The following is a 71,783-nucleotide window of genomic DNA, read 5'->3' on the forward strand; positions in this document are numbered from 1 at the left end:
TCTTGAGTCTTGATCTTCTCTGATTTGCTAATAAATCACAATCGCCTTAGTAATATTAAGAATATATTTATTTAAATATGAATTTTAATAGCGTAACATGCGTTTAGTTATTCAGTAAACTTACATTTATTAATTGTAATTCTCGATCAATATTATTACCTATTACCTACAGCGATATTTTTACAAGATGATGTAACTGCGATGCGTTTAAATATACCTAAGTACAAGTACAACGTATTTATTTTGGCATTTTCTTAACAACTGCAATAAACACCTGCTTTATTTTCAAAATGTGTTAAATATAATTTGAACTTGGCTTGTGTGACTGAGTATATGCCAATTTATGTGCAATTAAACTATATTGGTCGCAATATGAAATAGTTTGTGTATAAATAAACAAATGTTTTATGTAATAGACTTGTTTTATTTATTACTTCCTTCGCAAATCTGTATCGTTGTCTGTCTACAAGAGTATCTGTCAGTATTAATCAGCATAACTTCCAGGTTTAAGCTTTTCCTCTAACTAGAAGCTTGTACTATTAATTATTTATTCTATAAGTACTAGGAGTCAGAATTGTTTTAATTAACAGAACATCATACTTTTTGAGTCTTACTTTACACTTTCAATCACCATATTATATTATCGAGCACGTTACTGAACTCTGAACTGTTACTGAAAAACCCTGCCTATCGTCCCTGCAAACAGGGTAAGTGTAAGATGCAGAGGCTTTTAATAAATCAGCACACTATGGAAACTTACTCTGTGAATCAAGAATTAGTTATCAGTTATGAGTCATTATATCCTTCCCTATATTCTTTGTTTTATAAGCAACTAGCTGACCCGCGCAACTTCGCTTGCGTCCAATAAGAGAGAATGGGTGAAATTTATCCCCGTTTTTGTAACATTGATTACTGGTACTCTGCTCCTTTTGGTCGTAGCGTGATGATATGTAGCCTATGTCCTTTCTCGGGTATCAAAATATCTCCATACCAAACTTCATGCAAATTGGTTCAGTAGTTTAGGCGTGATTGAGTAGCAGACAGACAGAGTTACTTTCGCATTTATAATATTAGTATGGATGAAAACGAGGTGTCAGGAGTGGAATCAAAGATGTAGTAAGTATATAAGGTATTTTGTAAGAAGTGAATGAATGACTTTGTATGTTTGACCAGATGGTCTTATTGATAGGTGGGAGAGAGAATGCAGGTAAATAGTGCAAATTATTATTTTGTGGTCAACCAATGGACGTCAAAGAAATTAGGGATGGTTTCCGACAGTCAGGTAGGTATATGTAGTAAACGTTCGGTGTGCTGGAGAAGGACCTAAACAGCGGTAATGCAGTAAAATGCGATTTTTGTGTGGTATGTGCGATGTTACTTTTGAATGATAGATTAAAGAATAGCGTGATTAGTAAGCATTGTGGTTTGAAAGAAGATGTAGTGCGAAAAGTATGTTTATTTGATTTGGTCTTGCAGAGAAAATGATTGTGGATAAATAAAAAGATTTTCTGTGCGAAAGTTTTCGTTCGTAGAGGATGCCCTAGAAAGGTATAAGATTATATCGGTGATGTTCTTTAATCAAAAAGGTCAGGTGAGAAGCAGAAGAAGTTATGTACGACAGGATGCATAATATCTACAAGCTGTACGAATCAAACGATCGCAGCAAATGACGTTCTTTCTTAAGAAAAGAGAAGATGTCAAACATAATTATTAACAAACAATTTGAAAGATACCCTACTGTGAGAACAATTGAGAATATTAATATTTGGAAGTTAAGAACTCGAAACAAAACGATTTGCACTATGACTTTACCGTGGGTATATGCAATGAACTCCATCTCTACAATATAAAATACTAGCTTTTACCCGTGACATCGTCCGCCACCTGAATTTTCCCATGGGAATGCGTCATTTTCCCGGGGTAAAAAGTAACCTATGTCATTTCTCGGGTATCAAAATATCTCCATACCAAATTCCATGCAAATTGGTTCAGTAGTTTAGGGGTGATTGAGTATCAGACAGACAGACAGACAGAGTTACTTTCGCATTTATAATATTAAGTATGGATGATGTACTCAGATTTTTAGTGTTCGTGATCATTCGCTTGCTGAGTTACGTTAGCGCGTAAACGTTGGAGAACGACTCGTGCCACGTTCTACAATTGACGTCAGGGCTGAAATGATGATATGCGATCTCTACTAATGACGGTTGTAACAGAACTGGGTATTATTTCACGTCGAACAACCAATGAAAACGCTCTGGTGAATTAGACGATTAGTATTAAAATATAATTATAATCTTTTATAAAAGTTGCTGTACTCTCGTTCCTTTGTTTTATAGCGAGTACTAGCTGACCCGCGCAACTTCGCTTGCGTCACATAAGAGAGAATGGGTAAAAATTTTCCCCGTTTTTGTAACATTTTTTACTGCTGCTCTGCTCCCATTGGCCGTAGCGTGATGATATATAGCTTTTCTTGATAAATGGGCTATCTAAAACTGAAATAATTTTTCAAATCGGACCAGTAGTTTCTGCGATTAACGCGTTTCAAACAATCAAACAAACAAACAAACTCTTCAGCTTTATAATAGTATAGAATAAAGAGTGCACTTTTAGTACCTAAAGCATAGCGGCGTCCGTTCGCTGCATCCAACGGGTCTTGTACCGGAATAGGGGACGCCTTGGTTACATAGTATTGAACACATAGTATTGAATAGCCAAACAGACATCTCAGTTCCCTGAGTAGGTATCTACCTATTTTATTTAGTTTTCAATGCAAATACGTAGGTAGGTATGTGCACAGTGACGCAGAAAGATTCCCGCAATAAGCGAAGCAGTCATGATGCCGTATCATTCAAAATTCCGGGGAAAGCGCCGTATACAAGCTATTGGTACCTGAAAGTAATAACATGGTAATGTACGGACATTAAAGCTGAAACGATGAATAAACAGTCAAATGACAATGCAACATCGTCGTATTTCTTGCTTGGACTCGCAAAAATAATGAAAGTTGGCAATAAAAGCAACCGTTATAACTTAATATTGGCCAACGTTCATAAATCATTATGAATAAGTAACGTTCACTACGTGCTAACTGAATTACATTACGTAAAAACTTCCAACAGACACGAGAGCAAAAGAATTACTTTAAAAATTAAACTTACCTAACATCCTATTATGATTAGTATTAAAATAATGGTTTATGTAACCAAATCAAGCGGACAGACTCAGGTAAGTGGGCTAGTACTGAAATCAGTACCAAAAAAGCGTAATTTCCAACTTTCGATAACATCACATCGACTCAAGTGTTAAACATGTTAACCTTTCGAATGTAGTGCATAATTAGGTACCTACTTAGGTATGAGAAAGAAAGTAATATTTTGGTAAAAGGTGTTCGATAACACGCACTAACGATGCCTTCTCTGATAACAAGAGGTCTTCACGGCAATTCCGCGATAGCTACTAGGTAAAACCTTGGTGAAACAACGTTCATGCCCCGGTTATAGTTTCTCACAGAATTGCCGACCTCTTCATATAACTAATAAATTAGTAAGCAGCTACTTAAATAACAAACCGGTGCTAATATTAAAAACAAACAACACCCAGGAATACTAAACTATTGGCATACTTCGACATAATAGTGGATGCATTCGACGCAATCTGAATAAATATGAAGGTAGCGACACCAGTTCCCGATCGTGTTGCAACTTATCATTAATAAACAAACACTTGAATGTATTACAAATAGATAATATGGCTGCCGACGTGTTACACATTATAATCAACGCTAATTACATACAAAAGTAAAAGGTATAAGAAAGTGATGGTTTTTGACGCAGCTCTTTTATGGTGTTCCCATGTTTTACCACTTTCTTCTAAGTACCATATTCTCACATACACTTTCGAATAATTTGTTTGTACGTATGATAGAGACAAGTATTGAAATGCTTACGCTGATTGGATAATAATCCACAAATCACTTTCTAATCTCAATTATCGAGTTCTGTACAACTCATGCTTCCAAATAAGGGTGGTATCAATTTTATAAATTAATTTACTTACCTAATATGGGTATTGGAAGTAATATCCCTACTACTTTATGCAAAAAATATATGTATAAAAATCACAAAATCATAACAAGGTTATTCGACTTTATTTTTTTTGATAATAGCTGCTTAATGCTTATTCGAAATCAGAGATAAAAATTAATCCTTATTCTTAAGAAATAGGAAGGCACTTTCGTCTTTTGTAAGCTACATCAGTAATACTGTAGTTCAATACATCTCAACAATACTGTCTCGGCAGACGTGAAGCGTCTATCACGGCTCGCTGGCTCTTCCTTTGTTAAAGGCGCCAACTTTTATCTCGACATCAAATAAATGTTCAAGTCACAAAGTCGTAGACGGCTAAAGAAATAAAAGTACGAGAAATCTTTCCTTTTACAGCTAGTTTTACTTTTCATTACTTTTACCCGAACTACTAGAGTAGAAAATTGAATCAGATGCCCATTTTACAGGTATGGTAAGTACTTGATTTTACAGGTGATGTGAAATAGGCGCAAAAACAATGTAAATCTTGTTTGATATTTGTTTGAGTTCTTCAGAGAAATAGATAGTTCTTTGACACGAGAGAAAAAAAGTACTAAGTATAATTAACTAATGACCAATGCAATTCTTCTTGATGCATCTCGTCAAACATGTAATTGTAAACAAATTAAGTGTCTACAACAAAATAAAAAATGTCGCACCATGTTATTGTCCAGCTGACAGCTACATAGTGGCGAAAGTGTAGTGCTAATTTCAATTTCACACTGTCTAGTCAGTGCAGAATAGTTTTGATGATGCAAATCAGATGATTTCGCGCCACAGAGATATAAATGTGTACCTGCTGCGAAGATAATTCGAACTGGTTCTGTTTTATAGATACTAAAACTGAGAGTAAAAATTAAATAACACTAAGTGGAATAAAGTAACGATTCCTAATTCTATTTACTTTCTATAAGAATGAATTTAGAAATAATGCCTGATTCTATACAATCATTTTTTTAAAGCGCTCTTCCCACCTTTATTATTATTTTTTTTTAACTATTTCTATGTACAGTGTAAGGTACCCGCGGGTATTAAGGCCTAGCTAAGGGAGATTTGTAATAAAATGAAGAATATCTAATATAATCAACCAGTTTTTATAATAATCAGTCATGTACTACTACCGAATTTAAACAAAAAATAGCTTCTAAAGCTGAAAACTAAAACATTATATCACTTTTAAAAAAACGCTGTCTTTAGGCCTTATTATAATAGGGTAGGGTAAAAAGGCCTATACTTAAACTACGTAAATTAGTATTCTTGACATCAATAATCATTAACCTATGGCAATAGAAAGCATAGTAGTCTTAATAAATTAAATAAATTGTCCTTATTCGCATCCATCAGGACATTGAAAATCATCATTATATTCTGCAGTCAAACCGACACATTCTTCGTGGTACCACTTGAAGCATCGCGAACATTGCCTCATTGCATCATCCATTCTATCTTCTTTGCAGGCATGACCGTACCGATCATTTTTTTTGTGATTTTTTTTTGTCAGATCGCCTTCTGACCACAATGCTCGTTTGGGAGGCATCGTGACTGTAAGCACTAAAAACAATAATAAATAAATTGAAAATATTAACTACGTATATACTACCCACTAACAAACATTTTAAAAACACGCTCCTACTTATATAGCAGTTAAAAAAATAGGAGTATAATAAGGCCTATTGTAAAATTTTATAGGCCTTAATATCCGCCAACCACCTATTTACAGAAAAGAATAATAATATAATTTTTATAACTACAAGTCTCTTAAAACGGAAATCTAAGGACAAGCATACGTTAATTAATAAGCGGACAGTCAATACAGGTTTGTAAATATGATATTTTCTAAACAACTTACGTTTTACTGGAGTCAATTTTTATAATTCGTGCTGCTGAACCGCACTTCTGAATGATTTCGACGATATTTGCGGGGGGAGAAGTGCAAGAGTGCGTCCGCCACTTTGCAGCGACTCGTATACGCTCTGAGCTTGTGTGACTGTAATCTTGATCGTCTACTATCTATACTGTATTTCGTACGTTTTTTGTTATTTAGGCCTTATTACCCGACAGGCCTTAATACCCGCAGGTACCTTAGATTTCGCTTATTTTAAATGTTGTAGATGGTATAAATTGTAAATATTCTTTAAGTAAAATCAAAATATTTTAGTATATAATTAGATTAGTTAAGTAGTCACTAATATATCTAAGTATAATTTTAAGGAACCAAACAGAACTTCACACTCTTTAAAACCGCTTCTGCCTCACCCTTCAGAAATACATAATCGTCAAGTTACATACAAAAATAAATGTATAGTATGTGTACGATACTTACATTGTGACAAAGCTGAATGTACCACACAAAGAAACAAATCGATTAAATGAATCAAAAGCCCACAATACATTGACCGCACGCACCTAAGAGCATTCAATAAAATGTTCAAGTAGTAATTAAATTCGCAAAGTTGAATGACATTAATGATGTCTATTATTATATAATATTGGTATATAAATAGGAATTTTATTATGTTTATCTCACTTTTATTAGTAAACTACAGAACAGATTTAGATTAAAATTGGCAGATCAAATTCTTAAAACAAAAAAGGCAAGCATGTAAGAAAGACTAAGGTTCTTTAAAACAAACTACTTATGTTTTAATTATTTTTTTGATGCCACGTTAAGTTGAATGTTAAGTCACTGCGAGTTTCAGAATAAAATTGAACGTCACCTTAAATCGTCATAAATATTGCGCTCTATAACCATGAACGACCAATAATATCAACTGTGAAATTCGTCATAATAAACAATATTGTTGATCATATTCCTCAATAGCATAGCACATATTAGTCTGTAAAACATGAAAATATTTCCATGTGACAAAGTCATTGACAAAAATTTGTGTATATTATAATATTTCCATTGTGTTTATTACCAAGCGTGCGCATAAGTTATACATGGCTCATAAACGTACAGGTATGTGGAGCTGAAGAAGTTAGCTAATAACATTTTATTATGTAACATTCTAACACAATCGTGTTTCAGGTTTATTAAACTTATGTACAGTTTTATGTAGGTACAGTAAAGTTAATTAGATATTTAATATTTTCACGCAAAATATGTATTAACTCTATTTTATTTATTAAATACTTAATTTATGTAAAAACTTATTATCACTTTGAAACATGGTCGTACATAACTTATGCGTAAGCGTGGATAGGCCAAACAATTCCTAGGAAGATGAAAGCCAGTATAATAGATGTAAGGGTAAAAAATATAAACAATTACGAGTCAAAATTTCTTCATGTTTATTTCATTTTTTTAACATCATCATGTTACACACATTGGACAATAAACTGTGAACAATTTCAGGCATTCAAAGAGGTAGCGGTTATCTAACTTAATTGTTGCATTATAAACTGAATTATTCGGACACACCACATTACAGATCTACACCATACATTATTATTAATAAATGCTCAGGGGAGTATCCCTTACATATTACGATGTGTCCGAATAATCCTGTTTTGTACGCTAACACTACAATTACCACATCTCGCGAACTTCTAAACACCGATACGATAAATTTTAGCCATCTCTACACTAATACAGTCAGAACCATTCCTATCCAACAGTCACTCCTAGTCGCAATATCTGTCGAGCGATAGGCTACCAGCTTGTTACCAGGTATGTTTAACTTGACCACGTGCTTATCCATATTACATACTCGTATACTGACCATTTAGTATTTGTGACATGAAAACACTGAGAATTTAATCCTTATCCATACAATTTTGAATCGGGTTAGAAAAATTTAGTTTACAATACATTAGTGACTGTTTACAATACATTAGAATCTTAAAACATCGCTCGCGTACAAAATCCAAGAAACTTCAATATATGACCGCTCACCGAAGCAAGCAACAGTGCAACACCGACTAACTTGGCTATAACGATTCCTTCACTTATCTGTTGCGTACAGGATCCAATGTGATCTGCCAATGACGAACTGACGATGTAAAACTTATAAACGATACTAATGAAACCTACTTACATATCACATGGGTGGCCATGCTTCTCATGTTTCGCTAAAACCTCCGTCGTATGTTCCATATCTACATAATAACCCTTAAACTAAAGGTGCAAAATATTTACTTACATTACGTTAATCTCCCTAAGAGCAGTCAATTCGAATTGATCTACGAAAAGTACAAACAATAAATAAAACTAGCACGTAAAAATACATAGATACATTTAGTACAAGTTCCTATATCTATTGTAATTTGTATATTGTTATAAAACAAAAGTGCAGGTACTGCATATGGAGAATTAAGCGTATCCGATACATTATACTACTATACGCGTAACGCCGCGGCCCGCGGTCGCTTTATACTCACAATCTCTATTTTATGTTTATTGTCTTGTAACCAACAGAATATCCACGCCGACCCGCCACGCACCTCGGCCACCTACCGCGGCGGAAGACTTGCGCAAGATCTTACATAGATAATTATAATACTTCGATGTTATTCTTCAGTCTATGCTTACTACGCAAAATCACTAACACGCGATTACAAATTGACATATCGAATAATTACTAAAGCGTTAAGCGTCGTCGCCCTAAGATATGATCAGTGATCACTTGTCGTTAGTCATAACCGCTCAATAACAATGTTATAGCAGTAGTATGCAGTAAGTGAAACAGTCACAACAGTTAGTAGGACATTGTTATTCAGCGTTATAACTAAAGTGGTTAGAGATTATGTGCCGTTTAACCGCAGTGCGTGGCTGGGCCTTACCTTACTGTGGGCACTAATATAAATGATTGGGAACATACTTATGTACTCGTCGGTACCCAACAAGTGACTAATACAACAGCCGACAACATCGTTGTCTTTGTCTCTGAACTCCAACTGTGACATTCACAAACACAAACTCCATGCCCGCGGCCGCGGCTCACACAACACTTCTATACTAGCGAACGGTAAATTTATTTTGGATCTATAGTTTAAAAATATACAATCGTACGAACATTGTCGATTTAAACGCATGGAATAAGTAATTTATATCTGCAAATAAAATGCTACATTATTATTTATAAACACCTAAAGAAGCGGAAATTATTTAATTGATATTTGGAAATGCTACCGATAGTACAGAATCGTCGACTGGTTCAAACAAATGTACATCCCGAGGTTCCTTATCGAGATTAAATTAAATTAAACTTAAAATATACCAATTGATTCAATACTAGCAAAATATAATGTTTAACTCAATCGCTTCTCAGCCATTATACAATCACATAAGATTTATATAGGAACATAACAAATTTACAAAAATATTTCTTTATTTGGTTCTGTCTCTAGCGCTATTATTACTTTTGACAACGTACAGCGTATCGTTTAATAAGAGTTCCAACATTGATATGACGGCAGTAGCGATTGCTCGGTCACTTACACTGTCCAACAAACACTGACACCAAACACTACCACTTGAAGAAGTTTAAAAGAAGAAGAAGGTTAAAATACAAAGTAAAAAAAAACCGTTATTTTTTTATGATTTCACGAAGGATATTACTTGTAAGTATAATCTAACAGCCAAATTATTTATGGTGCTATGCTTCAATTTGTGTTCAGGAATTATAAATCAACCTAGTGAAATATAACCCAGCGATCATAATGAAGTAGGTAGACGCATACATACCAACCAAAGTACCTGGATACAGTACAAATATGTAATCAAACTGGTAATGCAGTTTTATTTAACTTTAGCACTAGAGTTTGGATGTATACACACACACACCTCTTAGTTAAAAAATGTGTTGTCCTTTTCAATAATATGCAGTTTCAAAATTGATTGAAAGTGACAAAACACTGTATAGCTAATCAGAACTTACACGACGTTTTTAAAAACAGTTTAATAATGCAAAAGTTAATTACTCTCATAAAACTGAAAACTTAAAATTTTAATCCCAGAAAAGTTTTCATAATTTCAGTATTCGTTGGACAATGTATATTCGCAACATTCAGCTTTCATTCTCGACAACGTTAATTCCAGTCTATATTGCTTTTATTTACATTAATATTTAATAACAAGGCTTATGTAGGACTCGCTTACTACGACACTGATCGGCACTTATACAGAACATTATTACATACGACAGATAATAATGTAACACTAATCATTATTAGATACGGCGGATAATAGAACTGTGGGCACTTGTCGGTATTCGAATCTGTCTAGCGTTATAACACTATGTAATTCTATGACATCAATTTATTTTGGTGTATATGTTTCGTATATATCACTTTATGTTTTATTATTGCAGGCGTTTGCGACACACACAGGAATACATTGACGCGCACTCACACACACCACTCTCGTTATAATTCAACTAACACGTAAACATCGTAGCGTCGCCTTCTAACTTTTTATACTAGACTTGCGATTTGTATTATACGAGAAAACACTGTTTATTCATAAGTAGATTTAATAATTCAATAATAAATGTATCTTGCAGTATAAAATGAATCTAGATACGGTTTTAAATATCTTATTAAAATCCACAAAAGGTTAATGCTTGGTTCACCAAACACAGTGGTTTTGAATTAGTAAAATCTGTAGTGCAACTTAGTGATTCTTGACTACAAAGTTTGACTCGCAGATGTGTTCAAAATTTACAATTTTGAACATTCGTATGCATCTGACATAAGCCTGGGCATTTACTATATTTTGAATATATAAAGAATTTTAGTCTGCTCTAATAAGTTGTTGAATTACATTTTATTGTTGCTTTCTCGTATTTCACAAGTCACCGCAGCACACAAGAGCGTCCTTCCATTCGCGTCGACACGTCTACGTCATAACAATTATCTAAGCTAAACTATGACAACTACTGAAGGCAGAACTATGCCAAATGCTCGGCGGTGACGTCACGCCACCACATTTTGTTTCAAACAAATGTCACGTAGACCTTGTTGTACATATGTCCTACAGTGGCGCGGCAAGGATTTTAAACTGCAATACGACGTAATACGGTATCAATTCGCAAAGCTACAATACGTGAAGCGAAGCCTCTTCGCGATTTATAATACGATTATATCATAGATTTTCAGCAAGTCCCGTAAGCACCAATTCAATGTTGTTACAAAAGGCTTTAAAATTTTCTAAGAAAATGTAGCTAATTAGCAGTATACAAAGGTTAGGGTTAAAGATATCTCACGTACTAAGCATTTGCACGTTGATAGCCACAAACCGAAATAATAATTTACTAATAACATCTCAAATATTTAGTCTAAAACAGTTTACTAACTGTGTTGTGACCGCCTAACAGCCGATATTAAAATGTTAGCCATGGTTATATTTGCTTATCTTCAGTTAAATTCCGACCCACTTTGTATGAAAGATCTGTCAAAATTCAACTAACGATAAGCAAATCTATCCATAGATAGCATATTAACATCGGCCGAAAATGTATTTAAACCTATACCACGCCACTGATGTAACAGCACTTTACAGTTTAGCCATAATTAGCATATAAATCAGCACATATGGGAAAAAATGAAATAAATACCATGACAGTCTATGAAATGACAATATACATGCTAATTTATACACCAAAAAGGTAACGAACTTTTAATAAAATATTAAAGCAATACTAAAGGTAGATATTGTAAGCGGTTTAGTTTATAACCTCAGGTAACTTTAGCCCAGAAAAAGAAATATTTCTAAATTGCAAGCCTATTTATTGATGGTTATATAACTTTTTTTGAAATGGACCAAAGTTACACACCGGTCTATACCAATCCGATTCAATGATACAAACGCTTGCCTACTGTTTTATAGAGTTTCAACTATTTCAAAATTACGCATCAAAAATGTTCATATAAAAATAAATCTATCAAGCTTTCGCTATTGGAAGTTACGCTAGATTGAGTATTTTCCTTTGTGATCGGAACAACTAAATACTTTAAGAGTACCATAGTACTTCAGGCAAGACAATTTTTTTGGAAGAATGCATCTATGCAATATTTAGCCCATAACTAGCCATTTGTTTGAACACAAAACTGATCTTCGTATGTCACTTACACGTCCAATGTTGGAGCCAATGTTTGATCAGTGTTTGCACAATTAGTATTGGCGGAACTGCATAAACAAAGGAACCATTGGCCCCAATATTGGTACTGTAATTTGTCGAAGTATCACAAACATCAATCCGAATCACGACTCACAAACATCTTCACTTACACATGCACACATACAAAAATTAAAGCATGAAGAAAAATATTTCCAACTCTTGAGACTATGAATATCGAATTTGTTCCTAATTGTTATAGTACATAGAGTTTATTATAGCTTAACATAAAAAGTGTAAAGTTACTGTGTTATGAGGGCACTCGCGATGACATCTCCATGGGCATCGAAGTAGACACTTGCATCTGAAAACGGTAACAATAAACTAAAAATGCAGTTACTCAACAACATAATTGGTTAACTCAGATCTATTAGATGGTAAAACGTCATTGCTATATTTTACGTTACAGGAGGCAAGTCAAGTCTTATCGAGCATTTCATAGTTAATAATGCTTGTATATTATAGAGAACTTACCTTGTTTTTGGAAATATGATCGGAGTGCGTGAACACGCAGTCGATGGAGTCGAGCCTGTCGTCGAGCACTCGCTCGTCGAGCCCGCGCTCGTCCAGCACCGCCTCCAGCGCCGCCGCCAGCTCCGAGCTCTCCGCGAACGATGCGCCGCCTTCCGCTGAAATATATCAAACACTTACTAATCAGAGACAGACTAAGGGAAAAAAGAATATGTACCATTTTAAGCCATAATGCCGTAATAATAAAGCACAGACTATTATCAATAACCCGTCTATTACGACTTCTTCTCACATATTGATGTAAATATAAGTGTAATTCCTTTCTTATGATCTTATAATGTATGCGTTTTAATGTTAGTCTAAATACGTAAACTTACCGTATTGCATGTAATTACGTGCACGCACGCGTACGTGTACGTTCTGTAAAATAATTGCATAGCATATATACTCACATTGATTGAAGAACTCCGTAAAAGCTTCGTCTGGTATTTGGCTGAGTACCGCTGGATCCAATATGTCGTCCGGTGGTACTTGACCAACTTCCACTTCTGAAAATGACGTTATACAATTTCTTTAGAAAAAAAATACATTTTATTATGTTGGACAACCTCATAATTATACATAAATAAATATATTTAAAAAAGTACAGTACAGTTATTAAAAGTCAATAATCGAGGCTTCTTTATACGTACCAAGTTCATGCGAATCGTTCGCCACAGTGACGTATTCACTCTCGCTAAGCGCGCCCATCGCCGTGTCCTCTGAACTGTCGTACGTCGAGGAGTTCGAACACACGTTCAGTTCTAAATATAACATGTAAAGATATAGTTATAAACACAACAAAACTTCATGAAATAATAATGCATCTATTTATATTGTAACTGCAATTGATATTTTACTTCGTGTCGCAGAGTGCATATAAGTTAATCATCATTGGTTTCCGCTGCACACACATGCAGCAACCCCTGTTGGGCCTTCACGAAATCAAAATTAATATCGACTATCCCATAATACTCGCGCAAAACAACAGCTATAAAAGATTATTTCAAAATATCGGGATAGTATGTATGTAATACCTGAGAGTGATTGTTCAGCTCCGTGCCCTTCGGTGGGAGCGCGCAGGCGCGCGGGTGGTCGGCGGCGGCGCTTGGCGCGGCGCGGACCGCGCGGTGTCGACGGGCACACGCGCTTGCGCACTGCCGCCTTCTTCGGCCGACAGTCACGAGAAAGCTTGTCGTAATTATCCTATAAGAACATAACTCTAGCTTAGAAATCTTAACTTTTATATTTGTTTTTTAAAAGAACAAATACAATGGTAGAAGAATTCCAGATACTTCGACATACGCTAAAGTTAACCTTGCAATTATATTTGATGGTTTACTTAAAATGTAAACCAATAAACAATTTACAAATTCGGTTCCCAGTGGCGCCATCTTTATTCTGACAAATACCACCAAACGTTACCATCGAATTGCAAAAAAATATTTACAGAAGACGAAGAAATAACCACTACACCTAACAATCGACCATATAATGTAACAATCATACCCGTTTCCAAGCATGTTCAGCACACAGCGGCGTCTGATCATGCAGAGGCAGTAATGGATGTCGACAGCGTGCCCCGCCCGCGAACACGGCCGCGCACGCCGCGTACAGGCGTTGTTCGGGCGCCAGCGTCACGTGCGACAGACAGTACCGCGCGCACGGGAGCGCTGAACGATCGCACTTCTCTTCTGCACATTCTATCTCTACGCCACTCGTGCTTGGTGTTACGTCACCTCCACGACCCGATTCGCCTCCTGACCAACCTGTTTCCCTGTTGAACGATTTATTATTATTACTGGCAGGCCCCCTTCAAAGAGGCAACTGACGCGTAGTAACTATCCCATAATATTACTACTTCCAGAATTAATACCTAAATCGACTTTTTAGTAGTAAATACAACAAAGATGACTCGGTGGTAGAAAGAAATGACGTTCTAATAACATTTACCTTAGTTTCCTTCGTTCCTGTGAAGTGAGCACGGCAGGCATCCCGCGCATAGCGAGCAAATGATTCACAGTCTGAGTTGGAAGACGGCACGACGTTCCAGCGGTGCTTAGTTGTTTCTGTTGAAATCGAAATTTACTTTTAGATCACCCTACGAGACGTTTAACCTTTACTAATTTATTTAAAACGGCAAGTAAATAAGTACATTTACATTTTATTGTTTTGTTTTGTTTATGAAACGTACGAGTGAGCGTGTGAACGTGCGTAGTTGCGTACACGCTTATACCTGGGCAAATTTATTAAATCACGCATTGCTAAATACTTTTATTTACAAGGGTCATAGATAGCAACGACGCTCATTTTCTACTCATACACATAAAATATCAACACATATCTCTTGCTTAGTAATCAAAAGTAAAGTATACCTTGAGTAGCGTCGCGAGCGAGCGATGTTCACGATGGTGGTGCGTGGACAGTCTGAGCGCGTGGTGTGCTCGCGCGACTGACCGCCGCAGCGCCGCGCGACGCAGCGCTAGCCGAGCGCCGCGAGACTCCGCCGCGGACTCTTCCACGCACACGGCGCCCACACCAGCGTCTAACAGAGAATTATATTGTTACCTATTACTGTGTATTTGTATACCCTTGTAAACGGGGAAATGAGTCCTGTGCCTATATGAATATAATTTTCACGAAGTTATGTTACAACATTTTACAAAAACCAATAATTTTGTTCTACAAAAAATGTTATGTCCTTTAGAGTCTTTTTTAGCATAATTGAATAGTTACGTTCTTTTCCGGAGCACGCAGAGACTAAAGGTAAAGGAGACCAAATTCTAAGATAGCTATTAATTTCTTTATCTTCATTTTAGTACATTCACACCTTTTACGAATTCTAAAATATTATTATGTAACCATTGTTGTTTATTTTGTTTGCGTCAAAGTAAATAGCTTGCGCGGTTTTTCCTCAAATTAATCACATAGAAAATGAAAACTAAATAAAGCTTCGGTTGTGACGTCCTTTTTAATTTCGGTACAATACAGTCTGTTGTATTGTTGTGCTAATTTCATTGAGTCACGATTCACATCAATAAACCATTCATATACCTAACTCTCAATATTATCTCGATTTTCAGGCACATCGTTTAATCAAATGGAGCGGAAAAATATAAAAGATTTTGTTTGTTGCTTTATGACTGCTGTCTAACCAAAGGAAAAAGCACTTGTATATGTGTTACCTGTTTTGGGTTTTCCCCTGATTACACCAGGCCAATCTTAATAAACAATTAACTAATACCTTCCTCGATAATCGCACTATTTTTACGTGAAAACTGCATAAAAATCTGTTCAGCAGAATCTGAGTTTATCAAAAACAGACAGGCAGACAAAGAGAAAACTTTGTTTTATAACATGTAGGTATCTTATTTCACATATCTCTAGTTTAAGTCGTAAAGTTCGTACTTTCAACAAGTTAGGTAACCATAGTTACCTAAATCAGGCATATTATCATCATCGCTGCTGCTGCTCTCCAGTTGTCTGAAGACAGATGTCCTATCATCGAGCGGTCCGCACTGGAACAGGCTGTCTCCGGGCGCGTGCCACGAGGTGTTGGGTATAGGGATCGCTCGCTTCGCCGCCGGTATCCGCTGCAGCGCCTCGTGCACCGCCGGCCCGCGACCGCGACGAGATTTCGGTTGCGATGGAGTTTTACCTGAATTATACGAAGATTGTAATATAACAATCTCAGTGTCCTATCCCGTGAAAAGATAAGTTTTGTGGTTGAAAGAGAACTTAACTACAAGTACAAGATAACCGGCAATATACAGCGTGGATGATCATAATTTACAATACAGGCTTTATACGGTAGTAGCATTTAGTGGACTAGATACTTCACAAACCTACATAAAATACAATGTATCATAGAAACAAAATAGATCCGATACGATCCGTGGACCGTACATTTCTGCAATTACATATTATATTTGAACTCATTAAAGTTGCTGTACATTCAGTAAGTGAGGCGATAAAGTTAACTAAGTATTGCGCTACAATCGCAGTCTCTTCGAAGACGGGATGAAACGCTGATTATGTGTGATAATCTATACCTAATCTGGAAAGTAGCCAATGTAACATATAACGGGATCAAAGAGTATCAAATGCGATTAAAACGGTTTTATGTCTGATAAAAAATATCTTGACTTGTATGCACATATTTTAATGGCATTTTCCGAGCACGGAAACGATCTCTCCGTTATCCGTCTCGGATGATTCACATTACATCAAATCGTATCACAGTAGTGAAACGACATCGAAATTGTGTTTTTCCTAGCTAGATCTTAGAGTTACAAATGTTGGAATAATATAATAATTTATAATGTTCCGTTTTCTTAGATTACCTTGAACAACAATCTGTGGGCTTTAGCATATGCATAGCATTAGATCATACACTTTAACTGCAACAGGAACACTCTCAATGATCTGCATGTAAATATAAATACGTTTGCCTACAGATTTATATACAAGCATCTCCTAGTCCTAGAGTAAATACGCCTAGAAAGGTCGTGCAACTCCCACCCGATACTATAATGAGAATCATCTTTCAACATACCGGCTATATGCAATATCAGTAGCAATTTATTTATAGTATTAGATTACATTGCGAGGTAAATACCTAATAGCCATAGAGGCTTGGAGATCGATAGATTAAGCGTTCTTAAATAAGCAATACGTATCGTGAGTCATTGTAGTAATTTTATGGCAAAATATGGCCAACACGAAATTGGCCTTATTTTATGGAAAGATTATGAAAAGTAGCACATTTTAAGGTGCTATATAACTTAGTGTTACTTTACTACATTAGCAACTAAATTTTAGAGAAGTATTGTATACCTAAGTAGGAAAATTTCTTTACAATCAAACATTACAATAACGTAATAAATAATATGCTGTAATAAACTGTACCAACACAACATAACAAAAGGAAAAATGCACAATTTCTACCCGCGTCCAACAGCTGTTTAAATATTATTCTTTAATTTTGAAGTTCAATGTTTTGTACCAAAATCTGAATTATAGTTTGTAAAATATTACCTGACGAACCTTTCTTCGGCGGAGACACGGGAACTTTGCCCGTCGATGGTCCTGGGGGCTCAGTTTTGACAAGCACGGAATTCTCAACTAATCCTTGTTCTCTCTTAAATACATCTAAGAATGTCTCCATGCCAGTTTGCTTTGAGGAAGATTTAGCATTATTCGACGTAACACTATTAATACTGTTTTTAGTACTCGGGGAAGATGCGGTGGCAGTGTTTTGCGCCTTAGGACTATTCACACTCGGTCGTCGGGCTTCACTAAACGATTCTGATCTTGAATGTTCTTTCATCTGACTTTGATTTTTAACTTTCAGAACTTTGGTATGAGAAGTCTTAGTGTCTTTATAGTTTACCAATGGTTTGGAAACTGGTGGATAATGTCCATTGGATACCACTTCCTTCTTAACTTCCTCCTTAATGTCGCCATTTGTGAATGCACTTATGAGATCTAGCTCTTTATTAGGGCTGTCTAAAAATTTACTCTTAACATCAACACTATCAGAAAACATAAAATTGTCCTCTGTGTGACTTACTGTTATCTCACTCGCTATGACATCAGAGTCATGAAAAGTATATAATTCGTTGGGATCAATTTTAAATTTGGAGTAGAAATTATCATTGAGATGTATATACGCCTGCTCATCCCCTGAGTTGTCATGTAGGAACATGTTTACTTCACCACAGCTCCCCGATGACACACCTTCAACTGCCATTTTATACTGTGTGGCACAGCTGGCATCTGATATATTTTGTGGAATACCACCAAAACTGAAATATCACATATACTATTAAGTTCAGGAGTTATCATGTGCAGAAGATTAAAAATATTTATCTAGGAAAATACATTGACAGGAAACTTTGCATAAGGATCAAACAGTTCTTAAAAGCCAGAAGACTTCATGTGTAGCTCTCGCTCATACTGGTAAATGACTTATTCCGAGTCATGAAATAGTATTGAGTAAAACTTGTTGGTTCTCTATCACAATACTCATAACCATCAAGTTTTAAATTTAAGCATGTTATTAATAGTTTAACTTTTACTAGACTGATCAGACAGTCTCATAGTTTTTCAGGTCTTTGAACTTGAAAATATGTATTTAAAAAAGGAACAAAGCAATGTCCCGACAAAAAATGCAGCTGTTTATATTATGTTAATTAGTTACAATTATATTTGAAACTAGAAATAAAAAAGAATATATTTTACTATTCACAATAGGAAGAATTGAACATTGTAAGTTGTTACAGAGAGACTACAACTGGTTAATTATGTTTGAGAATGAGTAATCTCTTTATTTCTATAGTCTAAAATCTTAGTAAATACCCTCATATGTAACATTTGCAACTTACGGGGGCATATAAAATTAAAAATTTAGAATAACACCCTCGGAATCATGCAGTTGATGGTGGATACAGTAACTTTATTTTGGATATACAAATATACATATAATTATTCATTAATCTAGATTAATCATGCTTGTAAGACTTGCTACTAAGTTGTCAGACTATGTATAATTTGAAGTATGAGTAATGGGATGAAAATAAAGAAATACAAATAAACAAGTGAGATCTCACCATTACACATACATAAGGAAACGTGTCAATTTAGAGTGTCATATAACAATGACTTGTAAACAAACAAGAAATAATTAATATAGTAATACATTTTATATGTTCTTTATATCAGGCCATAACTATAAAAACCAGTTTAGCAAACTATTTACAAAATCTTAAGCATCAAAAACATTATGGAGTGATTTCGGCACAATTACCTAGTGATTAAAATCTAATAGGTACTTATTACCTGTTACTGCAATTGCTGTAACATTGATTTAACTATCAAGATGTTTTAGTACTGCAGTACTTCTATCAAAGTTTGCTCAATGCTAAACCTTCTGCAGGTTTGATGTGAATACAATGGTAAGTATAAACCAATACAGGACCTTCCTTATAAGAAATAATGTGCGCTAAGCATACTGAATGATCAGAACTGAAATACATAACGGTATTAAAACTTACCCCACATTTTCTGATGCACTCAAAGACATAGTGAGTTCATGTTACAACTTAGTGATATAAACAATGTTATTGCTATGAAGTATGTAAAAGTAAGTTTGGTCCCTCTGCTTCATACTGCAATAGGTAAAATATGTTTCTTTAGTTAATACGCACATACTTACATGACCTATGCATTTACAATCATATCAAAAACACAAATAAATAGCATCTTTATTATTGTAAAGATTCTTTGAACTGACATCACAATGACATCTGTCACATTAGCAATTAACCAAATTTTCTTAGCGTTTTTCCCATATTCAGACCCTCTAATCGTATTTCTACACTTATGTGAAAGTATATTAGTGTCTTTTACAAAAACGAAATAGGTAATAAATATTGATAAACGAAGATTATGAAAAACACATCTCACATGATAACTTGTAATATTCCCGGCTCATCTTAATCTTGAAATGAAAACGAACAGAATCAAGAAAAAAACATACACTGCGGCAACGTATTTAATGGTTAAATAATGTTTTAAAGCTCAAAATAAATAAAACTCAAATCTTTATTCAATAACATCAAGTATGACTGACAGAACACAGCAAATGGCAGCCAAAAAGCCACAGATAATAAAATGAAAATAGAGGTGTGTCTTATTGTAGTATTGAATTCGGACACATTTTTGTAGATCCAAACTAAATACCTACAAAGGTACCTCGGCACCTAACAAGTCGCTAACAGTCTTATTCATAAAAAAGAACATTATTTAACATTCGGAAGCTCATACATATTTTTTTTTATCTTGTAATTTTTAAATGTAGGTATCGTAATTTTAAAAGCTGAGCTTACTAGTAACGTAGGTACCTATCATGTTTATGTACCAGCAGCTCTTTCCTTAAACGTATAATAAACCGTGCAAGATGCCTATAAAACTATAAAATAGTTGGTGGTTTTATAATTTTTCAGACTTTTACAGATTTTTTTATTAGCCACGCTCGAAATTATTAATTTATTTCATAGAAAAATAAATTATCAGGACACTGTTCATAACTAAGAGTAAACAGCATGGTGGGCGAACCCAAAAACCCAGCTGACTCAAACTTAATTCAATTTACTGTTCTTTTTCTACTTCCTATTGTAAAACACTATCTTGTTAAAATAATAATTCTTGTTGTAAATAATTTTATTCTTTAGATCTGATTTAAATGACGACTCTTTAAATTAAAGTTAGCTTGTTAAATGAAAGTATAGTGAATTTCTTTAAATAAATATATATCAAGTCATACAAAAATGTAGATATATTAGGTATAGTGAGATGATTGAGCTGCGCATTACATGACATTGATTTACGAATACGTTGCGTTTTGGCTGTTAATATCATTGCCATTGCCGATATCCTACCAGATAAAAAAAAAGTTGTTTACTAAAATTAAAGTTATTCATTTATAATTTTTGCTAACAATTACGCAGTACTGTTTAGAATATTTTGTAAAATGAATAGGTTGCTTCAAAACCTATCCACTTAGACTAAAAACTGTGATATTTAATTGTTAATTTAGGTGTAATATAAGTTATTAGATGCAGGCTTTTTAAATGTCGCGCCTTTTGCCCTTCGATTTGAGAACCCCGTTTTTGAAGCGTTGTTGTGAATCCAATATGGCGATATTTGATGTTGTACTATTTTGAAGGTACGTCAAATTGACGATTCTATAATGATAATTCCGGTAAATATCGTATTGTCTAAGAGTTTTCAATATCCAACGAAGAGTTTTAGTATTAATTAATTGTTCACATAAGTTTTAACAGTGTAAGGAAAAGCTTACAATTTGTATTGTTTTGTTTGTGATTTCCGATATTTCAATGATTATTCCATTGTTTTACGAAATTATAAAATGTGTTTTCATGTGTATACCTTGATCATGTTTTGGAGTAGAGTTTTGATACACGATTGACGTAAAGTCTAGTCGTAATTAGGTGTGTTTCACATAAATTGAAGAACAAGATGGAATGTAATTACGGTAATTACAATCGCAAAAATTACGTACTGATTTCTTTACAAAATGTGATATTTTTGTTACAGAAGTGCACATGTTTTTATACAAATGGGAGTTAAGTAATTTACTGTTGAGGTGCATTAGATTAGCGCCATAATAATTGATTCATTATTTGAGTACCTAGTGTTTAGAGCGCTGACTATTATCATGACAGACACAAGACGAAGAGTTAAGCTTTACGCTCTGAACGCAGACCGACAATGGGATGATAGAGGAACAGGACATGTGTCGTCATGTTATGTTGAGAGGTTGAAAGGCACCTCGCTACTGGTGCGCGCTGAGTCAGACGGCTCTCTTCTTCTGGAGAGTAAGATACAGCCGGACACAGCATATCAGAAACAACAGGATACATTGATAGTATGGTCTGAAGGTGATAACTTTGATTTAGCATTAAGTTTTCAAGAAAAAGCTGGCTGCGATGAAATATGGGAAAAGATTTGTCAGGTGAATATACTTTTGATGTTATATAAGTTTATTTACATCAGTTTTTATACATATTTACTAAATATAATTCCAATAGGAAACATAACCTACACTGAAGTTAATGTTCTTGTATGGTGTATATTCAGTATTCAGACATACATCATCATAATCAACAGTACATAAATCACTGTCAAGAATTGTAACTGGGATTACTGTATATTAAATATACCATACATATCACATCTTCAACATCATAATTTAATGTCCAAAATGATCATTGAACTGAGTGATATCAAAGTATAGTTTTCAAATAGTTGAATGTTTCAAGTTTCTAATATGGTTTTTCTTTTATTTACAGGTACAAGGAAAAGATCCATCAGTTGAAATAACACAAGATATTGTGGAGGAGTCTGAAGATGAGAGATTTGATGAAATGTCAGATAGTGTGCAACCTGTGGAATTGCCAGCATGTGAAATGGGACGTCTTGAAGACATCAGTGAACTTGTGAATAGTTGTTTGGTTACACCGGCTCGCAAAGACAAACTTGCTGCAGCACTTGAGAGTCAGCACTACATTAAGAAGTTGCTTAACCTGTTCCACATGTGTGAAGACATTGAGAATATTGAGGGACTTCATCATCTCTATGAAATATTCAAAAGTATATTTCTTTTAAACAAAAACACACTTTTTGACACAATGTTTGCCGATGACACTATATTTGATGTTGTGGGCTGTCTTGAGTATGATCCTGGGTTGCCTCAGCCTAAAAAGCACAGAGAGTATTTGAGAGAGCTAGCAAAGTTCCGTGAGGCCATTCCTATAAAGAACAAGGACTTGCTTGCTAAAATACATCAAACATACAGAGTACAGTATATCCAAGACATTGTGTTGCCTACACCTACAGTTTTTGAAGACAATCTGCTTAGCACATTGTCAAGTTTTATATTTTTCAACAAAGTAGAAATAGTGAAACTCATAGAAGAAGATGAGAAATTTTTGACAGATTTGTTTAAACTTCTTATGGATGATAAGACTCCAGATGTTAAGAGACGGGACCTAGTTCTGTTTTTAAAGGAATTTTGTAATTTTTCACAAAACTTACAACCTCAAGATAAGGATGCTTTTTATAAAACTTTAGTATCTCTGGGTATCCTGCCAGCATTAGAAATCACTCTAAGTATAGATGATCAGAAGACTAAGACTGCATCTATAGACATTTTAACTTACATTGTAGAGTTTTCACCCTCAGTTGTGAGAGATCACACATTACAACATGCTAACAACACTGAAGAGGTATGTATCATGTCTGTGCTCCTAAAACAAGTAAAAGTTGTTACCACTCCTAGAAGCTAGTTGCATTCACTTCAATATATACAAGTAAAAGAAAAAAATTGACCTATATCAATGAAATAAATAACTAATTAAGATTGCATTTTTCTAGGAGCAGATGTTACTAAATATAGTGATAGAACAGATGTTGAGAGACCGTGACCCTGAACTTGGTGGTGCAGTGCAGCTCATGGGTGTCCTACGCATTCTCCTGGACCCCGAGAGCATGCTTGCATCTGTTAATAAGAGTGAAAAAGCAGACTTCCTAAATTTCTTCTACAAACACAGTATACAAACACTAATAGGTAAGTTTCCTTTCTTTAATTTGTTAATAGTGTAATTAGAATGTACACAGATTCATAGAACAGCAGAGAAAACAAGTATTGAGTATAAGTCATAGTGTAGTTATCTATATTAATTCTGTTTACAATATATTCCAACTGGACCAGTATTTTAGTATTTGCAATTCTAATAAGTAATAATGAAATAAGCACTAGATTTTTATTCTGACTCTGATTACATTGTGGTCAATGACAACAGGTTATGAATATAATTACTGGTTTCAATAGAAAAGCTTACAAGCTGTGTTATTAAGTATTAACTTTTGCCTGATTCTTGATCTATGGTCACTTGTAGGATTAAAAGTTATCAAGGATTCTGTATCTAACATTTTGTAAGAGGGAATTTTTATGAATATTACAGATAATATTTCCATACACAGACAATATTGAACCACTAATATAGCCATGCGAATCACGTAGTGTTATGTATACATTAAAGTTGTGCTATAGTAACTACAAGTTTTTAGGCTTACCCTTATAACAAATACTTTTAAGGTAGAGTAAGTAAGGAGTATCATCCACCATCGATCGCGCGCGGCTATGTTGCGCGGTCGATGTATGTATGAGGTCGGCACCTCTCCTTTAGTGATAGGCAGCTTTACAATATTGTTCAGGTTTATTTACCCCCGGTTTACAATATTGTTAAGGTAGATTTACCTCAGAAACCGAGGGTTAGTGGCGCATTTGACATGTGCATCTTATGTTTGACCTTACAAGAACGTTTGGCAGTTTCGACATTTGCATCCACTTTCAGACCTAGCATCTTTGAAACGTTGTTAGTGTTACAAAGATGTTACGCGATGTTACATCCAAGTGATTAAATTAGTATTTTCTTTCATTGGATACCTATTTCTGTGCTCATTTCATGTTATTTACCTGCAGCTCCTCTGTTAGAAAACACGACGGGAGAGAAGCCGCTAAGGGAAGACTACCACACAGTGCAGCTATTGGGCCTTGTCCTCGAACTCCTCTCGTTCTGTGTTGAACATCACACCTACCATATCAAGACCTGCATATTGAATAAGGTGAGAATAACAATGCATAATACCTACTATCTTGATTTTTGTGTCCTTAACTGATAACAATGTGTTAGTTTGCAGTGTAAATATTTATAAACGTTGTTGTCAAAGATTGGATATAATCCCGTGACCTGAAATGCACAAGAAACTTTTTATTATTATATTAATTTTAATGTATTTCAATTGGCTTAAGTTCGCCTATCTAGCAATACCAAAGTGATAGTGAAGTAAATAATATCTTGTATAATTATTTAGTTGTGCGTAGTCATGACTACGTCGTCGGCAAGTCTGCGTCATTGCAAAGTCACAGTGATATCAATCGGTATACGCATGGACTGCATTACAACTGCAAAAGTGTAGATTGCAGATACTTAGAAGTGCAGTCATAATCTCTTTTCATCGGAGTAAAATCGGTAGATAATTCTCGACTGGAAATAAGACTTTCACACAGAGTTAAAAATCGGGATGATAAATAAAAAAAAAAAAAAATTACCCTTCAGTTAAAATGCATAAATTTGTTCTGTAAAAAATTAGGGATTTTATTTTTTTCGTTTCACCCAGATCAAATATCTATAAAAAGTCATATCATATTGTTTATTTAATGTTGTACTAATTAGGATGTTAATCACCTACTTATGTATAGATAGCTGCCAATGTCGTACGATGTTTTATGCGTTATTTAACAGCTGTTTTGCGGTACCGTAACAAATAGTTATGTAATGACTAATCTTTTGTGTTTACCTTTTGTCAGGGAAAGCCCAGAGAGATTGCAAATCTTATCAACTGTTTTTATTATTGTCATTTTTATTTATCAATGGCATTTCATTCAATTACATAATTTTTGCAATGACTCATTCACTTAGGCGCCGCTTCATAACATATATCTACAAGCACCTAAGAGGCGCATGATCTGTTATATCCGAAGTAAAGACGAAATAAAAAATAATATATCCTTGGCCTGTGTTGCTTGACAAACACTGTCCTTCAACGGAAGAAAGTTGCAAGCCTACGAAAAGTTTGAACTTCTTTTAACACACTAGGTTGCACATTAATGTACTAAGAAAAAATATAAATTACAAATTATATAAAAAAAAATCTGTGCGTTTAATACTTATTAATAACATAACACAAGTAATAAAATGCTTAGGTTCGACATAAAATGACATGAAAGAACTATAGTAAAAGCCTGTTTATTGCAATGAATTTTTCATGAATGAACAATGACTAATTGAATAGATAAAGTCGCTCGACTAATCGCCTATATTTCTTTTCAGTCAGATTTAGGTACAAGGTCAGTCGTTGTTAATGGTAATGACACCTTCCTTTTAGTAATAGTTAATTGATTTCAGTGCAGCGTTTTGTTGATTATTTTTCTTTGAAAGTAATCTCAGTAACAGGTCTTCAGAAGTATTAAAATATTGTAAATAGGTGAAAAGGCCACATAAATTCATTACCTATGCAAGAACCGCGTAAAGACTTACGTCTTAGTTACTTATTGAAACTTAAGTTTTAATAAAATAATAATGCTCTATATTAATTAGGTCTTAATATGATTTCACATGTTATACGTTTATTCAGTGCGTGTGCGTTCATTTTCGTGTGCTGACCACAAAATAAAATACTTTAATATTACTACTAACAATTTTATCCGTGCACTAAAACTAAATTGACATGTTTCAGGACCTTCTTCGTCGCATACTGGTGCTGATGAGGTCGACACACACCTTCCTGGTGCTCGGCGCGCTCAGGTTCATGAGGAAAATCATCGCGCTCAAAGACGAGTACTACAACAGATACATCATCAAGGGAAACCTCTTTGCACCAGTCATAGATGCTTTCCTTAGAAATAATGGCAGGTATGTCACTGAAAAAGTAAATATTGTCGTTTATATGTTTTTGGCAGTTCTTATTAGAAATAGGATATATAGGAATGAAGCATACTTGATAACAAACATAATCTTTGAGTGAAATCTAATATAATCATTTTTCCTAGTTCTTACGCATCCCTGATATGCCCAACTATTGTTCACATCTAAAGCTCCTCTAATATTTTTTCACATTACTTTTCAGGTATAACTTATTAGATTCTGCAATATTAGAATTATTTGAATTCATCAAGTTGGAAGACATAAAGTCACTATGTTCGCATGTCGTCGAAAACTATGGAAAGATCTTGGAAGATGTTGAATATGTACAGACATTCAAAGCTTTAAAAACGCGTTATGATCAACACCAGGACAAACTTAAGGAGAGAGATAGAGGTGAGTGAATATTTTGTTATCCTAAATATATTTTACTACCTATCTGCGTATCGTGAACCATTTATCTTACAAAATAATTTGACGCAAGAAAATTGGCTTTTCTGTGATTTTTTTTGTAACAGCATGTCTAAAAATATTTGCTATTTCTTGGCAGACACAACTTAACTACAACATTTTAGTTGTGAGAAAGTAATATTTAAAATTTATGGCAGAGACAGAAATCTTCAGAAATACTTACTTCCATACTTAGTTCAACTGCAGTTAATATTCTTAATCTTACAATTTTATGGGGTGTATGCAGCTTGTATTGTATATTAGACTAGCTGACCCGCGCAACTTCGCTTGCGTCACATAAGAGAGAATGAGTCAAGATTTTCCCCGTTTTTGTAACATTTTTTATTGCTACTCTGCTCCTATTGGTCGTAGCGTAATGATATGTAGCCTATAACCTTCCTCGATGAATGGGCTATCAAACACCGAAAGAATTTTTCAAATCGGACCAGTAGTTCCTGAGATTAGCGCGTTCAAACAAACAAACAAACAAACAAACTCTTCAGCTTTATAATATTAGTATAGATGATTGTGAGAACAATGCATTATTGAATAGTCGTATGAGTTTAACGGTGGCGTGTTATCCGCAGTGAGCGGCAGCGTGGGCGTGGGCGAGGCGGTGGTGCCGTCGCTGCTGCGCACGCGCTACCGGCGCGAGGCGCGCGCGCCCGACGACGAGGAGGAGATGTGGTTCAACGACGACGACGAGCTGGACGACGAGCCCGCGCTCGAGCCCGCCGCGCCGCACGCGCCGCACGCGCACCCGCACACGCCGCCCGCCAACCACGCGCACGCGCACCACGCGCTAGACGCCATCGGTATGTCACACTCACCACTCGTTCCACACATTCGTCTGCGTACTGCAAGTAGTCTTTTCAATAATGAACTGACTACCGAAATATCTTTACATTATTGTGCATAAAGTACTTCCAGATGTAACGCAATTACTCAATGTAGGCCTACAAAACTGCCTTTGGATGTGGTGTGTAGCGTGTAACACATCAAACAAGAAGTTCGATGATTTGTTCTCGATTATAATCGTAAAAAATTAAATATGTCGATTATAACTTCCTCTATTGTATTGCCTAAATATTTATGTAAGGCTACCCTTATTGTTCTTGTTATCAAAATATATTTCGCTAATTGGCGCAAGCCCTTACTCGCCTTTGCCCGCCTCGCAGGAAACGATGGGGTGATCTATTTTTAGACGAACCGAAATGACGTCGATATAAGATTGTAATTTTAGATTTCCCGCCTTAGCTGCGATTTCTCCGATAAATTTATCATATTTTGTAGAGTTGCGCGCGGCACTATTATTTTTGACAATGTAGTTTAGTATATGCAATTATAATTGCACATTCTCATTTACATCGTAGTTAATTTACAATACTATCTACATTTTCTGTTTCACTTTTCCCAATCACACCGAGTACAGCTACAAGTTTGACCTTATAATCTGTGTTTTTCTTTGTAATTATATCTACAATCACTGTCATTAATTGAACTTTGCACCATTGGCGATAATATGCGATGTCTACGTAATACTTTCGGTCGTGATTTATCATATTTATTTTCTTCCAGGGAAAATTGTTGAAAAGAAGGTATGTTCGAATACTGAAAGCGTGAATGGGCCAAGCAGAGTACTATTGAGCACGACGACTGCCAGCAAGCCGACGCACACTGACGTTCAGGTATCCTCGCCCAGATTACTCAATAAGGTAAACTTTTAGTTCCCTCACTCCTCTACTCTACTCGCTTCGCTGGGGAATCATGATGACGCGGTATTATTTCAAATGATAGATTCAAAGAAATGAGTACACTCCCTGCATGGTATATCCCTGTTTTTGGGATCGGTATAAGTTTTTAAAATAGGTCAATTTTAAAAACTTTTGTTAATCGGTTGTTGTTTGCAGGCTTGCGCTTTTATAAGTCTAACATTGTACAAATGCATTGTTGGGTACAGATTTAGAAAACTTACATTATGCGAGGTAACAATGCACTTTGGGTATTTTAATGCTCGTGCATTTTTTACCAACAAAAATTAACTGAAAAGAGTAAAACATGTCTTCCAAAAATAATGTTTATAACAGGTTTAAACTAGTACCTGTTTGAAATGTTGTCTATCATCTGTGCTTGTTTGTTATTTGCCTTCATATTGTTTTTGTGTGTTTGCTATTAATCATATAAATACTTTGAGTGGCAAATGAGTTTTTATTATGTTCAACTACATGCGTGACATCGCTTTGCCTGATTACCATGGTCCGTTGTTGACATTGCCCGACACGAACGTTAATGAGGAGTTTGACTGGCAGGGTTTGGTGGACTACGACGGCGACTCGGACGAAGAGGAGGAGGGGGGCGGCGGAGGCGGCGGCGGCGGCACGGAGGAGCGCGACGCCAAGCGGCCGCGCCTCGCGTAGTGGCGCCCGCGTCTGTTTCAAGGAATATAACGAGCTCTCCGCCCCGTCTCGCTACCTGTGCACGTGACACGACGTCCCAGTGAAACTATCTAATGTAAGACAAGTTTATGTATGCTGTGGTCATCGATCTGTCCGCGGTACCGCTCTGTTACACTATTGCGATGTCTGCGTTCTCGGCCTTTCGTTTGTGTAAACCGGTCGCGCGGTTCGTCTCTTTAGTGTGACGGAGTCGTTTGATAATGATACGATTTTATTGTAGACGTATAGAGTGGCCGTCGACTGTGTTCGGGGGGCAAACGCGAAAACCTCTGTGAGGGTGTCAGTAACGAGGCGGCACCTGAATGTTTGAGTTCAGAGTGCGTTTTTGTGATTCCTAGGTTCTAAGTTCTCACTGTCACTGCCATCCTTAGCTGTTCGGTCTCTCGTCCCCCAGAATACACCGCGTGTCACGTTCTCCAGCCGATTGCATTTAAATATCGACGCGATCGGTGGTTACTTTGCATTCGTTAGTCAACGCCGCTAGACAGTGAAGTACCTTTAGCTGCTGGGTTATGTCCATTATTTGTAAATATAAAGTGGTGACACTCGAGTGTTCGACTTTAGTTAGTTAGTGTATGAAGTTCTTCATACTTTGTAGTGTAATAATATACTTCAGATGGCATCAGAAAGTAGAACAAATATTGGTTACAAGGTGTATTTAATGTGAACTAATTTTAACGGTTAGGTTACTTTTGTCAAGAATTGTAAACACAAAAAGTACAAAGAAAATATGAGTGGGAATTAAACGTCTAATAATAAATAATAATAGAAAAAAAACACCATGAACGCGATATGAAAATGTAAAAATGTACGTATTTATAAAAATCTTAGTTTATGAAGGATCACAAGACCAATCTTTTTTTTAGAGACATTTAAAATCATTATCTGTGCTGTGGAATTGTTACTCACTAGTGCGTTATCGTATCACAAACAGATTTGTATCGAATATAATCTGTTAAGAGACAAACAATCGGGTTTTCGTTTTGAAACAAATGTTTAATGGTTTTCATTAAAGACAAGTCAACCGTAAGTTATTTACGTGAACTCTCGGATGTATGAATATTTATTTTCTCAATAATTTGCATTCCTTCTTAAGTGTTGAGCTTTGTGGAGATTACAATTTGTACTTTTCCAATAATTATTTTTGCAGTAATCATTACAAAGGTCCTGTTTTAAGCATGTAACATATTTGAGATAAGTAATGATTTTTTGTTGTAGGGCTTGTTTCTCCACCATCAAACACAGTTATACAGAAAACAATTACATTTTCCAGGTTGCATGAAAAAGAGATAAGTAGGAATGGCATTGATGCTTCCAATGTTACAAAACAATGTCAATATTAATAAATCCTTTTCTAACAACTTCTGCAAGAAAAATAATAAGAATTTTCTTGTTGGTTTTGTTTAAAATGGGTTTATTAAAATGTACGATAATATGTACCACATGATCTTCCCTAATAATTATTATCTGTATAACAGTGTTAGATGGTAGCGAAATAAGTGTTTGTCGTGACAAATCTCCTAAGAGCTCTGCCTTTGTTGAGAGTAGAGAATAGTTTTATGGTAATAAAAATATTTTTGTTACATTTGCATGAATCCTATTAGTGAATTAATGTAATATTTTAACTATTCATGTAACACTACATTGCCACCAGAGTATCTTATTCACTTTTATATGTATGTGCAAAAGCATATTATTATTAAGATTGGTGTGTATATAAGAGTGATGATTAGTTAAAATGTTATTTGTATGGCAAGAAATCAGGGCTGCATTTTTAAAGACATAATGTAAATTATATAGAAATATTGCTGTCTTTAAAAATATAGCCAAGTTTAGTTTGAATTTATATATAACTAATAAAGAGTTTTATTATTATAATGTTCACTGTCCCCATCTCACACAGCAATGCTGATCTTTAATACATTTGAAAATGTAAATAAATAAATACAATAATTACAGATAGAGTTTCAATATCGATTGAGGCATTTTTGTTACATAAAATAATAGTAAATAGTAATATATGAGAAATATTTTGTACCTTTGTAACTGCAATAAACATTTTTTAACTGAAACATAGAACGTAACTTAGTAATGTAAATGTTTAGATGAGGACAGTCAACACATAATTCGACATGTTTATCTGGATCCTGACATCATCAATTTAGTTTATTACACCTTGTTTTCTTGTAGTGTGCCAGTTTGTATCTCAACTTGATTTAGTTTACATTGGCAGCTAACAATATAGTAGTTAGACAAATAACCATTTTTAGTTACTCATTTATTTACTTTAAATAAAGATTTGAAATACAGTTTGTATGAATGTCAGTAATTGTTTTGGGATCCAGATTTACCATGCATTATTCAAAATTAACGTATTTTATATTAGGTTAATTGAACCATCAGTGAGTTATAATAATATGTTGCTGTAATGTAGTTTTATACATTGTTATTATAGCACTGGTGGCGAGGGCGAAGCCAGTGTGATCCATTTCATCAGAATTTTATTGGTACATGTAAAAATATTTTGTAAAATGTTTTATTTGAAATTGAGTTTGTACTTTATCTATTCGTGCTTTCCTGGGTCTGCTTCATTTCATAACTTATTTATGTCGGATTAATAACTGTTATTTATTAAATTATATTGAAATGGATCACCTGCGCCATCCCCGTCATTATATTTCTTACATTAAAAATGAAATGTAAAATCAGTATTAAATTTTTCTTTACTTTCAACAAAATGTTTCCTATCATTGCTTATATACGATCGTTTGTAGCTTTTTTACACTGCAGAAGTAATGTGTATGTGATAAAATTATCTGATTAAGATCCATTTTATTTTATTACTATAAACCTCTAGTTTTATCATTCGTATTTTGTAAATAATATTAGATTTTGTAATATACATTTAATCTGGTGATTATAAACATCTGTCTATAGTAAATAACTTGATGAGTATACACATGTCGCCAGAAATGAGTTACAGTTTGAGTGGTCCAAACGTTATTTTACGCAATGACAACAACATCCAGCGCTGATCTCAGTTGAAGTCCCATACTGGCTCCCATTAACTTCAAAGTTCATAACAAACCAATAGTGTAGCAGTGCTCAAATGTTATAACACCCGGATGAGTCTTTTAAATATGCCTTAGTGTATCTTTTTGCATTTACGTAATGCTCTTCCATATGTATCAAAAATATTCTAACTTTAGATACTTTCTTAATACCTAGTTTTTTGTAGTTCCAAGTTTAACTTAAGATATAATTCAGAAATTCTTAATATTTCTGATATAATGGACACAAGATGCGATGGAGCCATATTGTCGAGACATAATATATATTATTTTAAAAGCATAGCTTGATATATTACATCTAATATTTTTTTAGTTAAATTGAATAATGCTCGTGGAGTGTATTTAATTAAATGAGTGTGCAAGAGTTGTCATAGACATGTTCATAATATAATTTATGTAGTTAGCTATAATATCGTGGTTAAACTCCTGGCGGCATGATTTTGGTAAATTAAAGAAAATAAAATAAAAGTTAAGCATGCCACGGATCATAGTCCATTGACGACCGTTGATACTTTGTACGCACTAAGCCGTATTGCGATCAGTGAATTGCTAGCAAATTGCTCTAGTTAGTGAAAATATACATACCGTTAGCATTGTTTTGTGTCGTGTCTACGGTATGCCTGAGATTAAATACGAATTGAGCACAAATAAAAATGTCTGGTTCTACGCTGTCGTAATGTTTTCCTCACTATGATTTTATTTTGGCCCCCCATTCTTCTTTATTTTAATGACGTTTTAACTACCTTGTGTATCGTCTCTAAAATACATATCAATTTTTAATATGTATCTGAAAAGGAAATTATTGATCTCTGTCATAAGATATTAAATCTTAACCAAGAAATCCGCTACCGCCATTAGGAATGTAACTATAGTATGATGGTCACACTTTACATCATTGCATAAACCTTCAGCTTACATCAAGCACTGCACAGTGAACGCGAGGCGAATTCAATTATTACATACGTGGAATGAACTTGTCAGAATATATTGTAAATATATAAACGTTTTATGTAATAATTTTATTTTGAAATCTGCCAACATCCACGTGTCTAATAGGCTAATAGCATCGAGCTGTCAATTAGATTTATACGATTCTTATATTCCTTGAAATAACTTCCCATTAATTAAAATACGAAGTTCTAGGTGAAAGTAGACTGTAATAATGACTATTTTTTATCTGTCTAGGTGGATGACCATCATAAACTAATTTATACACAGATTAAAATTAAAATAGATTTACCTATCGGCAAGTTGTGTAAAATAAATAAGCTTACGATAATGCTATTATTATGATGTCACTAGTTAAGTAAGCAATATAAATATAAGGTAATAATTACGAATACGTTTTTTCTTTCATGTTCCATGACCTATAAAGTTAAGTTAATATCATAGTTTTCGACACAAGTTTTATTTTCAATAATAGAATAACTTAATTGGTGTTTAAAGTTAGTCTTAAAGGTGTTGACATAAATATTAGTTAGCAATATCAACGACTTCAGTCTTGAGCTTAGAGGCGAGAGCACGACGTAGTTGCATGGCGTCCGGTGGCGGTAGCGGCGGAGCACCTGCCAGCGCTGCGTGAGCCACGCGCGCTGACCGCGGCCGAGCAGCCGTGCTTTGCGACCCTTCGCCACCTCGAATTCATAGCAAATAGTTACGAAATTACAATAATCAGAGGACAATTACATTGGACCTTTTTCGTTTTTAAAATCCAATACATTTTAAAAGAGTTACCTCCAGTTTCGGCACTCATCTCAGCAGCGCCCAACCTTCTTTCGCGGACTTGTTTCTTCAGCGCCAACAGCTTGTCCCGTTGCTGCTTCAAATATTCCTGGCGAGCGCGCATCTCCTCTTCACTGACCTGAAATAAATGATAAGTAAGTATGTACAAAATATTATATTCGATGAGATACTAAAAGTATGAAGGTACTATTAATTTTAGACAGGCTTATAAATCAACCTACGTAGGTTTTTTTACGAAACCATCCAAATACTTCCATCGTGAATGTAAAGGATGTAGCATACTAATTAGTAAGAGTGATTTAGAAAGATCAAAATAACTCACCTCAGCTTTTGGTGGTATGGGCTTCAGCGGTTCTATGACTTGAATCTTCTTTTCATCAAAAGTTACCGTCTTCTCGACCTTTTCTTTTGGTTCAATGTCTTCCTTCTTTTCAAAGCTATGCAGTTTGGACAATAAGGTCTGTTTCTCAGCAACTACTTCCTCTGGCGGTACACTTACTTCATCTTTATCCTCCATATCTTGCAGCTGCAGTCTAAAACAACACCGTCATCATAATGCAATACAAAAAATTAAGTCGGCTAGCCTCTTTAAATGTGGAATTCCAACGTACTTTTTAATTTCAGTCATGACATCATCATTATCAGGCCAGTCCTCACTTGTGTCAGTGCTCCTTGAAGAATCCAGTTCTTCTGGCTCGTTTGAAAATAACGGCATGGTCCCATAACGTCGTTCAATGAGTTCTAAGGCCTGGAGGAAAGAGCATGCTGCATGTTAAAAAGAAGGAATTTCATTTGAAGAAGATATAAGACAGATAAGGATGTACCTGTAATTGCAGCTCAACATTCTTATGCGTCATCATTTTAACGAACATCTCATAATCGTTAGCTGCCCATATTTGTTCGAAGAGGCGACGATGGAAGTGAGCCGGCAGCCCGGCCAGGTCACGTGCAGACAGTTTGCATGCCGCCTCGAACTGATCCGCCGATATACCGATATCATCCATGAACGAACCTAACATCACGTCCACCTGCATTATTAACGAGTTTTAATTATTACTCGAGAATTTAATTAAGAATATTTTTACAATTTACTGCTTTCACATTTCGATATTTATGTTTAAGGACAGTTACCTATTTGACGCAGGACATACGTCTAGGCAGCTATAGACTAGCTATTTATAATATTTATTCTTTACCGCATTTACCTGGTGTCGTTTCTTAATAAACAAATCATATAGTACCTAGCTATAATAATAACAAAGGTCAGAAAGTACCTCTACATACTTTCAAGGTCCTTTACACCTTGCACTCACTTACCAAATTGCGATACTCATTATGAATCTGCTTATATTCCGGCCTATCCAGGACTTCTCCATTATCTGTCGGCTCAAAAGCTGAAAATAAAACATTACTTGTTGTTATAAACTTTTACGATAGAATAATAACAGTAACAGCGAATGTAGCATGAAAATAAGAAAGTTCCTGCAAATAATCGAATAGCAAAAAATATGTCCGATGTGACTTTGAACAATGCTATTAATGCAGTAAATGCAGTCAGTAGTGCAAAGTATCTGCATTACAACTTACGTAAAGATTTCTCTTCAATGAAAGTCTGCAATGGCACATTCCATACAGGACCGTGGAGAAATCCCACAAGGGAATCAAACACCCAAGCGTTTCCGTCCAATTGTTCCATCCTCAGTCACAAATCTTATCCGCTTTAACGTTCGCAAAGTGCTCACTACTCAGCTGTTCACAACAAAATAGTAACTTATTTTATATATTTTGTTGCCGCTTACACGCTTTTATGACGTCTATTTGTACTACTTGTTGTTATGGTTACAAGTTCACTTTCATTGTTTTCCTCGGTGTTTCTGTCATGTCATCGATTATTACGTGATAGAACCAATTAACTGAAAAGTTCATTTTTAATGGGCTTTCGAAGTTCAATGTTTAGGTACCTGCTGCGATTGATTCAGAGTATTCAGACTTATTAATGGCAGTATCGGCTTTATAATTACATATTGGATTTGGTTTAATGAACACTTACCTATCTATTTCTAGCACGGAAAAATGAACAGTTAATATGTAGATACATATAACATGAACATAATTACCATGGGTATGATTCACATGGATTTATATAGCTTACAAAAATAGGTACTTCAGCATAAATGATAAATTGGTGAGCTACTAGTGTAATATCTATCTAGCATGGTAGAAAGGTAAATATGGAAGGAAGGTCTTAAACGATCGTCCTTGATTGATTTAACGTTACCAGAGACTACCCAGAGTACCCGCACTTAGTTGAAATCGAAGGCTCATGAATGACAATTATCCGATTTTTTTAATGGTATTAAATCATTATTTCCCACCGTTTTTAGTTCCATTAGTTATAAAAAGTTATAGTTGTGATGAAACGCGATTAGAGGCACATTGTTGTGGTTTAAAATTAAATCAATTTAATAAATTAATTAATTTTTACTTTTGAACGTATCACTAAATGTCAGTGATCAACACTGTCAACACAGCTGTTCAGTCAATGTCACTGTGTTGAGCGTTGCAGATACTCGCTTATCTTCCTATCGGTTGCATATTCAAGACGTCTTGTCTCTTTTTCACACAAGTGAAGAAAAGAAGATAACTGATAAAATCAATGAAATGATGTCTAGATGTTTGGTGTTATGTTATTGAATAATGAATACAAGTTTGTTTCAAATAATACAGAAAATAGATAGTTTCACGCATTTTTACTATAATTGTGGGTTGAGAAACAATCGATATGCCTAACAACGAAACAGTAATTGAGCATGAGAATGTAAATGGCATAAAACTCACCCTAAAAGTCGACAAACGGCTCAGCTCTCCAAATTCAAGACAGTTTACAATATCTTACAAAGTTGATCAAAACAATTCCAGTTGGCCGAAGACGTATTTCTTACTGGCTGTTATATTTAATGTTTTAGGTTTAATTTACGTTCGTATCAGTATAACAGCAATATTAGTTATTATCATTGGGTTTTCAAGCTTGTTAATATTTTATATTAGACACTGTGTTCAATCAGGTTTGTTTCAATGTTTCTTTATAATTACACTAACAATCTCTTAGATATGCACCTTGTAGAAGATCAAAACTATAGTTCCAAAATACAGACAAAGTGCTCTGCAATTACTCAGAGAAAGTATTTGAATAAAACTCTTTTTTGCAGAGAGTCTACTAGTCATCCCAACAGTGGGAATCCAAAGTTCTGTGAAGTATGTATGTGGCAGACAAGACAACTTTGTACCATGGTCCAGCATTGATGATGTTATTATTAATGAAGTCATTAAAATGGTGAGATTACCTTCTTAATAATGAACTACGAGACAAAAGTTATGAGAGACAATACTTTGTATGATCTGTATAAAATATTTATAGTTCCTTTGTAACAAATAACCATGTTTTATTTATAAAAGGAAAGTGCATGCTGTTAGTTCCATCAAAACAAATTGTAGTAATTTCTTGTATGTAATGAAACTATAAAATGTCTGTGAGGAAAAATATAATGTTGACAAGACCTCATATAAACAACTTCCTTTATTATTTTTTTGTAACGACAGTTAACTAATGTTTCAGAACCGAGTGCTGTACTACTTGACTGTATTAGTGAAGCAAAATAACCAGAATGCTACAGAATCAGAGGCTGTGAAATTAATACCACTCTTCAAGGTTTGTATATTAATCTCCAGCTTTAAGTCAGTAGCAGTATTGCAGGGGCCGAAACAGGTCAGTAAAGTCAGTAAAAGTCAGTATTTTAGGACATGGTCAGTAAAAGTCAGTATTTTTGAAAATCGGTCAGTATTGTCAGTATTTTTCCAAACTCAATTATTTTTTTTTTGTTTTCCTCTGCTGTTGGCCAATCTTACACTTTCGATTTGCTCAGTGATGATATCTCTGGGCTGCTTTAGATATGCTCTGTATAGGTTGATGCCCTAAGTTTATATTAAAATTATGAAGCATCACATGACCTCAAAAAATATAAAATTAAACTATTTTTTTAAAATCAGTATTTTTTAAATGAAAATTTCTTTAGCGGCGTTGCGCACTTTTTTGGAATGGGTAAAAACTTCTTAACTCGCGTCAGGACACGTGGCCTAATCCAAAATTAGAAAGAACTAATCGAAAATTCGTAAGAACTGATCGAAAATTCGGGTCTATCCCACTAGTCCCGTTGAGTTGTCCCGTGACGGGACAATTGGCACTATTTTGTCCCAGTTGTCCCGTGGCGGGACAAGTGACACTGTTTTGGTGCCAGTTGTCCCGTTGCAGAAAAATCACGGGACTAATGGGACAGATGGAAGGGTCAAAACAACTGGTTCCATTGAGCTGTTGTGTGACCACAGGTACTTGGTACTTTGGTGGGATAGTAGATGATGAATTGTACGCTACTCTATGCAAAGTTTAGATTCACAAGAAGATTTTTTTTACCATTTGGGCTTTTCAATTTACAATTAAATCGACAAGAGTGTCTATATCTATGACCTACCATACCATAAATGTAAAATGCTTATCCGAAATTCCCTACTTGAAAAAACATAATGTAAGGAAACTAAAAATATATTGTTAACAGGCCTCTGGAGCAGCTCAAACACTCAAGTCAATTCAACATGTACCTAATGTAATTTCAACTTATCTACTAAAAAAAATAGGAAAAAATGTACTACAACACAAAGTACAACGTCTGCTATCTTACTAAAGTACCAAGTACCTGTTGTTACACAACAACTCAATGGAACCAGTTGTTTGACCCTTCCGTCTGTCCCATTAGTCCCGTGATTTTCCTGCAACGGGATAACTGGCACCAAAACAGTGTCACTTGTCCCGCCACGGGACAACTGGGACAAAATAGTGCCAGTTGTCCCGTCACGGGACAACTCAACGGGACTAGTGGGATAGACCCGAAAATTCGTAAGAACTGATCGAAAACTCTAAAACCTGGTCGAAAATTCGAAAGAACAGATCGAAAATTCGTAAGAACTGATCGAAATCTCTAAGACCTGGTCGAAAATTCGTAAGAACTGATCGAAAACTCTAAGACCTGGTCGAAAATTCGTAAGAACTGATCGAAAACTCTAAGACCTGGTCGAAAATTCGTAAGAACTGATCGAAAATTCGTAAGAACTGATCGAAAATTCGCAAGACGGAAAGTTCATTAGAATTTTTGGTGTTTAATGCAGTTTATTGAAGTTTAGTGGAGTTTATTGGACATTTTACACAATAAAAAAGGCGGTGTTGGTTGGCTATGGGGATGGTGGAGGCCAATAACTGAAAATAAGCTTTATATTTCACACCATTCACCCAAAAAACGGTTTGAAAATGGTCAGTATTTGGTCAGTATTTTTGAATTTTTGGTCAGTAAAATCAGTATTTTCGACCATGGAACTTGTTTCGGCCCCTGGTATTGTAAGGGTTTGGACAGACCATTTGTAAATTGCCTTTTCATGCTAAAGAGTGATGTAAATCCTGAAATATTTTTTTACTGTATCACAATGGCAGTCTTACCGAAGGGTATAGTGTTATATCCCAGGTAACTAGGTAGAGGAGGTCTGATAGGCACTCACCTCATGTAAAATACTAGTATCAAGCTGCATCCGCTTTGACTAGAAGCCGACTCCAACATAGTTAGAAAATAGGCTAGGCTGAACAATAACAATAGAACTTTCTATGGAACCTTATATAAACCTATTTTGATTGTACATGCTCATTAAAGTCTAAGTAAACTGCTTTAGACATTACCTACATACCTAACATCAACCAAGTAATATTTTTTAGAACAGTAAGAGTAGACATCCAAAGCTCCTTTTGGTATGGGAGTGACTATAAATTGTAATTTATTTCTGCTGTTCTACTTCTGCCTGGAGTACCTACTCAAGAGTTTGATCCCTGTTTTTTACTGGGTAACGCATTGCATATATTGTATGCATTGTTTAAAAGAAAGGAGAGAAGTTTTAAGGAATGATTCCAAATGCATTTTGCAAATGGTATTCTTAAATTTAGGTATAACCATAATTGGGAAATAGCGTGATTTTAGTAAGTATCTATAATACAAAAAATATTTTACCAGCAGTTTTTCATATTTTTGCAGTTCACAAAACCGAGGCTGTTCATGTTGGAGAAGATATACTCAGAACTTCAGACATTGTTGATTGATGCACAGAGAGATGTGGCGATGGGTTCTGGTGACAAAGAATAAAATACCATTAGGTTATTTCTTTGTTTCATTCCACACCTACACGGGAACAAGAACTTTTATTGTTATTTTATTCTACCATAAACATGCTTCACATGGTTATTTTATGTTAAGAGGTGGAGAACTGACTTTTATACTTCTGTGGTGATGCTGTAGTAAAAAATATTGCTGTGCTGCAGTCTTGGGTTGGATTTCGTTAGATTGTCTGAGTGCCTAGATACTAGATAGATGAAGAAGATGAGGTATCTAACTGAAGTTAAAAAGTTGGGCTCAGAGGTTCTGTGCTTTTAAGGAACGAAAATATCACCAATCCACCTTTTAACCGACTCTTTAGAGATCTCTTAGGAACAATGAAAGATGAATCTCAGATGAAATTTTGACAGCTGTTTTCATACAATTGCTGTCACTTTATCTAGCAGAAAGCTTATCTAACACTGATTCATAAGCTGTGATACTGACCCTTAACACTCTAGCATTTCTTTAGTTACCTACCTTCTTATAAGCAGGTGTCTCTTATCACTTTGGTCTCCAATTTGTCATACATATATCTTTGTAACTGATAGGTATTCATTCAATAAGTACGATGTGTGTTTTCCCAAGACCTGTGTCACCAGGTCAAGATAACGCCTAAACAGCAAACAGTTTAAAATTCTTATTGGATACTAACAGACTGGCCCAACTAAGTCTGGGTGAAGTATGATTTTATCCCATGGTTTCCATTCCCATGGGAATTTTGATACCATCGATACCACCCCATACAAACTTAGTCCCGACGGTGACAAATGTATTTAAAAAAGATTTATCCAATTTGCTCCATTTGTTCATCCATCCAAGTTATGCGCGGTACCTACGCGCATAACATACATTTCAGTGATTAATTTTTATTTATATAGATTTACACAGGTACTTATGTGCTTATTTTGCATATACATTATTGTAAGTAATAGGTAAGTAGGTAGGTAGGTATATTATTAAATGAAGTAAGTACCTAAAAATGAATTACTATGTAGGTATCATCTGCAGGTTTCTCCTTAAGTACCGGAAAGTCCATTCGAGTCATAGTGCGATTAACCATGTATTAAGATAATGTCAATTGGTCTAGTAGGGGTTTCCCACGTCTGCTTCGAAGACATGCTAAGCTGACGATAACGCTGCATCGTGACGTCACAATCAATATTGCAGTTAAATTTCAGAAGGTAGGTAGGTACAGAGTTTGGTAGAACTAGAAAGATTTGGGTAGTATTGTAAATTAATTGTTCCCATTATTTCGATCTGTTGGCATGGGAGTCTATTTGTTTACTATTGGTTGGTACTTATCTAGGTGCCATAAAATAGTGTTCAAGTGAAATATGTATATAGATAGACGCTTTAGGTGGTCACCACACTACTACCAGTGCGTCGGAAGATAGTGGGTTCGATTCCCACATGGAATAAATATTTGTGCGATTCACAAATAGTTATTTTGGGTCTGGTTGTACTTTGTATCCGTTGCGTGTTATGTGTAGAAGTCCTCGCGTCACGACGCGAAGTTATCTTTTTTAACAATTTAGTTTAACTATTTGGAATTTCTGAAGAAAGCGATTACGCGTATAGCCGCATACGTATAGTGCAACGTTTAACTTGTCTGCCAAGCAACTGCAGTGCACCGGTTCCACTATGCTGTGTTAAAAGCAAAGTACCCGTGATTATTTGCACAGGCTACTGAAACTGAATTTACTTAGTCTTTTGTTATTTACCCCGGTTTTAAATAGTCCGATACCGATCTATTACTTTACAGTGTACTCGGAACTCGCATGGCATGCACTTTCTAAATGCAGTTTCTTTTACTACAATACTACTTTTGGAGCTGGTTGGTCTTCAACTAGCTAAGCCCCGCGGCTCCATTCGCGTACAGACTACAGGTTTTCATTCAGTAGGTATTTCAGCTGCTTCGGGGCGGAATATGGCTAAATGTTTAATATGGTGCCCTTGCCCTGTTTGTGTGTATTGTTTTTGAAAAGATCTTTAAGATTCCATGGTTTGAACCATACCCAAGCAATGAAATAGGTTGTGTGGATTAACCGTTAATAGTTATAATAAGCGATTTCAACCACGGCGACCACTGAATTAAAAGTGAATAGGTACTCACGTAACAGACAAAGAGACTGATGTTCGCATTTTTAACATAAGTACGTATTGGATACTTTCTAACTGGAACCGAGAAACGGGATACGGTATCCGTCGCCGTACATTTCAAGATAATATCTCGAGAGAAATATTGTTGACATGAAGAGATTATGAGCGTCTAACGAGATTATCTATCGCAGCTGACATCCACTTAGAACGTGAGGTGATAAGTGTTAGCGAATTCGTTGTCTCGTTAGGTAACGGCGTTAGAGTTAAGGTTGTACGGTTGTACTGATAGTAGGTATCAGTCAATCTATACGTGAGTATACTCAACAACCCGCCACTTCTAACGTAGGCTGGTTATCTCCAAGTGGTTTTCATGCAGGTGTCACGCTGTGTTTTGTTGTCGTGACGAGGTGATTCGGGGGTTTTTCAAAATATTTCTATATTAATAAGTGTAATAGGTACTATGAAGTTTAAATATTAAGTAGGTATATCGATTCTGGCAGAATCTCGTCAGCAATTGAAATGGTTGTGTCATGGCGACCACTTTAACAACTGCGCCATTAGAGTACCTATCTTTCAGTTTTCTGCACGAGAGCATTGCATTATTACAATCTATGGTAAAAACAGTAGATATAATATTATATTGTACTTCAATCATTGTTAGATAATATGAACGTGATATTTTGATCCATTACCATGACATTGTGTTTTTAAAGTAATCCTTACTCTATAATGCCTACTTATTTACGTCGGTGGTGCAATAACTACTTGTCGTAAATAACGGCACTTAACAGAATGGTCGCGCTAAATAGAAAAGCGGATCTCTGCGTAGATTGCAATGCGGTAAAAACAGAACCAAGTGCCCGTCGGCGATGGATAAAGTTTGTTTTTATAATATAACACAGCGCAAATGAGGCACGACTCCTAGTTGACGCATTTTGAATATCATATCTGCAATATAACTTGCTCATTTTAATGCTACACTATGATATTTTTATTTGCTGTTTGACAACACGTTACATTGAACAATGGTATTTACAAAAGTTACGTAGGTATTGTCCGGCGCTTTGCCAGCAACTAACAATTTTCCAATATGTTTTTTAACAGTCAGTTTTATTTTATAGAAAAATTCATTCATCGGTAACAGCAGTGCAACACGTCGACAGGCGTGAAACGTGCTGTGTAAATCCCGTTGTTAGTTGTAATACAATTTATACATATACAGTAACATCTGCTCGAATTCACCAATTTGTTCGCAATTTGTAGCTCACCTCGGCTCGCGGGCGATGCCAAAAACACGAGCAATACGTCGGATCGCTCCATTGCTTTTCGGTAACGATCCGTCGGGCTTCCCGACTGCACAAATTAACACCTCGCTAGCTTAGCGTTGTAATTACACACGTCCCCATACATGGATTAATCGTTTAATTCATTCGCAATGTTGCTAAACACGTACGTAACGTGACGTCGACGCGTCTCGCCCTGTCACTCCTATAGTTCTAAGTTCAACATTTCAGCAACGTGTGCGAGTTATAACGCTGTGTAATTGCACTAGGCGGCTACGTTCTAGTCTCATAGCATTAGTCAAGGCGCAGGAAACCGAGCATTATTTACTAGAATCAGAAACAATTAGCTCTAAACAGAACAATCACTGTGATTTTGTGTTTTTGCTTCGTTACGTTACTAAATTGGATGACCGCTGGTTGCGATATTGCTTGAATTTTCTTTAATACAGTTGGTAGCTTTCCGAAACTACAGCAACTACAATTACCTACATACCACCCCACAGACCCACACCTTATAAATGCCAACGCTTAGTAATATCTACCGATTAAAGGCAATCATTTGTAGCTACAACTACATACCAAGTACTTAAGTTTTTGTTAGAAAATACGACGCAATGCCTATTTTCAAACACATCGGATCCCAATGAAAAATATTCGGTATGTTGTTTATAACAGTAAAGACACAACTACTAGGTATACAATAGTAGGTATACATACATTTTCGTAGACATAAACTCTTGTACAACATAATATTTGTCAGTTGAAATGCGTGTAGTTTACAATCTAACCATTTTCTTGAAATACAGCCGTTCAAATGTTCGTATATATTATGTTATATTGTGTTACTCAATTTAGTTGGTGCTGTCGAAACGTTCAAGCAATATGATACGATCGAATTATTACTAACTGTTCCAAATCGGTGGGAATGTATGGAAATGTGTCTAGCTGAAAATTTACAAAGAGCATGTGTATATTTATTTATAATAGCTATACTTACTTGTAAGTATACTGTCTTCCATTTTCTTTGAGAGTAGTTAGATCAGACTTGTTTCAAACTGGGAAATCAATAGGTACCTATACTAGAGAACTTATTTATATTTTCTTGTACAACCTATTCCCGAAAAATTGTGTCAGTCTATAATCTTCAGGCATCTTCGAACGAGGTTTTGTAATGCTTTGCTTTACCATAATCTTCTTTGTGTAAGTTTACACTCTGAATTTAAGTAATTTTCATGAGAGGCTATGAAAAATATATAGTAGGTACCTGTTATATTTATTTGTGTTTATTCTTTAATTAACATAAGTATGACTACTTGTACTATTATTTATTCTGTGGTACAAGTATATGACTGTATTTCATTAGGGAGATGTATTAAATAAATAAACCCGCAGTTCATTACCTAGTACGTAGTCATTATATTAAGCTTACACTCGGTAAATTCTCTTAGCTCTCATAAATTACAATACAGTAACAATTGTTATTACTACAACAGTTGCCGAGGCGTATGTCGCAGCGACATTTGGCTAAATTAGGCGATCGACTGAACTTAGTGCCGTGCGCTCCGTCACTACCGAATAGGGGGCTTACGTGGAATTGGCGCATCTGCAGACATAGCACGAGGTTTTGTCACAAGACGTGTGTCCTGGATTTTGTCGAGAAGCTAGTAATGTTAGAATTATATTCAACATGCGTCCTTAATATGAAGCTATTTTTGTTTTACAATAAATTATCTTAAGTTGTTCCTCAAGACAGGAACTGTAAGATTTAATTTGACCTTTGTTTATTTCAGAAGAAACTTGAAAAACAAATAATCTTTTTAAAAATTGATAATCCTGTCTATTATAAGTTAAAATAAAGTTAAAATTTTATTATAAACAACGCAGACTGTCCTAATATAACACCTTTTAGGTAGGAAACTGTATGTACATAATAGTGGTAGTAGTCTGTGCTAGGTGTTCAGGAGTTAGAGGAGTCTAAAGCAACTAATTGACGATGCAGATCGCGCCGCCGCCGCTCAGAGCCGCCGAGCCGTGGAACGCATAGTCCAATGATTTCAATTATTAGATTTAGGACGTACTAAGTGCCTACCTGGGAACTAATTGGATGAACCACCGCTATTTTCTCGCTCTTATGGTAATTTCATTGTCTACGTTGAAAGGAACTCTAATGACTGCCGAAACGGTGGAGATTAATCTATTCTTTATGGCCCGTTTAATTTTAATAGACACCTCACAATTTTGGTTCCGTTTTTGTTCTTTACAGTCATTAATTTGATCTAAAATTAGGAACGTAAGATGAACGAGGTTCGACTGCTTGCGAGTTACGACCGAATTTTGAAATGTCATAAACCTTAGTGATAGTATTCACTAGATCTTTTTCGAGATATTTAATTAAGTATTTTCTATTATAAGAATACTTGGTATAAGATGAAGTTCTCTGTTATTTTAACTGTTAATTTTTAAATGAAGCGAAGATTAAACAAAGTCGAAAATAAACATCTTGGTTTATGTTATACTAATGATTGTCCACACTGTAGCTGCAGGGTTAAGATAATTTCATAATTTTCCGGTAGTTCTGACAAAACTGACGGAGGTTGTAAAGTAACAACAATAAAAGGATTGACTTGTGTGCTTCACCTTTTTAGGTCGGAATAAAGATCAAAAGATTGGGAAGATCGGTGAGAAAGGGTGGGATCGTGATATCAAAAAGTTTCTTCTCTATTTTCATATTTACTTCGTTAAAGACCGAAAAGTATGGTTCCAATTATAAGAATATGCATTTTTACTTAGTGTTATAAGTGAACATTTAATTGATCGGTCTAAATAAGTATTTTTTAAAGTTTAACGTTCTTATTTTGTTTTCAAATTTCTATCCTCACTTTCATTCAATAGTAAGAATAAGCCTTTGTTAAGAAGTCAAGAACCATTCACAACAGGATCTTCTGATTGATAACATAGCTCACGCACACAATCTATATGCTAATATTGTACAACAGGCCTTAAACGGTGCACTCTCATTATGTAAATATCAACGGTCAATTTGCTTAATCCGTGATCGGACCTCGGATGCTGTCGCCATGTTTTTCCTCTCTCAAGGGACATCTAAGAAGATTGAGAACGCAGAGTGCCGCCTCCTTCGAGCCTTTCCGTTCAATTTGTGAGAGACCTCTAAAAACAAGTGAACATCGCTCACACTGTTGGCTGTTTATCAGGTTTCCTTTGTCTTTAACTTTTTATTTGATGTCTAAGTTAGTTTTTCCAACGCTTGAAAAGTAATATTTTTGTATCGTGTAGGTATAATGAGATATTTACATTTAGGTTTCTTAAAAAAAAACTATCAGTCATAAAAAATATGGTAGGTACTTACATACTTACGTTAAAATTTTATCTCTAACATTGAATGACGTTTCCGAGACAACCAAGTATAAATCAATTGTTAGGATTTTATGTGGAGTTCAGCAAAACACATGAAAAAGCTATGGGTTATATTTAAACTTACTAAATACACCACACATTTAAACGATACAGAGTGTTATAACGCGCGCGTCTCATCTTTCGCTACAAATCCTGTTCCTGAGAATAATTACATGTAATTGCGAGATTAAATTGCTTTTTACACTCTCTTGATCTGAGTAGGTGTTTAATATAAATTAAGAGGCCATATTAAGTGGCGAATACTGTTAAATTACATCTGAAGATCTTATCATGACGTTACAAAAGTAATTCAGTTTCAATCCTTGTTACTGGGGTGAGGCACCCATAGCCAGTTGCGCCTACCGGTCGATAAACGATCGGTGGGTTTAGCAACCTCGGCGCGGTCTGTCCATGGATGGGTGAGCGTATAATGGTATTTAAACTGGGCAGCTCCGTGCTTTAGAGGGCATGTAAACCACTAACCATACGATAAGAAGAAGACATGAATGACAAGAAATAAGATTGTGACTCACACACAGTGATATGTTTTGCCCACAACAAAAAGTGATTCATTTTTTAACCTCATAAGACAATGATAAAGAAGATACCTAATACATATCAATCGTTGTCAAGACAAATGAAAGTGGAAACGGAAGTTTATCTGTCGACGATTTTTAACGTTTGTCATAATTTAACCGTGTGCAATATATTACAGAATTAGATTGTATACCATAATATAACAATTTGTTATACCTAAACATCAAAATAGAAATATTGGCTACCAGTCAAATTGACTTCTCTTTATGACATATCCAAAACACATTTAATTTTTAGTACAGAAATACTACTCACTGACTTTACAATGTCGAACTCTTGTCGGAGAAAAATGAGTGTAGAATAAATATTTAAGTGTGTAATCATTTTAATTTCAACACAACATTTACACACACAGAAAAACATTGACATAGCTTGGGCATTTTGGTGAAACTGAACCCAGTCAACTAGATACGCTATTGGATACAATTAAAGTATCAATAAATAGATATATTTCGATATATGAACAAAGTAACACAGTAGTAGTAACTTCTATTATTTTAATATTACAAAACACAAAGCAATAACCTATTTATCGAAACGCTTGCAATTAATTTGCAATAATACATGAAAATAGCAGCCCATAAAGGTTCTAAATTCTAGTCAGTAATAACATTCAATTATAATGTCAGTTATTATAATTATGTTAAGCGGGTTTTAGAAATATCATTATCATAGTATTTTAATGAGTTTATATCAATCTGTTTAATTTACCATTAACACCATCTATGAAACAATTTAATACTTAACCATTTTTACATTATAAAACGTTATTATAACAATAAGGAATTAGGATCACTTGGACAGATCAATTTCTCTTTATTTTCTCATTTAAATCGACAATTGAATGACTCTGGTCCACAACGGGTTCGCTTTGAGTCCTAACTGGATGCCAGACGATGCTGTCACAGCGTGCTAGTACGCGGAGAAGCAATTTCAAACCATAAAGAACACAAGCAACAAATAATATACGTTATTTAAGAGCATTACTTCCAGTACCATAGTGGATAAAAATCAGAAATAAAGAGAGCGTTAGTAAAGTTGAACACCGTTCGAAACTTTACTCCCCCGGCTACTTGTTTGACAGTTTGTTTTAACTTAAAACCTTATAAATAGTGTCCCCTGTGGAAGGAATTTTAGGATTCCATTATTTCGTGGAGTTTTTCATGATCGTAAGAGGTCTCCGCGGATTCGTGTTGGACAGCTCGAAACAAATTGTTGTGATATGTTCCTACTGGACTTTGAAATTGATTTGTTTGTGACGGTTCATGATAGTTAGAAGATCAAAGTCCGTTAAATAGTTCTTCGAAGTTATCTATTGACATTAAACGAATGTCAGTATAGATTAGATGCCTAATCTGGTAGACAGTAAAGACTTTATATCGCCGCCTTCGCTAAATCCCTAACGAATAACGATTTTTTCGTTACAATATTATTTAGCACAATATTCTTTATTTGACAGAAGATTTATCTTATCGCTGCCGCGCTGTTTCGAAGTAGCTTGCATTGTTGGCGTGATATTCTCCTTGATCACTAATACTTAAGAGTCCATTCAATCTTGTAAGATCAAATACACTTTTTCGCATGATAAATTATTCACATTTACTTACCCTACAGCCAGATTATTCTAGCAAAGAACAAACTCACCGCATCCCTTTCTTTCGCAGGCCATTCTTATCCCTAATTACCTCAGAGCAAAAGAAAACATGGTTTGTTTAGGTAGCTATATAAAAATCGATGCAACAATAGTTATGTATAAAGTCCATTACAGGCGGGCCTGGCTGGCAGGCGGCAGCTTCCCCGGGGGAAATCACAGGCGACAGTAATTATATGTTTTATGTTTTTTCTGCATCGCATTTTGATGCCAAAGCTGCGTCACTACGTTCCCTGTACTCACGTACATTTTCATGAACATATTGTTACTGAATACCCACTAATGTTAAATTTTCAAACATTTGCAGTTTTGTATAAGTAATGACTTATTCTCAAAAGAATTTTACCCCACTTGCAGGTGTTTTTTTTTGCAAATAACCAACACTGAACTTTTTATAATAATATAATGTAATCAAAATCAATTCCTCATTATTAGCACACATACAAACATAAAAATAAATAAAAGAACATACTCATCTCAGTCATATTACATTACTAAAAGCATTATCAACAAGCATTACTCTTTCATCAGGTTATTTCTAGGAAATTGTTCAGGTTTTAGTGTCGACCTGCGCTGCGGTGAGAACTCCATTTTATTCCGTGGCTCATGGACCGATGGTTTTCCTAGTTCGATTCTGTCATTGTATCGCAAGTGCACGGAGCCCATTCTCTGAGATGCGGACGCGATTATTGACGCCACAGTGTACGACGGATGGGGCAAGTCCGGGATTTGAGAAATGTAATAATCTCGAAGTTTCTGACGCTCGGCTTCTTTCGCATCCACGACGTTCGATGTCTCACTCAAGTCTGTCTCCAAAGTGTCGCAAGTTTCCTCGCAGAACGTGTTCGAGTCATCTGTCGAACCTTCCAGCGTCGAGTCTGTAGCGCTGGCTTGATAATAAGAAAGTCTGAGCTGTGAATAATCGTCGATATAGAACTCCGACGAGCTCGCGTTGGGCTGCTCAGATAACATGGAGGTCGATTGTGAAATTTCATTTTTCTTTGCGTTCATTGTTATCACTATTCGAAGAAAGTAGCACACAGAAACAAACAATTGAACCGTATTGGCTTGAGTTTTGCACAAACTATAATCGTAATAATAACGTTCACGTTGAATCCTACTGAGTGATATGGGTTAGACAAACAATGCGATGGTACTGCAAATATTAGAGGTACCCGCATCATTTGATAAAAATATTTATTTTTTCTGTCACATCATTCGATGCGAGTTTGAACATGAGTGTTTTCGAGAAAAAATAGGTGTCTAAAAAATATTTTCTGATACATCGATGGCAAATATGAGATACAGGATTTTCATGTGACTGATTCCGAGCTGGTGTTAATATGTCAATGGAAATAGTATTAAAGTTGAGCATCAAGCCTTTGCACTTTTATTCATTACATGGATTATTTTTTTTGCATCTTAATCAGAGACTTGTTGTAGGGTAAATCGTAACGTGTATTCTATTCAATAAAAAAATATTGAACTCATGCTTAGTAGGCATGTACATTATTTTTTCGTCTCATTCATCTTTGTTGTTTTCGATTCTTGTTGTTATCGAATGTTATTAGCTTCGAAACACTAGAAGATAAAATCTGTCATCATATCGGGAATACCTGTTGTTATAAAATGGATATACAGCTAGATTTTATATTCAAAAACGCTTGTTTTACTAGATGCTCAATTAGTTATGACGTAGGATAATTTTAACAATACAGTAATACTTTTTTTAAATAAAAAAATACTAATAGTTCAAGCAAAAAACACCGCCACATATTATCTGGAGTAACAATATAAAAAGTTGTAAATAGAACGCTAAGCCCCAGCTACATCTATTACAAATCTAATATTAATATGACCACCTTCAACTTGTCACAACGAATCCTATAATACGGAAAAAATATCATCTCAAGTATCAGATAATCTCGCTTTATATCTCACATGACAACTTGATGCAATCTCCTATGATACGTTATCGATAAGACACACTATATAACGGCTATGTGACCATTCTTCTGCACCATTGAATTCGGGGAACAATACCAAAATGATGAAGCAGGCTTTTGTTGTCTTAGCCCTTGTAGGGCTCGCCTTCTCGGCTCCTCAACCAAAGAAGGTGTTCCACGAAAACTTCAAGGACTTCATCGACCTGATCATGGATGAGGCTGGCCACGACATCGACCACCTCCTGGAACACTACATGGAGTTCGATGAGTTCAAAGCCACTTGGGATTACTTGCAGACCAACAACTTCAAAGATCTCGTTTACGAGATGGAAGCCTTGCCCGAATTCGTTGCGGTAAGTTCTTTATTCCATGACGTAACATCTTTCACAAATTATGCTATAGCCTTATAAAAGTTACCTTTGCATATAATGCCAGTTGGTTAATGTTTGGTGGACTGGCAGCAAATAATGACTAATTTTAATTCCTGACTAAAAAGAACGTCGCAAGTAGTTGTTATTGATTGATGTAGTGTTTACTAAAAAAAACTGTCAGGAAATTTCATTTGTAATTTTTTTTTTATCCTCAGGTGGTCGACTTCTTGGAAAATGACAACATTGACATCCACTTCTTCATTGACATGATCAACGACGCTCTTGGTAAGTAACGTGTATTTGAACTTGAACAATTATTTAAGTACATTTTGAAAGTACAAGGGTCGCTAAAGGAGTTTGAGATGTTGCGCAATTTTTGTGTCATGATTCATCTGCAAAAAAATCCTTTAGCTACGATGGAACAATAGTGGAGCGGCTTATAAAATGCACATATTTTATAAAACCTCTATTTTAATTATTACAGAAGAGTCCCGCATGAAGAGGAGTGCCCGTCACCAGCTCAGTGGTACCGACTTCTCAGCTTTCATCAACGATGTGATCGGCGAGTTCCCTAAGGCCAAGCTGTCCGCTCTCTTCGACGAGAAGATGGCTAACGATGAGGAGTTCAGCACTGCCATCAACAATCTGCAGAGCGACGAGTGGGACCAGGTCTTCTCCGCCCTCTGGGAGAGCGAGACTTTCCAGAAGGAGGTCGCCACCCTCCGCGAGAACGGCGTCGCCATCGAACTCATCCTTGATGAGATCCTCGCCATCTTTGGACAAAACTAATATTTTGTAACATTCTCTTGAATATACAAAGTAATTGTTACTCATAATATATTTGTCAGTTGTCATAAACGTGGTTGTTTAATTGATCGTCCCTTTGGGAAGTTGTCAATGGTGAAGTCTGATAATATAAGTTGCGGCAAAATTTGTTGCAGGCGGTAGACTACCTTATAGTAGTTTGTCACAAATTAGTTTCATTGATGTTAATTTCTGTTCACTTTACTTAGAAAACTTCAGATTGATTAATTTCTAATCTTTGCATCAAACCAGCGCGGCGACGCAGGTATTGTATCTGATTGTCGTCTAGATTTACCACCGACGACGACACGTGTAGGCTAGTTAATTATTGTTTTAAAAATATTTTCTTCTGAAATGATCACTACACGAGAAAATTATTTATTCAATGAACATGGAATCACTCTTCATCTTACAGAGAACAATACGAAAAATGTTATTTTTATTTGCAAACAATAAGTTGTTTAAACAATCAATCTGTTTAGCCTTGATGTGTAGGTGTTTACTTGTGACACACATCTCTTGTCAACAATAATGTATTAGAATGATACTTCCCGTAGTTGCGATTGGTCGCGAGTATTTTGCTGGAAATAAATATTTTTATAGTGTCTTGAGAGGAGCCACATTTTTATTTTATTTTGTTCTGTTACATCACGGACGTAGAAAATGAGAAATGCATTTGTTGTTTTAGTTTCCTTATGTATTGGAGTAGCTTCCGGACTTATTGTGCCCCCGGGTGATTCAAAGGTGAGTAATAAACCAACTTTGTAATTTTGTTAAATAATATTTTAACTCTAATAAACTTTCTGCACGCGTGCAACTAAATTGTTTTATATAGAAGTTGAAGCTACACGCTAAAACAGTTACATTCTATTTCTATGACCGATATGCGGGCGCAATAGTTTTGTATGTGTAAAGTCTGTATTCATATATACTTCAGATATCGGTAAAGTAGTAACAATTTGGTGGAATAAGGGTGCACTACAGCATCCATACTTAATTTAATTATTCATTAAACATTGTAATTCCGCTGCCAGTGGCGATGGACTTATTGCCATAGCACGGTATAATTAATTTACGTGGAATAAATTGGTCATTTTCGCAGTATTATCGACTGTGTTTAACCATTCAATCTTTCTAGGTACAGTTAACTTTCACATTTTAAAAATAAATATTTATTACTTACAGAGCTCTCCAATGGCGAATGTTAAGCAGGACAAAGATGAATTCAAAAGTACTACTGAACTGTTACATATCAGTGTATTGTCCGACAACAGATCCGATGAGAAGGCACTCTACGAACACGCCAGTGATAAAGAAAACGTTCAAAACCAAAGAGCTTTTATCTACATCAATCAGAAATATAAGAAGCCTAGTCTTCATCAGTACTTCAGGCTAGCGCAAAATGGCCCGGATCTCACGAGAAGTTTTCATTTACCACCGCCCATACCTCAAGCAGCTTTACAACGTCTTAACGACCCCTGTAAGTCTAATTTCGCCCCGGGTAAATCTCATTTCCAAGGATACAGTTTACTCGCTAAAACTCCTGATATAGCGTCATATTTTGCAACATCACCGAAAGATGTAAAGTGTGATAGCAAAGAACACCCGTGTAAATATAACTGTAAAAGTGACGACAAAATAGAGAATTTAAAAACCATTTTAGGTGATCGACATGATTTCATAGAATTATTAAAGTTACCTCTATTGAAACCTGTAAATAAAGTAAAGAAACCCGCAAAATATGACGGTATTCCAGGCACATTTTTTTTACCTGTCTATTATAAAAATCTCTTGAAACCACGTATGTTCGGTAAGCCGCATAATTCAATGGCACCAATTTTAGTAGACGAGCGGAAAATAGATATGAGGAAACATTATGGCTTCAGTCCACCATATCGAACTAAAGATGCTAAAGGACTTCTACATAAGGCTCGTGACCCTAACTTTGAAGGTGACTTTGTTAACGATGACATTGACGCTTCACGAGTTTTTGAAAAAGCTGACGATGGGGACAAATCGCTAGAAAAATACTTAAAGGACGCTTTGGAAGATCAGGTAACCACAAAAGAAAAAGCTATGAATGCAAATGATTGTAATTATATTGACTGTGTTTTACATTCTCCAAAAACTTCTTCTAGAGTTGGAAATCAGAAAGAAAACCAAAAGCCGATATGTAGCTGTGGACAGTCGACCGATAAAACATTAACAAAAGATAGGCCAGAGAGAGGAGAAGGAATGATTAGCAACGGTTTTAAGACATCACTCGCACCCACAGATATTACTTACTATGAGCAAATATTAACAGAAGATTCCATTAACGACAGAAATAACCATGACGTCATGCTGTATAAGAAACTGAATAATTCGATAAATCTTTAGCCTTAAAAGAGACACCGATAATTTCTGCATTAGCTACCAAACAAGTTCTACAATAGTAATCCGTACGAGTAGAGTATATTGTAAAATCCGGTTTGATCGAATAGTAAAATGTAATTGGATGGCTGGACTACGCACAAAGTTTGTAATATAAAATTCTAAAAGTACAGTCGAAGAATACGCAGGTCTTGGAGCAACTATTTCACAGGAAAGTGCTCGGAGTGTAGATCACGATAACGACTGCTCAAAGCTATCGCGATTGAGATCGCTGCGCGCGCATCCCCCTTCTTACCGGCGTTTGTTGCTCCGAGAAATGAAATGTAAACACTGTAGAACGCCAACAGATGTCCAGATAGCCAATAGAGTCTTTAGAGAAATACAGCGTAGCCAGAAGGGACGCCACTCACACTTGTACGTTCTTACAGAACCCCGCTTCTATTTTAAGTCTAGATTTAAGAACTAGTTTTATCTTTTATTGTGGAATGACTTACGGAAAATATATTATTTTAGTACATCAACTTTGAGTTTTATTTAACATTGATTTTTATTTGATAACGCAATACATTTATCAAAATATTTTACAGTTGCTGCGTTTCTGTAAAATTAATTTTAAAATAGACCGCACAGCATGTTTTTTGAGGTGGTTGTAAATGTCGATTATATAATATTTCTGAAGTTCTCAGATGTTATATCTAGTTTCTTTATTTCCGTTACTTTCTTTTCTCTATTTGCCCAGGGAGATGACTTCGCTCGGACCTCGGACATTGTTCGAAAATATTTGTACCTTCGAATGGACGATTTGACAGACTTCAGATATTCGATGTTTATGTTTAGATACACGTATGAGTATTTATTTACTAAACTCTAGCAAAACTTGTTTGCAAATAGTTTTGTAAATATTATTGCCGCGATAATAAATAAAAACAAACTGATGCCATCACTGACATAGCCACATATTTTTCAAATGAGTAGGTAGTATTTTACTAACTAGCTAGCTAAATACTTTTATATGCCTGTGACTCCACTTCCTTGTAGGATCCCAGGAAATATATGCATCTCCCTGTTTATCGCTGTTCAAAAATAGTTAAGTAAATACAAACACATTTTCTCATGGCATATAACAATCATTTAATTTTTGTACAAGGGCGCCCAATCGACCGTCGAGGGATGCTAGTGCTAGTCTATATTATTTCGATGAATTGATGATATCCTTAATGTATAATTAAGTAATAAAAATAAACTCTTAACAATAGTGCCAAATACATTTTTAAAAGGAAATTTCGTAGTTAGCAAGTCTTCAACAGGTTTCGAGTTGTAAACTTTCAGAAATCGTGGAGCGTCATCTACGATCTCTGGGCGTACATATTTTATGTCACATAGCGCTTCCTTGTGAAACTGTGCGGGACTGGCAAATTTCCTGCTTACGCTTCGACTCCTATTTAATTATGTAGATGCGGATCATCGTTGCTATTTTCTTGTTTTATGACTGTGGAAATGACCCGCTTGAGTTTGACGTTATAACATCTTAACATTATATTTTGGTCACATTATTTTTGCTAATTTGGTTTGGGTTTTTAATGCGCTGCTCAAGGAAAGTGAGACTGCGCTGCGTTGGGTAAAATTACAGATAATGAATTTGAATATTATACTTTATTCTACCTGAAAGAACAATATAGCAGTGGATATGGTACGCTACTGTTTAGTTCTGGTTCTTGAGTAGGTCAACAACATACCTATTTATAACAATCAATACACCACATTTTAGATTACGGCTTTAAAAAAAAATCTATAAAGCCATGGAATATTGCGGCAAAAAAAACCTTGTAGAGAAAAAAGTGACAAGCCTAAGGTTTTCGGCAAAATTCCACGAAAATATCTTCACAGATAGAACAAAGCGATGGAACGTTGGGATCCTCCTTCACGATAAATTCAATATTAAAAATGATCTGTTCAATATTTGAATGGAATTTATACTTTATTCCGATATTTTATTAGTACGTACAATAAAATAGATTGTGAATAAAATCATAGAAAAAGATGACGGCTATAAAATTAAATTTTTGTTAAGAAACAATAGTTTGACTGAACTACTAGAGGTAAGTAATAGTAAGTATAAAACAAGACAATCGGATTCCGTTAAAACATATCTGGTTGGGAAATAAATGTTGAAATTAGGTAAATATTTTACACACGTAGTGTAATTAGTTTCTTAATGAGCACGGATATTCATTATCTCATCTCATTATTTCTATATTTTGTATATAACATCTTCTTGTCCGACATAGTTTAATTTTACACTAATAAAAACACTAGAAAAGTAAAAAGTAACCAGTAAACCGTATTCTTGAAACCTAGTACCAAAGAATCATTCACACGTATTCTTAAAGTCAGTATAGTAAAATGAGTAGACAGTGTCTCCCGTTAACCGGTAGCCAGAGTTATTCGTGACCTATCTGCGCTACATCGCTGGCTGTCATCTACTTCGCAACCCCACCCGCCCTTTGAGAGGGGGTGTTATTAGAAATTAGCTATCAACTTATGCAACACTGTTATGGATCATTATTTAAAATTAGTTTTCGTTTACCACAAAACTGTTCTTCTCAAATTCGTAATATTTTCGTTTTAGCATGTAATTCATCGTCTACATTATTCAAGGCAAAATAATAGTATGTTGTTATATATCATTATTCCATACAATTACATGTCTTTTCATTAAGTCTTATTTTGTCAACAATAAACGACAAATTACACATCACTCTTGTGTGGGTGATGTAACTCAATTATCTCATAATCATAATATTATTTTAACGATGTAAACAAAGAGAGTTACTATTTTATTGTATGTACACGGACAAATTGATTTCTATAACGCAACAAAATAATGTATGTTAAAGAAAATATCGTTGCGAAAAACGGCTGTCCAAGAAAGAAATTTCAAATACAGTTTATACCTTTATTTGTGAGATTTTATTTTAAGCCAGTTACTCAGACTGATTTGATTAGTTTTAGGTCTTTACTGTGTTAGTAATAAAAATGTTAATTAAATTATTGGTCCTATACAATTTTATCCACACGAGGAACAAAATCTCAATTGCAAAATACAGGCGTCAATGCCCTAGCAGTGTTTCAATATCAGGCCGTCACGCACGATTGATTGATGGGCTCTATTGAAATAAGTCGATAAGAAATTCTACACCAATTTACTTTCCTATTTAGTGACTACCCTCAAATTTGCTTATAAATAACATTTTTTAGGCTAATGCTGAAACGATTAAGGTCAATTTTGATTAAACATTATGACCCTTGTCGAGTTCTGTTATGATTTGCCGATCTGATATTTTGTTGTAATTGAGTTTTTGCGAACATTTTATAATTATGAAAGACACCTTCTAAGGAACATACATACAAAATATACAAAAATAATTCGCCCACGACCGATCACATAGCAACCCCTTAATTTGATCGAAATAATGGCATTGTGAAATATAGATATAACATGATCTAAGTTTGATCATAGTTCAGCACTAATTGTGAAAGTTCAAGTTGCTTCGTATCGAATTTTTGTAAAGTGATCCTGAGCCCGGCTCGAACTAACAAAGGATAACAACCTTCACATAACCACAACGTTTAGAGAGTTTCTAATACGGGATCTCCAAGTTGTGCTCAAGTTGCATGCTAAAAGCATTTTATTTTACTGCAACACATGTTTGGTAGTCGTTACCGAAGTTTCTCATGTTCTGTGAACCTGAGACGCGCGCGAAGTAGACGCGCGTTACAATTAAGCACTCGAGTTTTCGAGTTCACTTGTAAGATAACAAGCATTGTACAGCAATCGTAGAATCGCACACAGCTGTCAGAGCGACTGACATGTACACTTCCATGAAGGTACAGTCGGGCAGAAATTCCCTTTGTGCCACGTAAGTAAGCGTTTTAGAGGCAAAGTATGAATAGGGTCTGACAGATGTATAGTGTGCACTCCTGTAATTTAGGGCTTCTACGTGCTTAGTGACGGTCAGATTAAGTTCAACTTTGTTTCCCGACGTATTCTCGGAACCGTTTGCCGACGAAATAAGTTTTGAGCATGTGATTAATTATTTCATACGAATTACTCTCGGCCGCTTGATTCTGCCGCGGGCACGCTCTTCACTCGCGTTTAGTGATTTTCGCTTTAAAACGCGGTACTCGCTCGCGTTTTACTATCGTTATAATTGCATTTTCGTTAAATTATTCCACATACTCATTAAATTATTAATAAAATGTTACAGCTACGAATTAATTTGTGACTTTATGATGTCGTTAACCTTATCACTGTTTGATGAACAATATGAAATTAAACGAAATTGTATGATTTAATGTCAAAACTGATGCAAAGTTGTTTAATTAATTAAAACAGTGTTAAATGGTAAATAATATTTTAGGTAAACAGTACATCAAGTTGCTACCAGTGAAGTCGTGTTATAGAAGTGTGATTTTTATATTTATAACCAGCTCACATTGGAATGCAAGCGAGGAACTAAAAAAAGGAAATTTCGTACTCGCTGGCGGCGGCGGTAGCGGCGAGAGACGGAGCGGGCGCGGCGTGCAGTGCATGCTATGCGGCACGGTACGACGCGGTGCGACGCGGCGCGATGCGGTGCGACGGGATGTTTCACACAGTAATGAAATATTTTATTGCACGGCGTAACAAAGGCTCCGCGGAATTCCAACTGAGACCTTACACAACAATGTACTCAGATTTTTAGTAATTCGCAAGTGCAAAGGGGTTTTATGCGTTCTGTTTTAGTTTACACGTATGTGTGTCATTTCAAACAACTGTGATGACTTTGTGGCCACAAAATATTACAAGTACGGATATAAAAATGGTATTTTTGAAACTGTATGCCGAATGTCGGGACAACAAAACCTTGTTTTTGGTAGTTAAAGGCAGGAACTCAAGAAAGTTATTTACCAAAATTTATTTTAGTATTGTTTAAGTGTAAAAAAAACACTACTTTAAAAGTAACTAAATATATATTTTAAAGTCCAGAATTGAGAATTGCAACCGTGCCGATTAGAATAGAAAAATCGGTAGTCCAAAATCATTCCACATAGATCGAGTGGCGTAAAAATGACGCTTTTTCAAATTCCATATGAATTAGAGTGTCCGTTTGTTACACCGCTACAGCCGATATTGCCTAATCGATGATTGACGACCACTCAGTGATTTAATTCAAGTGTTTGGTGGATCGGGAGCTATTTGCAAATGGGTTGCGGTCTGTGGTGGCACCGCACGCTCATGCGGGCTCTTCTAAAACGAAATAATCTCATTTCAATTGATTTATTTATTTCCAATGTTTATGATTAGTTGTTGGTTCCCGATTTGTTGTGTAGATGTGTGATTCAATGGGTATGATGAATGAAATTAGGCTTTAAGGGCAATTTTAACTAATTGAAATTGGATTCATTGTATCGCGATGCTATGCCTGCCTACCTTTTTCAGCGTAGTCGCATATACTTACGTACATAAAATGCAAAAATATAAGCAGAGAAATTCCCCGTTTCACAGAACAAGGAAACTTTTTTTTCGGTTAGTTGTAATTTAAACAAACAAAAGGATACGTCAGAACGTTAACCGTTTTATAGTAAACCGTTAGTTTTCATATTACAAAAACACATATTGCAAGCAGTTCGTATAGACACAATAAACAAGAAAAACAATCTCCAGGAACTTGATCTTTGGCAGACAAAGGCTCATAGTGACGGTGCCATGCGGTTATGAACTCGCGGCTGTGCTTTGCATTAAACAGTACTTTAATAAAATGTAAAAAGCATCGTCGCTCCGGGACGCAAAATTGAATATTTCGTCGGGTTCGTTTACTTCAGTCCAGCAAACTAGATGAGCTTGCCTCATTGACTTCGGACTCAATAACCGGCTACAATTGTGGGGACACTAGGGACGTGGACTTGTTTCTCGTTAAGCCGAATTCGCAGCCGAATTTTGTGTAGCATTAGTTTCATAATAGGGTATGTATTAATAAGCAAAATCAGCCAACTCTCCAGAGTAACGTCTAAAACCACAATCAGTGTCGGTGAACAAAAATGTTTGGCACTGAATCTGGCTTCGTACAAAGTTTAATCGTATATTTGGGAGCATAACAATACTGGCGCGGGAACGATATTGCCTGTGCATTGTAACTTTGATCTAGCTCTTTGTTGCGTTATGAAACTATGCAGTATATATACTTCAGATAGCCAGTTTGGTGTGCCGGAGTGCATAATGCAACGTTTATGCATTCGGAACATCCTTCTCGTGTATCGGGTTGTTAGCAGCGTAACTCAGTCTTATCTCGCGATTGAGTTACTTACGCTCCGTAGGAAAGAGTTTATAACGGCAGTTGGCCACTCGGAGGAGGTTGCATTTTATTTGTTCCAAAGTATTTTCTAACTAAGCGGTGGACTTGCGAAACTCAAAACGCGCTGAAATTGAGCAGTGTTTGATTTGGGCACGTTCAATTCAAAATCTATTTTCATTTCCTGGCCCGAATCCATTTCCATTTTCATTTGGCTTCTGTCGCTCTTGATGTATTGATTACTCACTTAACATTTAGAAATTACCGTAGCGCCTCGTCGGGTTTGATTGCAAATTGCATGCCGCTGCCAATTTGTTTATATAGATTGGGTAATCATTAATTAGGTAATCAAATATGAATGTGTATTATATAGTGGTAGTATAGATTGATCAATTAATGAAATGTAAGCTGTATATTAATGTAATTACGCCATTACATTATTCAAGCACCACTAAGATGTTAAACAAGTTTATATAGGGCTTTCTGCAAAAAGTTGTGATTTCATCGCGACCGCAGTAACTTCACTTTGATGAGAAAGTTGTTTAAAAGTGAGTTGCAAGTTGCAAGTAAGATCTTTAAGTAAATAGAGGCGCAATGAATCACGGGTAACCGTTTTCCGATAAGGAGTGGGCTCTCGCTGGCCCGATAGTTGGCGAGCCCTGTTTTATTGTGCCACTATTTTCACTCTATCGCCAGTGAACGCAGCTCGGGCGGAAACTGAGATAAAGTCGCGACCTCACTGTAATATACAACCCCCTGTGTACGACTAGTCCGCTGCCAGGCTACCGACTCAACCGACTCCACCGACTGCGCGGTCCAAACTAACTTTTAGACAATGCATCATTTAATAAATTTACAGATATGACTCGCAAGTGATGCGATTACATGCATTCAATTAGATCAAATTACCGTTCGATGTCGTAGTCAACTTTAGTTATAATCAGCTTATGGAACACATTAAAGGACAATGTAGAAAACTTATTACTAACATAAACAAAGGTATCTCACCGTAAATCTATACTAATCTATACTAATATTATAAAGCTGAAGAGTTTGTTTGTTTGATTGTTTGATTGTTTGTTTGTTTGAACGCACTAATCTCGGGAACTACTGGTCCGATTTGAAAAATTCTTTCAGTGTTAGATAGCCCGTTTATCGAGGAAGGCTATAGGCTATATATAATCACGCTACGACCAATAGGAGCAGAGTACCAGTAAGAAATATCACAAAAACGGGGAAAATTATGATTCTCTTATGTGACGCAAGCGAAGTTGCGCGGGTCAGCTAGTCTATATTATAATGGATAATTCTACAACTAATCTGTAGTCTTGTTCAGTAGCGAACACATTCATTTCAGTGTAGTTCAACAACTATTGTTACAATTCGTTTCTTCGACTATTATTCTTTGAGACGGTGTTCCTACGAGTTTAGACTCGATATTTTCTTAAGAATTTACGCAGAGATTGTATCGGGAAGTGCCAGTACCTACGTTACTAGAATGTATCGGATTTTACACAACTTTATGTATGGCGTGTCATTGACCTCGCGGTTTTTGGTGAATGTCACTGTATGGATAAGTGGATAAAGCAGGGATGGAATGTATTGTTAATGGGTGGTGCAAAATGACTGACTAATGCATTCAACCACAGCAATATTTCCTGCTTATATTTACACAATACGACTCCCTACACATAATAAAGATTAATGAAGTTCACTTTACAATTAGCAATCCTTCATCAATTGTTTCCGAATACTGTTATTTGGAAATCCAGACATTTAGACCTTTAGTACAAAATAATAAACAATAGAAAGTACCCAGATAAATAAGGTACAGCAAACAAAAATTCATTGTCCAGATTGAGCACAAAGCCAGACAAGACAACCCAACATCAGATCTATTCAAATAAAACTCCTGATATCCGTGAATAAAGCAGGAAAATTCTCACTATCCGAGATAGTCAAGATAAGCTTATATACGGTAGGTAGGAGCCACAATGGTACATTTGCATGGCGTTTGTGAGATCATGCCATTCGGAAACTGAGAAGGGTTCGAGTAAAAGTAACAAGGGTTAATGTACGATACCACATATTTCCAATACACTGGATTACTATAAAAGTTCAAAAGATGTTTGTGAGCTCGCCTTACTGTCCTCGGGCGATATTGCGACATATATAACATGTTTTCTGGAGTCCGCGTCAAGCTGATCGTCGCGACGCTTTAAATAATGGAATGCACTCGCGAATACTGTCTTTGGACACTATTGAACTCGATGCTTTATTTACTCTTCTCAAATGGTAACGACGAAGCTGTTTGACGACTAAAAGTGATCGATTGACTTCTTGTCGTGCTATCAAACTACTTCACTTTGTTTTATACAGGAATTCGTGTATATGTATCCATCCATCGCTCGAATCAGTAAAGTGTACTTTATTAAAGTAAACGCATGTTTTTTATTCTTAATGTACTTCGAAATAAAAGATCATGCGCCTACAAATTTATACAAGGCCTTTATTATGTTTAGTCCGTACTTATTTGTGCTAACATTCGCGTGAGACAATACTGCACCGCGTTTCCACCGACACTCTTTATATTATAAAGTTTTCTAATAAAACTGTCGATGAACACGAATTGGCTTCTTTTGATGAAAAACCAACCTGTAATACGGATTGCTCATCCGTATTAACTTGACTCTCGTATATATTCTCGAAACCTTTAATACCCAATCTCTGCCAAAGACAGAGAAATGAATCAAATTTTTAAGGTAACTCCTATGATATAAAGTATCTAAAAATATTTTTTTTAATAAAGATTTTATTATTAACTTCGGCTTAAATAAGTTTTCAGTTATGCGATTCTCTACCACTATCGTCTCCCGACAACTGGCTAGCTATCGAGAAATTTAATATGAAAATCTAATCAGCGCCCCTAACGAGCGTCGTATGAACTATTTTGGCAGTACATTTTAAATGTAAAATTTTCGATACTTGACATTACCGAATGTAGAGGATCACGTTACTTGGATCAGTCTATACGATGTTTTGTACGAAAATAAACAATGTTAATCGATATCCTTAACAATATTATTTCTCCCAGTGACAAAACTGACTATTAGCCAATGCTGTGCACTAAGGTAACCCTGAGAAGTATCAAATTTTCGGCCCCTGAACTGACGAACTACCTAATTAGTCAAACAATAACTTAACCACACCTAGTTTTGTTTAGGTTTAATAAGGCAGAATAAATGATTAAAATCTTTGTAAAGAGTACTTTATCCAGTCCCAAGCAAGCATAGTCTATGAAGTAAAGAATGCTTTCCGAGTATGAACTGAAAGCACGGTCACTAAGGAATAAAGAAGCCTTTGAATGATACTAGGAACTTGCTGGAATGTCTACGAGTGAACTTATAATTAAAATAATAATATTTGTAGTTGCTAAAGAGCCGGCTTCATTCACGGCTCAAAGACTTTCTTAGTTATATTCTTCTTAGATTTTAGCTCTTGACTTTTATAATCTTTAACTCGAAGCTTATTAAATTAAGCTTCTGTTAGAGGTTGCTTCTGTGTATCGCGTATAGATATAATACCTACGTGATTAATAAAAATATATCCGGAATGAATTTCTTCATATTTTGTCGTAATTAGCCGACCCGTATGATTTCTATTTTTTGTACTTAGGTAGTGAAATCGAATAAGATAAAAACCAGATTTACAGGATTTCTTACTCTCGTTACGACGCGAGGACCACTTAATGGTCAAATGTGCAATTGTTTCACTTTTAATTTAATCAAGCTAATCATTATTTTTGCCAATTAAGTGTTAACTAGATGTCTTTTAAAAAAACTGGACAAGGAAAGCAGAAAATAAATCAGATCGGAAAGCGATGGGAGATCATTTGCCCAGTGACCAGAAGTGGGCGAAAAGCTAATTTAAAGACGTTTTCCTTTACTGCATTCTTAAGATCTATATTAGTCTTTTATTCAGATATACATTAACTTTAAAACTTCAGTTAGCATCAGATCACCGGAATGCAATTCAACTAGCATTTTATTTTACGGCAATTTACTCCGTAGCAAACGCGTATCGCTTAGAGGGATTGCATTACCCAGATACAGCCGTCAACCTAATTCTGCCGAGCTATTGTACGAAGCCATTTTTATTTCTACATTGTTTTTCTACGTGACAGTGCGATAAATAAATACTTCATTTTTAAATTAAATAATTTATAACTCTAGTAATTTAAGGGCCAGTTTCAACGCTTATGATTGTCTAGGCCTGTATGACGGTAAACACATGAAAATACCTGTCAAAATTCTCTCTGAAACTTACTCAGAAATTCTTGGTAAGGGCTTATTTATAACCTAGACATACAGCTTGGAGTTCAGTAACGTATCTGTTAAAAATTAGCCCTTGGCTATTACTTTCCTTTGTAGGATTTTTACTATCTGAGTTGGTATTGTAAGTTACAAAAAGTGGTATTAATCATCGAAACGAAATATAACTTTACATAATAATTCAAAAGTTCTGAAAAGTGGACAAATAAGCGAATTTTCGACACAGTCGAACTAATTAAGCCGTGTAAAACAAATATAATATCACAATATTATCTGGGAGATAAAAGGAATGGTAATTAATAAATAATTAAATGTGTGTTTCCTAGTATTGTTCGTTAATTAATAGTATTACTGAGCCGATCCGTCGCAATTTGATGGAATAACGGCAAACATGGCGAGCCACGAACATGTTCAATATTACTTTTAATTGTTTCAATACTTTGTTATTTATACAATTGATTTTAACAAGAATTAACGTTCCAGACATTCATTGTTTTATTTTTCAAATAAACTATAGAAAATCATTGGTTTTCATTTAAAGAGTTAATTCGATTGGAAGCTGTGTTTATTTCTAATCTAGTTCAGTTTTTTTTATCATTCATGTCATTCAATGGAATACTATAACCATTTATGTTGCTTTCCCCAAGAATCATTGGCGTCTAAAACAAAGATTGAACATCAGTGATCCTTAATAGAAATAATGATATCGTTTTAACACAGAGACAAAGGCACTAATATTATAAAAGCAAAGTCTTGTTCATTACTTCTTAACGATTTAACAACGGAATCGATTCCACCAAGTTTGACAACGAAGTAACTTGAAGTTGGACTTCTTCCCGAACTTTCAGGACTGTCAAATGAGATGCTAGTGAGGTGCAAGCGACGCCGCCGGGCATGCTAGTTGTATAATTCTGTTATTAGCATTTTGCATAGAGTGTGCACATGGGCACATTGCATAGGTACCTAAGCATAAACGGATTTACATTTTAATGTCTTTGCAGGAACAATTTGTATTGCAGACACCTGAAACGTTTTGAATATAGACTGCGACGGCTTTCTGCGTAATTTATTGTTTGAATTGTTTTCAAATTGAAAAACTAGTTTAGTTTTAGAAAGTTTGTTTTCGAAATGGTTTACACGAATTTGTAACGTTCACTACATCGAATTTGTCATTGCTTGTCGTGTATTTGTTTAATTGGTGTAGTCTACATTTTGATATTTTGACATCAGTATGTTAAAAAAAAGTAATAATTTTTCAATGGCGCGATTCTCTACCACCATCGACTAGAAGCGCTCTATAGAAAAAAAAGTCGTAGCGTGTTTGACTGTATAGTGGTCCATAGCTCGATTCTCTACCACTTTCAAATACCGACAACCAACCGGCTAGCTATTGAGAAATTTTTGTATAAAAATCTGATCAGCTGCTCTCTAGCGGGAGTCGTAGGAACTATTTTGTCACTACAATTCAAATGTCAAACTTTCGATACTCGACCAGCACCAACTGTAGAGAATCGCGCTACTGATCGTCGTCCAAATTCTAGTATTTTGTTTGTAGTAAATGAACCAACAACGAGTATGTTCACTAAAGCACTAGTGACCGCATCGCAGCGCCACCGTTGGTTTTACATTGATAGCTCATCACTACTTATGCCGATTACTGTTTACAGTTAAATACATGCTACTGGATTTCTGCGTTTTAGATTTAAACCTACCATTTTAGTGTCTGTGTAACAATTTAGTTATAAATGTGTGAATAGGTGAGATGAGTGAGAAAAACAGGTGCGAAAATAGGTGTTTTTTTGAGGATCATCTATTCCGAAAAATACATTATACTTGATTAATTGAAGTAATGAGATAGGAACAATATTCTGTAGATTTTATTTAAATTTCATTGCGACAAGAATCCAGTTCTATTAAATTTATTAATTAAATACGTTAAATTAATCATTTTCTTACTACTTTTAACGAGATTTTCTGAACAAAAGTGCACTCTGTAGGTAATTGAAGTGAAGCAGCCAGTTTATAAGACTATAACAAGTTTTCTTATACCGGTGTCAGTGCGCGAGTATTGGCGTGGATAGGCGAGTTGGTGTCAACGAACTACTTTTCATATTACTGGAAAAGTTAGCTTATTCTGTAGCGTGAAAGAGTCGGGTATATATTGCAGGTTATGAAGCTATGATGCACCGGCTTTTGTCCAACTTTATAAGTTGTGTTTTCAAACTTTCAATATCGAAGTTTTGTCGAAAAACACCGGGTTTTATGGAAAAACAGGAATTCGAAAACGTCGAGCCTGAACCTGTGTACAATCACATTTAAATATTATTGTGAATATTAATTAATGTATCAATAAACAAAAACAACTCATCATTGCTTCAATGTTGTACTCAAATGGAAACGTCTTTCTAAAAATCTCTGGTTGAAATATAAAATCTCCTTCCAAATTCTTGGGAACTTTCCAATTATCCTCATGGCTTCCCAGATTCAATTGCAACACATCTGCCCTTGCAATCGTATTGCATAAACGGGTAAACGTTCTCCTTTCAATCTACATATAGAACCTAAAAAATCCATTACCGCGCGTTATTCGGCGAGCAAATGGATACACAAACATGCAGAGCGGTCGCACAGTGGGAAGATTTCTCGTCGCATTCAGTGAGACGGCGAAACGGTACGCGCAGTAAGTGGCTGCTTTGTCGCGTGTGCGCCAGTCGGGAAATCCCTCATACGGCGTGGCATTACCGCGACCGGCGTGCCCATTGTGCGCGATCCTCTGCGATCTTACACCGCACAACTTTGACTTCGCGCTATAAGAAAATTGGCCTGCATTGTTGGATTATCTAGACAGTCGTAAGCAGATGCGGTGAGCGTCAGCTGAGTAATGGGTGTTGGCAACCGTTGCTTGTTTGTTGACTTTAAATTCAACCGCGTACCGAAGCTTTTGAAGATGAGTGCACGCTTCAACGAGCAGCTATTCAATTTGGTTTGTTCCTTCGTTGTGGACATAATACATTTACCAGCCTTTTTTAAAACCGTCGTCCCGATCGTATCTTCTTTGGCTATGTAAATGATATCGATAATAATAATTGATAACAAATTTCGTTAGCCGCAATCCAAAACCCTATTATAAATTGAAAGCAGGATCGAGAAGGGTGGCCTGATTTTTTATTTCAACATTTTTGATATCGAGTGACTTCGTTTATGCGAGAGCGGACTGACTAAATTGGATGATAATCTGGTAAAGTGAGCCGCGATCTGGGCGGAGAGGGGCACCGGGGAGCACCGAATTAAATGGTAACGAGCGGTGACCAACAAATTAACCGACGCAGTGGGGACGCTGCGCTTAATGCAATTCCGTCCCGGCAACGACCGCTGCGCTGCTCACCTGCACTTTTTAGCTGGAATGAATATTAAAACCGGCAAATTCTATAATTCAAACTCCGGTTTAGCAGACGTATTTTAAAAAGCGAATAGAATTTAAATCTTAGCGATTGCATTGAAGGAAATTTGTTTTTATTTTGTAAGTATTCATAAATACTCACTATGGCATACCAAATTTAAACCTAAATGCAACAAAAATGTTTCAATTTATTCTAAAGTATATATTTTATAAGAACTGCTGAGCTTTATGCTTGCATTCAGTCTTAAGTTCTATATAAATTTACATGATGCCCGTAAAGCGTAATACTATGGAAGATTTTCAGGAAAATCGGATTACTGAAACGTACAAGTTATAAAGATGTCTGGAGCGCGTGCAAGCCGACGTGTAAACAAGTGTGGAGCAAGCAAAGAGTTTAAAAAGCCCCACAGCTCGTTTAATTTTTTAACACTTTAGTGGGAACGTCCTTTGAAAACACCGGGGACTCTTGTCTAAATATTAACATTGTAACTCTTTCAAGTTTGATCATATTAACGATTCAATCTCCCCACTGTGCCAAAAATTTTGTTAGCACCTAAAGTTTTATGTTGAAAACCTTTTAAGAATTTTCGACAACTTTAACTAAATACTGTAGATAATCTTGATGGATTTGACAACTTGTAAATATCTTGATGGCAATTTTTGTCTTAAAAGTTTTAATTCCAACTTGCTGTCTGCGAAAGTCGAAAATAATTTACTACATTTTCATAGATGAAAAAACGTGTAAATCAACTTACCTACTACCTATTTTTTTTCAGTAATGACTGACTCATATTTATCTACCTACTTTGTTTACTTAAAATAGAGAAAGAGTATGTTTTAAATTAAATCAAGACCTATATAAGCATAACGTTAAGTACAAATGTTACAAATCACTATTTATATCTGTCATCAAAGCGAAAGAAGTAATCTACTCCTACACTTCGCGCAGATTATTTCTCTAAATATAAATGTAAATTTAGAAACGTGTATTATAGTGTATTTAGAGTTAGGAGCGTCACGAATAAGCTTTTCAAATTCTCGTGGCAGTGTGCGCGCTAAGTACCTACCCACTAACTTAAGACTCTTACGTTTGGCTTTGACCACCTGCCTTTAAATTTCAATTCCCTGCACAGACGTAATCAGATTTACTAGGACTTTTAAACTTTAAAGTATCCTTGTATGAATGTAAAGTTACATCCGTGTTATGAACTTGCATAGTCAACTAGTCATCCTAATTGTCCTTTACACAGACAGGTTTATTCTATTACGAGTTTTGGTAGGTTTATATTTTTGTTGTTGCCGTTTTATGGCAACCATAAAAAGTATTCTGTATTGCATTTATGATGATGGAATTGGAAAGTAATCGGAACATTACGGTTGTGTTTTTCTCTTTCTCACTGAAGGAAGGCTCTCCAATTCTCGTGTAATTTATGTTCGCAAATATTTGCCTTCAGACGAGGAAGTCCATTCTTGAAGATATACAACCTCTTTTATTATAGGACTGTTTTAGAATATTTAATTGGCATAATATAAAAATGTGGTATTTTTCTTTTTGAATAGAACTTGGTGAAAAGAAGGTGGTAAGATTTCTTTTGTAAGAAGAGTACGTGATATTACACGAGTCTTTTTATTTTATAAAACGGTTTAACCTCCTCCGTGTAAGTGAGTTCATATATCGTGTTAACGCCCCAATTACCCACAACCCTAGCTTAGCATCAACGCAGACAGTCGTTCTCAGTAGAACATAAGGGTAATCGTGACTGGACTGCACAAATGGCAACGCGACGATATTCATATTTCAGTCCGTATCGGCGAGATCCTACGTGAATGCGACTGCAGGCTAGACCCTACGCGCAGATAGTTCGACCACGATAACTTTTACGATAAGAACGAATGGAAATCGACCTAAAGTATTGCGTCGTAAAGTTGAAGTTTCTTCGTCTGTCAATATCGTTGAAAGGTAGTTGGTCCCATAGTAGAAGTATGCAATAAAGACGTCAATCTATAACGACGGATGCACCTATTATACAGTGGATGCTCTGAGTGCTTTACGGTGTAAACTCGACTGGAATAAAGATGAGTATAAAATCGTACTTATGTTTGTGGAATTGGTAATATGAAATATAAAATGAAACGGTAAATAAACGGTTTAGTGCGCTATTTATTTTAAAGTATGATGATATAATAGTTTAAAAATGTCATGGAGTTACATACATATACAAGTATAATTTGAATTTAAATTCGTAGACCATAAAGGTCTACGAATTTAATTAAATAATTGGTTTGTTCTTCTTTTGCAAGCCATATATTGCCATTACGTATACAAGGTCCTACTGAAGCTTGAATTGATAATAAGTGGCATAAAAAAAGAGATAATAAAACCAAACAAGATAAAGTAAAATGTAAATAATTTTCTTCTTAGCTAAAAC

At 35.5% G+C, this 71,783-nt stretch overlaps 6 protein-coding genes across 12 annotated transcripts; 4 read left to right on the forward strand and 2 right to left on the reverse strand.

Annotated features, from left to right (window-relative positions):
* Positions 1-7,362: 7,362 nt before the first annotated feature.
* LOC142980977 (uncharacterized) lies at positions 7,363-20,484 on the reverse strand. Of its 2 annotated transcripts, none has more exons than XM_076126622.1 (12): positions 20,183-20,484; positions 19,771-19,884; positions 17,762-18,522; positions 16,152-16,373; positions 15,091-15,260; positions 14,669-14,784; positions 14,225-14,492; positions 13,753-13,921; positions 13,369-13,479; positions 13,129-13,224; positions 12,680-12,834; positions 7,363-12,509 (listed from the first exon to the last, which is right to left on the reverse strand). In XM_076126622.1, exons 2-12 carry the CDS (start codon positions 19,797-19,799, stop codon positions 12,456-12,458), a joined length of 2,151 nt encoding a protein of 716 aa, XP_075982737.1. In that variant the 5' UTR covers positions 19,800-19,884; positions 20,183-20,484; the 3' UTR covers positions 7,363-12,455. The 2 variants fall into 2 exon arrangements, with proteins under 2 accessions (XP_075982737.1, XP_075982736.1); XM_076126621.1 differs by having other exon boundaries at positions 17,753-18,522.
* Positions 20,485-21,401: 917 nt separating this feature from the next.
* flfl (serine/threonine-protein phosphatase 4 regulatory subunit 3 flfl) lies at positions 21,402-32,519 on the forward strand. 5 transcript variants are annotated; one of them, XM_076127140.1, is made up of 10 exons: positions 21,402-21,443; positions 21,836-22,253; positions 22,591-23,526; positions 23,675-23,867; positions 24,786-24,928; positions 26,603-26,778; positions 26,993-27,183; positions 27,825-28,052; positions 28,816-28,952; positions 29,547-32,519. In XM_076127140.1, exons 2-10 carry the CDS (start codon positions 21,957-21,959, stop codon positions 29,652-29,654), a joined length of 2,409 nt encoding a protein of 802 aa, XP_075983255.1. In that variant the 5' UTR covers positions 21,402-21,443; positions 21,836-21,956; the 3' UTR covers positions 29,655-32,519. The 5 variants fall into 5 exon arrangements, with proteins under 5 accessions (XP_075983255.1, XP_075983259.1, XP_075983256.1 ...); XM_076127144.1 differs by having other exon boundaries at positions 28,816-28,925; XM_076127141.1 differs by having other exon boundaries at positions 21,407-21,479.
* Positions 32,520-33,943: 1,424 nt separating this feature from the next.
* On the reverse strand, positions 33,944-36,463 carry LOC142981317 (cilia- and flagella-associated protein 36). The gene is made up of 7 exons (XM_076127145.1): positions 36,095-36,463; positions 35,825-35,901; positions 35,332-35,535; positions 35,119-35,255; positions 34,830-35,040; positions 34,499-34,625; positions 33,944-34,398 (listed from the first exon to the last, which is right to left on the reverse strand). The coding sequence occupies exons 1-7, from the start codon at positions 36,201-36,203 to the stop codon at positions 34,238-34,240; spliced, it is 1,026 nt and encodes a 341-aa protein (XP_075983260.1). The 5' UTR covers positions 36,204-36,463; the 3' UTR covers positions 33,944-34,237.
* A 741-nt stretch (positions 36,464-37,204) lies between these two features.
* LOC142981015 (uncharacterized) lies at positions 37,205-40,755 on the forward strand. Its single transcript, XM_076126666.1, has 4 exons — positions 37,205-37,572; positions 37,717-37,841; positions 38,124-38,216; positions 40,633-40,755. The coding sequence occupies exons 1-4, from the start codon at positions 37,290-37,292 to the stop codon at positions 40,738-40,740; spliced, it is 609 nt and encodes a 202-aa protein (XP_075982781.1). The 5' UTR covers positions 37,205-37,289; the 3' UTR covers positions 40,741-40,755.
* Positions 40,756-51,802: 11,047 nt separating this feature from the next.
* LOC142981091 (protein G12-like) lies at positions 51,803-52,972 on the forward strand. Its single transcript, XM_076126773.1, has 3 exons — positions 51,803-52,096; positions 52,330-52,399; positions 52,599-52,972. The coding sequence occupies exons 1-3, from the start codon at positions 51,845-51,847 to the stop codon at positions 52,901-52,903; spliced, it is 627 nt and encodes a 208-aa protein (XP_075982888.1). The 5' UTR covers positions 51,803-51,844; the 3' UTR covers positions 52,904-52,972.
* Positions 52,973-53,096: 124 nt separating this feature from the next.
* Positions 53,097-55,795, forward strand: LOC142981092 (uncharacterized). 2 transcript variants are annotated; one of them, XM_076126774.1, is made up of 4 exons: positions 53,097-53,662; positions 54,104-54,398; positions 54,762-54,973; positions 55,057-55,795. In XM_076126774.1, exons 1-4 carry the CDS (start codon positions 53,582-53,584, stop codon positions 55,093-55,095), a joined length of 627 nt encoding a protein of 208 aa, XP_075982889.1. In that variant the 5' UTR covers positions 53,097-53,581; the 3' UTR covers positions 55,096-55,795. The 2 variants fall into 2 exon arrangements, with proteins under 2 accessions (XP_075982889.1, XP_075982890.1); XM_076126775.1 differs by having other exon boundaries at positions 54,765-54,973.
* The last annotated feature ends 15,988 nt before the right edge of the window (positions 55,796-71,783 follow it).

This window comes from Anticarsia gemmatalis, chromosome 19, assembly GCF_050436995.1.
Source record: "Anticarsia gemmatalis isolate Benzon Research Colony breed Stoneville strain chromosome 19, ilAntGemm2 primary, whole genome shotgun sequence".
Lineage (NCBI taxonomy): Eukaryota > Metazoa > Arthropoda > Insecta > Lepidoptera > Erebidae > Anticarsia > Anticarsia gemmatalis.

What these genes read in the sequence shown, in the direction of transcription:
- flfl (XM_076127140.1), top strand. Translation starts at nt 21,957, where the DNA reads ATGACAGACACAAGACGAAGAGTTAAGCTTTACGCTCTGAACGCAGAC. An exon ending in TATGGGAAAAGATTTGTCAG is followed by an intron (nt 22,254 to 22,590) that starts GTGAATATACTT and finishes TTTTATTTACAG; the next exon opens with GTACAAGGAAAAGATCCATC. An exon ending in ATGCTAACAACACTGAAGAG is followed by an intron (nt 23,527 to 23,674) that starts GTATGTATCATG and finishes GCATTTTTCTAG; the next exon opens with GAGCAGATGTTACTAAATAT.
- LOC142981015 (XM_076126666.1), top strand. Translation starts at nt 37,290, where the DNA reads ATGCCTAACAACGAAACAGTAATTGAGCATGAGAATGTAAATGGCATA. An exon ending in TAGACACTGTGTTCAATCAG is followed by an intron (nt 37,573 to 37,716) that starts GTTTGTTTCAAT and finishes TCTTTTTTGCAG; the next exon opens with AGAGTCTACTAGTCATCCCA. An exon ending in TTAATGAAGTCATTAAAATG is followed by an intron (nt 37,842 to 38,123) that starts GTGAGATTACCT and finishes CTAATGTTTCAG; the next exon opens with AACCGAGTGCTGTACTACTT.
- LOC142981091 (XM_076126773.1), top strand. Translation starts at nt 51,845, where the DNA reads ATGATGAAGCAGGCTTTTGTTGTCTTAGCCCTTGTAGGGCTCGCCTTC. An exon ending in CCTTGCCCGAATTCGTTGCG is followed by an intron (nt 52,097 to 52,329) that starts GTAAGTTCTTTA and finishes TTTTATCCTCAG; the next exon opens with GTGGTCGACTTCTTGGAAAA. An exon ending in CATGATCAACGACGCTCTTG is followed by an intron (nt 52,400 to 52,598) that starts GTAAGTAACGTG and finishes TAATTATTACAG; the next exon opens with AAGAGTCCCGCATGAAGAGG.
- LOC142981317 (XM_076127145.1), bottom strand. Translation starts at nt 36,203, where the DNA reads ATGGAACAATTGGACGGAAACGCTTGGGTGTTTGATTCCCTTGTGGGA. An exon ending in ATAATGAGTATCGCAATTTG is followed by an intron (nt 35,536 to 35,824) that starts GTAAGTGAGTGC and finishes TTAATAATGCAG; the next exon opens with GTGGACGTGATGTTAGGTTC. An exon ending in GATGAGTGCCGAAACTGGAG is followed by an intron (nt 34,399 to 34,498) that starts GTAACTCTTTTA and finishes TATGAATTCGAG; the next exon opens with GTGGCGAAGGGTCGCAAAGC.
- LOC142980977 (XM_076126621.1), bottom strand. Translation starts at nt 19,799, where the DNA reads ATGTCTTTGAGTGCATCAGAAAATGTGGG. An exon ending in CTGAACATGCTTGGAAACGG is followed by an intron (nt 13,922 to 14,224) that starts GTATGATTGTTA and finishes ATGTTCTTATAG; the next exon opens with GATAATTACGACAAGCTTTC. An exon ending in GAACGATTCGCATGAACTTG is followed by an intron (nt 13,225 to 13,368) that starts GTACGTATAAAG and finishes CGTCATTTTCAG; the next exon opens with AAGTGGAAGTTGGTCAAGTA.
- LOC142981092 (XM_076126774.1), top strand. Translation starts at nt 53,582, where the DNA reads ATGAGAAATGCATTTGTTGTTTTAGTTTCCTTATGTATTGGAGTAGCT. An exon ending in ACAACGTCTTAACGACCCCT is followed by an intron (nt 54,399 to 54,761) that starts GTAAGTCTAATT and finishes CACCAATTTTAG; the next exon opens with TAGACGAGCGGAAAATAGAT. An exon ending in AGGACGCTTTGGAAGATCAG is followed by an intron (nt 54,974 to 55,056) that starts GTAACCACAAAA and finishes AACTTCTTCTAG; the next exon opens with AGTTGGAAATCAGAAAGAAA.